The 71,746-nt window shown below is 42.5% G+C and overlaps 1 protein-coding gene across 1 annotated transcript; it reads left to right on the top strand.

Annotated features, from left to right (window-relative positions):
• Positions 1–20,557: 20,557 nt before the first annotated feature.
• MED14 (mediator complex subunit 14) lies at positions 20,558–58,053 on the top strand. The gene is made up of 31 exons (XM_086477372.1): positions 20,558–20,739; positions 22,730–22,756; positions 28,909–29,014; positions 29,702–29,875; positions 30,644–30,773; positions 32,519–32,647; positions 33,021–33,128; positions 33,988–34,120; positions 34,671–34,821; positions 37,397–37,508; positions 38,141–38,266; positions 39,144–39,222; positions 40,808–40,967; positions 41,373–41,567; positions 42,156–42,290; positions 42,716–42,792; positions 44,553–44,713; positions 44,992–45,138; positions 45,231–45,322; positions 46,489–46,641; positions 46,864–47,133; positions 47,976–48,131; positions 48,692–48,803; positions 49,450–49,581; positions 50,652–50,834; positions 51,509–51,744; positions 52,420–52,599; positions 52,800–52,907; positions 53,353–53,478; positions 54,088–54,277; positions 57,851–58,053. Exons 1-31 carry the CDS (start codon positions 20,558–20,560, stop codon positions 57,922–57,924), a joined length of 4,344 nt encoding a protein of 1,447 aa, XP_086333498.1. The 3' UTR covers positions 57,925–58,053.
• Positions 58,054–71,746: the final 13,693 nt, after the last annotated feature.

Below are 71,746 nucleotides of genomic sequence, written 5' to 3'. Positions count from 1 at the left end.
AAAAGCATGTCTTCGTTTTGAAATGAGGTTTGCTCTTATGCTGAGGTAGCTAATTCAAACTCAAATCCAAGCTAGGACAAGAGATTTTGTATTTTCCACATAAATTAGCTGGGTAAATTACATACAGGAATCCCACATAGGTTAACCCAACCTGTTGTGTGGAAAACACAATAAAAATGTCAAACTGCCTGATTTTATCTTATGATAGTTAACAGAAGATCAAGACGAAATGGGAATGAGAGAAATGTGCCTTGAAAGAAATCCATACTAGGATGAAGTTCTTCCTGTACTCTTTTCCAGTCCCTGGTAACAAGCGTGTAATATGGCAACAGACGGGGCTGGGAGCAGGAGGGAGAGTCATGGAAAAGCCAGGCGATGGGATGAAAGAAGCCTTGCTGGTACCAACACCGCGTCACTTCTGACAAGTTGAAGTTTTCCAGAGCAGCACTTATTCTCCCTTTAACTTCTGAATGATATAGGGAAGAGGTCAGTACAGCCCAAATGTGAGAGAGAAGCAAAAAAAGCTAATACCCCTCTTAGCCTAATTGGGATAGGTTTGCAGCTGATAGGAAGAGTAGTACTTTATTAATTCCAATTCCTGGTCCCTCTTAAAATGAGTCTGAACTTCTTCCTCCAGCAAAAATATTGTTTCCTCCATCTCTTCACTCTTCATTTCTAAGGCAACCAATTAAAAGTAATAAGGCAGAACAAGAGAGAGCATCAAACGACTTTGAAAGAGGAAAATCTGTGGCAGCAGTGAGTGAGAGCTAGTCAAGATGTATGTTTATCACACTAAGTGTATCTGAGACATACTTCTAATAGAATTGTACTGTAGTCGCATGCTAAAACTGAGTAACAGCTTGTACAACTCTTCACACTAAATAATGTCCTGATCCTGCAGTACTTTTAAATTGAAAACTCATCTAAGAACTGAAAAACTGAATTGACTTTTCCTTGGACATAGGTGAGGTGATTCATATAGTGACTGGAGGGGGAAGGGAACATTGCCTGAGTCACTTCTGTTTGTTATATGACAAGCACCTTCTCCTAATTGGTTGCTTAACCAACTTTCATTTCCATGTGCCACCCTTTGACCACAACAGAGCATGTAATCTATAGTACATGGCTTATACTTGCTTCTTAACGGTGAAAAAGATTATGGAGACTGTTCAGTGGAGTCATACAACTTGAAAAAGGGACAGAAAATACTTGGTTGTGCTGACAAAGCACTTCTCAGCCATTGGCTTCTGATCCGAGACCTATCATCTCAGACGAAGCCAATGGAGGTGCAAAAGTGCATTAAAAATGGTTTCCTGGTCACCTGGTTCTTTCAGGCATTAACCACTCCTAATAACGAATATCCCACTGAGTTAGACCTGTAGTCTATCCAGCCCAGCACCCCTTTCTCCAGTAATGGCTGAACCTGAACGCCTAGAAAAGTTTAGAAAAAGAGGGACAGCATATTCCCAACATTTCCCTGTCTCCAGCAGTCTATAGCTCAAGGATTTGCCTGTTCTTATATTCCTGGGACACATTTCCCGTACCATGAGGATATTCTTTTTACAGGGAGAAGTATCTGCCTGCAAACTACAAGGACTACAACAGCTCATTGCTTTCGCCCTGTGTGCACTTCCACATGTTCTCCTGAAGATCAGAGACAGCTTTTGCCAAAGAAGGTGAATGCTGCTCTGTAACTCAGAATGTACAAGGAGTGCTCATAAAAGCCTTACCTTGTGCAGGGACTTTCCCTAGCCATTTGTCTAAGAGCAGAGACAGCTGCTTTTGTGAATGAAGGATGTACATGTATACGTACTTATAATGGCTCCATCATCCCAGGTGATGCCCCTTAAATTTGGGCATAGTCCAACAAAATTAAACAAAGTTTGTTTGCAAATTGGGATATACTAATGGAAAAAAAACACCTTAAAAAAACCCAATCTAAACCCCATACTACACTTAAGCAAGTATTACAATTTTAAAAGTGTACATTTGGTGAATGATAAATAAAAAATACTAGGAATGAGTTGAAGGGGTTTTTAACAGCTCCCTTCTGCACGAGCAGAATGTTAATTGTGTCCCTGATGTGCCAGTATCAGTTATACACTGAGAGAATTTCTCTAAGAAGCATTTTTTAAGTCAGAACACATGCACCAAGGTGAACATGCTGTTGAGGTAGGAACGCTGTCACTTCCCTAAGAGTGACAGGGTCACTGCTGTCTATCGCTGACACACTCTGTAAAAAGACATATTCTTCCACAAAGCCTTCCCAGTAACTTTGGGAAGCTGCAGGCAGGATATCCTCTGATGTCACATACTCTGAATGTGCCAATATCAAGGGCAGAAACCCCAGGATGTCCCAGATATGGTCCTGTGTTAGCTTGGATGCCAGACAAAGTTACCCTTCCCAGGCTTCTGCGTCTCTATCAGAAACAGAACACAGAGCCCTGGAGTGTGTTAGTGGCAGTTTTATAAACAGGGAGAAGGGGAAAGAAATGCAAGTCTTTCCTTTTCTTCATTTGATTTCAGGACTGTGGGTGAGTTGGGCATGCTTTGCCATGGTCTTTACAACGAGTAAAGGCATTTTTTCCTCTGCTGTTATCACCAAGAGGTGATATCCATGTGACTGCTCTCCATTCAGCTGGCACCTCTGACAGTCTTGCCTGCACTCTGTCCACCAGCACTTGAAAGAGGCCTGTAACCTCAGATTAAAAGGATGACTCTAAAGTGCCTGTGCATGCAGCTGCCCAATGGCTAGCTGCTCCATCGAGTCTTGCCCATAGGAAGATTGTGGTAGCCTAGGAGAGTACTCCTACAGGTAGATAAACACATTCAGAATAAGAGTTTGTGATGATTTTTGGGGAAAGCCAAGACACCCAGCAGAGAATCTGCAGCAAACTATGACTATACCCATGGGGATTAATAAGGGAAAACAGTCTGCCTAATGCCAGAGGAGATTTTAAAATTGACAGAGAAAGAAGAAATATTTTTTGCAAGTTACTGAAACCTAAAAAACCAGCAACGATCCTTTTGCAACCGGATCCAGAAAAATACACTCCATAATCCAGGGAAATTTGGTATGGTTCTCTGCCTATTGTGCTGTTACATCCCTTGATATTAACTATAAAGGCAGCAGTGTATGTGCGCATGAGTGAGTGTGACAGCACTTAGGTGGATGAGAATGTTCTTTCTGACTGCCTTTTAATGAACGAAAAATGAAAATTCAAAGCCTTGCTGTGTGATACTGATCTCCACATTTGGCATCTGGGATTGATTCTGCAGGCCTGCTGTGCGTGGATCCCCCTCCACATCTCTGCCAGAGCCGCAGGCACTGGGAGTGCAGCATCCAGCCCCAGGCACTGCTGTGTTCCTGCTTCCTGGGCATATCGTCTTATGATAGCCAGGAGGGAAAACAAAAATAAAAATCCAACCGGGCAGCTGAGGAATTGGCTTACAGAGTTAAAATTTGGAATAGATTACAGCAATGCCTAACTACCAAACTACTGCATTTGCTAAATATTTAAGCAGATAATGCAAATAATTGCAGCTAAAAACAATTCTTTCTGAGAAAAGAATACGGAGCGATAGGGCAGGATAGTGTTTGGCTTACGTTAGGCATATTAAATGAATCTTTGCCAGTGTTGATAAGTCTGTCAATCCACAAGAGGGAAAAAAACATGCCTGAAAGGAAATAAGTGTAGCAGGAAAAAGAAAATCTGTATTCAGGATGGTGCTCTGGGTACCGGATTGCAGCACTGGTGGAGAGAGTGGAGGTGAAAGGGAGAAGCACATACTATTCCATACTGCTGTCCTAATTGTCAGGAAAAGTGGCTGAGGCAGTGTGAATTATTCAACATCAAATAGGCGTGTAAATAACAAGTAAATGTTATCTCTGATCCTTTTGAGCCTTTTTACTAGTGTTTTTTTTTTTTTTTTTAGATTCAAGAATTGAGAAACATACAAGGAAACTGACAATTATATACCTGGAAAAGAGTGCAGGGCAGCTACCTCTGTTGTTTCTCATGGATGCTGTATTCAACACAGTGACATGAAGACAATCCTTACCTGGAGGAGTGGAGGGCACTGTCAGGGTGGCGTGCTAACTCCACTTTTGTTCTAGCTGAACCAGGTAGCATTTTGAAAAGCATTCAAGTGCAGTTCTGGTTGAGAAGTCATATGTCTCAGTTAACTCTACGTGGTGCCAGACTTAATAAACCCCTGCTGAGAGGCAGGGCCCTGTTCGCATGACTGTACAGACTTCTGGACTGGAGCTGGAGAGTAAGCGTTGTTTTCAGAGTCACTAAGTCCCATACAAAATTAAATGTTTAGATATCTACACAGACAAATGCACACTTGATAGGTTTATAAAAGTGCTCATGTAGCTAGGCACCTGCTCTTAAACCAGTGTGAACCTTAAGTAATGAAATCCTTCTAGAAATCCCACTAAGCATGGTGTTTGGTCTTCCACCTAAATATCCTGTAAGATCCAGCCTACTGATGGTCAGTGAGGCCTTAAGTGCTTGTATGGCTCAGTTCTCTATGAAAATGGGATGGAGGGTTCTGTGTCATGTAAATACTTTCATTACTTCTGTTGTTTTCAGTCACCTGAAAAAGAGAACAAATCGAAGATAGGGCGCATAATCTTTAACTGGGCAGCATTTTTACCGCTGCCCGTTATCAGCCTATGGCCAAGACTCACTTCCTCTCCTATTGCTTCAAGACATTATGCTGTGAGGATGAACAGAAGATGTCCAAGGCAAGGAAAGATACAGAAAAGGTGGTGGCACATCCATGGCAGCAAGGAGCACAGCTCCTGCATCAGCGCCAGCCAGGGCCCATGGTCACAGGCTCAAAACCACTGGGTAGGGCTGCCCATGCTGCTGCACAGCCCTGGCACAAAGCAAGCTCACGGAGTATGCCAGTGATGTTGGTCCTACAGAAAGCAGTATTTTCTGCAGGAACGGAGGGCAATGCCCTCTGACCTGGCAAGGACATTCACAAGTCATCCTGGATGTTCCCGGATTCACAATAATAAGGTTTCTGGTGCAACTGCCCAAACTTTTCTTTTAATTCTGCTGCTTCTTCTTGCATTAACTTAGGTAACCTTGGACTTAGACACACAACTGCAACAAACTCTAGACTTAGTCACTGGACTGGCTGTCAATAACCATCAGATGACAGCCTAGCCTACTTTATATGTTAACAGCACCTCACAGATGAATAAAGGGTTGATTAAGAGCAATCAGTCTACAGCAATCTGTAGAGACTGTTCTACCTGTGCCTGATAGGCAGATTGTGCCCCTTTCTTGCCATCTGAGGGATTTGCACTTGACCAGACTTATAAGTGTATTTATGAATTCCAGGCTTTATTATTCTAATTCCCTATTCCTGCATACACAATTGCCAAGTTTAAAGTGAAAATCAATTCAGAACATCACACCTTCTCAAAGGCACAGCCTGCAACCAAAACACCTCATCCTTTATATCCTATTCTCTCCTCTGCTGCTACCCTGAATACTGCAAAAAATTGAAAAATCCTATTTTCCTTTCCAGTGCTCTCCAGGAGAGTGGATAATCTACCCAAGGGCTGGCTGCACAGCATGTCATTCCTACGTCCCACAACAGCTCCAATGGACAACTGTAAAAAGTAAGTTCATGTCAGGCCAACAACTGGATATTTTAGAAGTGAACAGGAACAAGCTACACTTGTTTTGAGGGAAAATTCAAGACAATTTCTTCAGCTCTAGCCCTGGTATTTACCATTTGTGAGCGATACCTAGACTCCTACAAAGAGTGCTGTAGAGCCACATACTTAGAGAAGGTAAGAGGAAATGGTACACATAAAAAATACACAGATATGGACACACATCTCCAAGCATTCTTTAAAAAGCTGCTCAGTCTGCCAGGTATGATAATACAATCTTATACTCTGGAAATACCATACAAAGTTTGAACTACTTCAGAAAAAAATAAGAGGACTGCTGCCATGTCAGGATTACCAAGTATTTACTGCAAATACCACTGACAACTAAACCACTTCCCCCCCCCGCCCCCATATTTATCCATTTAATGATGCAAATGTCTTTCTGCAACCAGTTGAATTCCAGCTGCATATGCCCCATCCTGAAGGGCAAAGCTGTCAGCACGTGTGGCTCCACAACACAGCACAGTGGGCACATTTCCTCTCAGGGGCAAGATGTGGCAAATCTCAAGGGAGCACTGCATACCTTCCGCACTCTGGAGTTCACCTCATGCTCTCTCTCGTACAGAAAACATCCCAAGGTTCGGTAGGGTGGCAAGGGGCCAGCGGCTCAGCTATTTGATTAACATAATGCCTAGTGTCTTCCACGGTGAAAAGGTTGTACCTGAGAGGATACAATCAGTATCGACTCTGAAATTACACTTCCAGGCTTGCTCTTGCAAGAGGGAACTTTCTCCTGCATTGCATTATCTGAAAGCCAGCAACTCAGTTGCACAGGCCCCTGACGGTCCATTGATTATTTTAAAAGGCTCCATGAAAGGTAATTATGAAAAGATTCGTTGCAGAGGAGAAATCCTTAGGGATCTGCAAACTAAAAAAAGGGCTGAAAATCACAGGTTTAGGCTGCTGCCCTCTTTTTCCTTCCTTGAAGTCCCTACTGGCAAGGTATGGAAATGCTTTCAATTATCTCCAAAAACGACAGAAGACTAAGGTACTCGGCACCTTGGACAATCAGGTACATAATGTCCTTACCCTCCTCGGGGCTTTGCCACTGACAGCAAACGAACTGATAGCTCCTGCTGCTCCCACCAGCCTGGTTCTCTGTGTCACCCACCTACACACACTCACACATTCATTCTCTCCCTCATAATTTATTCATTCAATTTATTTATTTATATAGGTAACTTTCAGTAGTAGTTTTACAAGTAATGGTGGACATGAAAAGAGCAAGAGAGAAACAAAATTAGGGAGAGAACTGGTGGCAAGCAGGGAATGCCAGGGGAAACTCTACTGAAAGCAAGAAGTATGCAAGAGGATTGCTCTTCTATCAGATTGCAGAGCCTGAGCAAATTCCAAGTGACGTCAGCTTCACCAACCTTTGCTCGACACTGACTTCACACAGCTGATTCACCCCATGCTCATGCTCTGCTCTCTGGACTTACATGGTCTTTGTGATTGTACTTGAGGCCTTTTAGAGCTCTTTGAAGACTATTTCTGCATTTAGAGACCTTTATTTTGGTTTTCCAGGCATGTAGTCATTTAGTCATTAACCGTGTTTTAAAGCTTTGATCCACGGGGATCTCCGCGGTAAAGAACAGGCATATTTCCATTACCTAACCTATGCGTCTAAATTAGATTACTTCCCTTTTATTACCTTTTCAGCCACCCTCTAAAGAAACTCCCTTCTCTACATTGACTCCACAGGAACTCAAAGGAAATTGTCTTCCTAAAGGTGTAATCAGAGAAGGTGAGATCTGCTGATCTTAAGGCTTTCTGTCATTGAAAGAAGCAGTCTTGTTCCTCCACCTTGCATGCTTTTTCCTGTCTTCTTCCTCTTCCTTCCCCTAATGCCACCTCCATGTTGCCTGCCCATGTTTCCTTACAGTACCTTTGACACTCACCTGACCCCTCACTGAGCTGATTCAACTCACTGAACTGGCAGAAAATAAACCCAGAGAAGTAAAAAAGGGACAGTTTTCTGACAGGCTAATGAGCTGTACAAGCTCAGTGAATATGAAAGTCAGCCCGAGGATGAGTCGGGATCATGTAGGAGGGAGTGTGAAGAGCAAGGAAGATTGTCCCTTTTCCCAGCAGAAGGTGGTCAAAAGGGCTCAGTTTGTCTCCACTAATAGTATCCCTAGTTGGGAATACAATATAGATGCCCGGAAATAGAGGGAATTTATCCTCACTGTTCCAGCTATGCAGTAATGAACTTATATTTAATTTTCTTTCCCTTCTATGCTCAGGGGGCATGTTCTACCACAATTCATAGCATAAGTGTAATACAGACCCCATCCAAGCACAGCATCTCTATACCCCTAGGAAAATCTGTCTCTCCAGATGTTACAGCAAATATGGGAATCACTGAAAACCATGAAGTATCAACTACAACCTGCCCTGTTACAGAGTCTAGTGGAGAAACGCATAAGTGGAGCTAAGAGCAGCACAGTTGTCACTGTGAAAGTGATTCCTCTCTGAAATGAAACCTTGGCTGCTCCATCTTTGATATCTTCAGACCAAGACTGGACACTTTCTTCAAGATACACTACATCAAAGACAAGGTATACTTCATTGAACATGTTACACTCAGTAACGGGGTTAGTTCAGTGAAACTGAAGGGTCTGTGATATATAGGAGGTCAAAGGAGATAATGTTATATTCCATAAATATGTACAGTTCCTGTCAAGGAAAAAAAAAAAAAAGACTAAAGCAAGACTTTTGGGGTAATGAGCAGAACCAATTCCCATTGTTCTTCCAAAACAAAGAGGACTTCTCCCTATGCCCTTCATTTTGGATTAGCAGTTTGTCCCTACTGATACCACCATCCTCCCTTACCTAACAGGAGGAAAGCTCCCTTTCTTTTGATCTGTGGACACGAGCACCAAACCAGCAATTACAGAAATTGCAGGTCCTGTCTGTTTAGAAGAGTAATTTTTGAATGTACATGTGGCAGCTCAGCATTCTCCTAGCAATGTACTGGAAATGCTTTTGTCATTTCTGCTTCTGCCATGACAGTAAGAAATTATGTGCTCTGCCCCAGGCTCTCATGCTCAGGCTGTGATGGAAGCACATGCAGAGTGCACATTCCAAAGGGTGCAAGATTACATACTAAGTGGACACCTTTGAGTGCCTCAAAACTTAATCTCTATTCTGATTACAAAATTTGTGGAAGACACTTTATTTCAGCGAAGCTCTCAGCCTCTCTTCATGGGTTAAGCAGAAATACATTCATTTCCTATCTTCATTATAAGTTTTTACATTCAGAATGCATGTAGAAAAATAGTCTATGGAGTTTTACAGATAGTAAAGTGATAAGTGCCTGCCCTAGCAATAGGTTCAATAAAAAGCACTTTTTTGTAAGACTCCTTAAACCAGTCTTACAGTGCCCTAATCAGTATCCTAGTTAGCTCTCATTTCCATCAGTCATGACAAGTTATGGATCACACTTCTCCTGCCTCAATTTAAAAGCAGTCTGGCTTCCTCTGGCTTCCTACAGTTGCTTCATTTCTCTAACTTTCTCCCTTTTCCCTATGACTAACACATTCTTTTTCTGAGTCAAAATTTGTCACAAGTTTCTACCCATGGTCCAGGACTACTGTAAATAGTGAGTCTGGTTCTGAAGCAAGTTGGTTTCCTGCTGCAGCACCACACATTAAGGCAAACCACACCTGTTCAAAGACGGACCCATCTTAAGAACAGTTATTTGTGGGTTGTGGAAGATTATCAGTCGTTGAGAGAAAGAGCTCAGATGACTCCTTAAAAAATTAGGAGAGTAGGGAAGGCTTTCTGACATACTGAGACGCTGGAGTCAGATGGGAAGAAATACCATTTGCAGGTTGCTCTGCTTAGGGGAGTTAATCACTTCAAGGTAGTTTAAGAGTTTTGTGTTTGAAAATGAAACGGTGCTCTGAAGGGAGGGACTAAACAGGCCATTGAATGAAATTGTTCTGGGCTAGAAGACAGGCATTCCTTTTTTGGGCTGGGGCGGGGCAGGAGGATGACAGCCCCCATCTCCATCTGAATATCTTGATTTATCTTCTGAATATCATGATTTATGACTCTTAGGAGAGAATAATGGCCCTCAACAGGTTCACCCCTCCCTGCTGTTAGGTACTCTGTACACAGACACACACCTCCGCTACCCGTGCCTGTGCATGTGCACAGGAACTGTATTCTTATTAGCTCCTTTGGGCATCAGGAATAGATGCAGTTTAGAGCGCGAGAAGAGTCCAAGTTCTCCCATACTTTGGTACCCATGTGAAATACTTGTAATTGAGAAACACTTGCTGTGTCATTCACTTGTACTTTTGCCTCCCTCTCCAAGAGATGGACATACAATTTACCAGCACAGTGAAGTCCTAGAAACAATTTACTCATGTAATGTAATATTACAAACAAAGCAGTGATAGAATACAAACCTAAGTTGTGACTCTCTTTAACAGAGAGGGGTAAAATGAAGGGGGAGCTCCACATGAGGGCTCAATACTCTCTCGGGAAGTTTTCATTGTGTTCTTGTCACATTTTAGACTGATAAACACCTCTAATGCATAGAGATTTGTTGCTGTTTTCTGACTGGATTAACTGCAATTAAGCTAAAACTTCTTTGCATAGAGAAATGGGTCTGACCAGCTATTCTGCACTAGCAGACCACGTGGTCTCTTTTCTTTCATCTTTTAGGAACAGATCAAGCTAAACTGCGAAAGGACACTCTTCATAAGGAATGAAAGGATCTATGCAGGGAAAGGTGCAGAATAACCATGTTTCAAGTAGATAGGTTCACTGATTTCCCAGCAGCTTTCCCATGTACACAAACCCACTCCTAGAAATGCTAGTTTTCTTTTTATCTACATTCTAGCAAGCTGAAGGAAGAGGAATTTGTTTTGGTTTGCATTTCTTGTTTTCCTCCAGAAAATGTTCAGTGGGGCATTATTGTCCTTTGTTCTGAATTCTTACTTCTGTCTGAACTGGTATTTTATGTACTGTACCTCTGACTAGTGCTCTACTAGACATGAAAAAGAATAGGAGGGGGTTTTGTGTATGTCTCTGCAAGTAAGCACATTATACATTCAGAAAAAAAAAAATCATCAAAAAGACCTCTGTAAGTTTCTCTCTGCTGCAGAGCAGTCTTAACACAAACTACTTGATAAGTCTAGTTCATACGCTTGCGCAGAGAACAGGTTTCTAAAGGCCTGTTCTGGACAGCCCTGATTAGATAATACGTTACAGAGGTTTAGAGGACTTTGTTTTCATTTGCAGCTCATTAGAGGCAGCCCAAAGCTAACGTAAGCCTCCTGGCTGGGAGATACTGGATCAAGATAAAACCAGGCACAGACAAAATAAGACTGTTTACACTTGATACAGCTGTACCCTGAGTTCCCATGTGATCAAAAAATAATCAGCTGCCGAAGGAAGAGGCGGTCTTCAAAAGCCTCAAACCCCATCCATTCAAATTGCTGCAATCCAGTACCTGCAGGGGTACTTGCACTACAAAACTGGTCAAAGGAGGTAGCCCTCTGGCAAAGCACCCTCAATCTATGAAGGTGACTTTACCCTCCTACAGTTTCAGATTGCAAGAGGTTCAACTAGACCAAACTCTCCTCCCCTTGCAGTGGATCAGACAGGGGCAAGTGGTGAAGGCAGGCCTTCCACCAGTTCCAGTGCGACAAAGGGCACTCTTTAGCCAAATTAAGAAGGCCACGTTTGGGGGAGGAGAAGGAAGAGTGTGCATGTTTATCTAACTCCATTTCTAAATTAATTTAGTTAAATCAATATAACTTTTGTGTGTGAGCAAGGCTTATTGTCAGAAAGCGCATTCTAAATTAAAACAAGAAATAGAGCAGTGTCATCCATTACAAAGGAGATATGGGCTGAAAGCACTGCTGAATTGCATGATGGCTTCTAAAAATAGCAGAATGCAAGGATTAAGTACAAGTGAGTTAATAAGGTGTTATACTGCATTCTGAAGGCTGCTTAAAATTAGCTGTGAATGTGATTTTGCTTGTCCTAAATACACTGCAGAAAGACTTTTTTTTTTTTTTTTTTTGCATCTCTTTCAGTCTTACTTTGAGCTGTCACACTCTGAAAAGTCTGGCTCTGTAGGCACTAGAGGGAGAGAGATAGCTTTGCTATTGCTCTTCTTTCCAATCATGCTCTCAAGCCTGAAGGAACCAATTTTAATAAGTGACGTTGTACAGAGGTAAAGCTCACTCACTTCCCCGTATGATTTATTCAGTGTGCACTACGGTGCCATTGTACTGTGCTGTATTTTCTGTTGAGAAGGCATTTTCACAAGAAATGCCTGTTTCCACAATCAGATCATTTTCTAACAAACAAAAGACAGAAGGGACTACAGCTTTCCTGGCTGAAACTCAACTTAAAATAAAACGTGGTTAGGATTTACTGAGTTTCTACTGTCTTCTGCATTCTACAGCTGTTCAGAAAGGTAATGACTTTTAGCATTTTGCAGACTCCCACAGCACTGCAGCAAGGCACAGGCTGTCAATTACCTTTGCAATCAGTGGGGCTGGGATCCTTCTTCTAAGCTAAAGTGTAAATTGCATGAACTGTGAGCCATATGCACATCTCAGGATGTGGTCTGTGCCCCACAAAAATCTCTGTAAACAACTGCTCAGCCAGGTGCTGCCTGACCCCATACAACGTGCTGCATATCCCTCTGGCACCACAGAGGTATTTAATTAGGTACAAGTAGTTTGTGCTTCCAGAGAACTAGGATCCTTGCACAGAGGTGATCCCACCTTCAACCTATGTTGTCTGATCTTCCAAAACTGGCACTGGCCGGAATTGCTGCCTGTGTGCATGCCCCTATGGCATCTGAGAGCAATCTGCTCCTTTTGCCTGCAAGCAAAATATCCTGTAATCCCCCAGAGGACCAGTATTCCTGCATTGCTACAGATGTAACATTCTGCCTTTTCACTGCGCTTTTCTTTCAATCTTAATGGACAGCGAGTAGTTGCTGGAGTTCACTCAATCAGCCAAGTTTGCAGTCACACCGCTAAACATGTAATCAGCTCCTCAGTCCCCAGAGCCAAACCTGTTCTGGCATCCCCTTTTGTCAAAGCTGACATCTTGGAGCTTTGTGACATAAGTAGAGTTTAGATAAGTTTCTCCTAACTGCTACAAAAAGTGACGGTTTATCCTTCCTGGGAAAAAATTAAAAAAAAAAATAAAAAAAATAAAAATCCCGTTCTAGAAGCTGTGCAAAAAGGAAATTTCTTGGATAGCATCTTAGCCCAGAAACTTCCTTCACATCCAAAGTCTGGGTGGAGAATGGCAGCTCAGGCATAATTCTGTGTGCCCTTACTTCTGAGAGCGAGGGTCAGCATTTAAATGTTATCTGACCACAGCTGCAGATCTACAAAGCGTTTGCAATTAAGCATGTTCTGGTACCCACCCTTGTCTTCAGAACAGTGTGAGAGTTTGCACTGTCTGAATGTATTAGCCAGCAGCAGTTAAATACAATCGAGCTGTCTACTTCTAAGTTTAGGACAGAATACTTCACAGCTGCAGTCCTTCTCCCACTGGGTATGACTAATCAGATCTACTTCCCCGATATTGTCTCCATCTCTTTAGGTGTTTGCACAGATAAATCCTTCTGGCCAAAAGTACTTTCATGTTGAAATAAGTGCTCACTTTGTATTTTTCCAGCATAAGTGTATTTTTTCAAATTCTGTGAGTAACAGTGACTGTTAGACAGGGAGAAATCACAGGTTATGGATAGTATTGTCAAGTTGTTCAAGTCAATGATTGAACAGTGCAATTCATCACTTCACTGCCATGCGCTACATCAGGGGTTCTTTCTCCTTTGTTAGCTTTTCAAAGATGTGGGGTCCAGAAAGGATGTTACTGTTTTGCTCCTATTTCAGAATTACTTGTGAACAAAGCATTTTTTTTACCCACAGAAAAAATGCAGCTTGTATGGGTGAAATAGTAAATTGAGTTGTAATTAACTTAATTTACAATAATAATAAAGAAAATACACTCTTTTGAGGATAACAAGGCCTTTAGCTAGCTTTAGTTCCAGTCTGACAGAGACAAACCAATTTAAAATTTACAGTGGATATCAACAATGTTAGTAAAGAAGCCCCAAAAGAAGCTCAGACTAATATGGCTACGTTCAGCACTAAAAAAAAAAATAAATCCATTTTGCATTATTATAAGAAAGGGGACTTTTGTAAATTCAAATAAAATCAAAGATTCCATTTTATGACTTGGAGAATGTTTCTTTTCTTAAGTTGTTCACAACATATAATTAGAACTGTAGTGTACTTTACTGCGCACTGCACAAGAGATTCTCTGTCTCACAGTGGCACACTGTCTCACAAACCATGAGTGACCCACAGAGAACTCTCAATTTGTTACTATATATTTCTACCATTCCAAAAAATATTTGCCAAACTTAATCCTATGAGTAAAGTAGATCAAAAAAGAGATGTACTAATTTTAAAACTTACAGGTTGGGTTTTTTTTTTTAATTGGTTCCCTTAGTAGCCCTTTTAATAAACAAAAAAAAAAAAACCCAAAACAGAGCACTTGTGCAGTAACCAGCTACGAGCCTCCTTCCTCTAACACACACACATACACTTTTGCAAAGAACGCTCTACTGTAGGTGCAATAGCCCTGTACAATTCACAAACCAGCGATTTGTGTCATCAAGTACTGAACTGTCAACAAATACTGTAATCACTAATAAAGATATAGGCCATAAAATCTTTTGTGATTAAAAGGTCATCAATATTTTTCAACTGGAGTTCTATCATAACATCATGGAAAAAGTCTTATGTTCATGAAAGTGCTACGGTGGAAAAGTCTAAATCTTTTTTTTGCTATTGGTACGTTTCATGTACAGCAACGCATGACATCTCATTAGAATTTAAACACCTACCTTAACTTCCATTGAATGCAAGGTTGAAGCTTTGTTAAGTTCATAACATGCATCATTGTAATAACTGATAGTACGTGTGGGAACTCTCCCACACCAGATCTGATTCTCTGATGTCTTCTGAAAAGGATGAAAGATATCAAACTCTTATTACTCATAATTTATATAGGCATTTGGATATAACATTGCTAAATGTCGCAACACCTTATAAATCAAGTGATTAACAAGAAATCTTTGCACTATATTTGTGTGCTATTATGTTTTATTATTAAGAGAATGCTTAAAAGTCAAGTCCAAGAGGTGCCTGTGTGATTAAACAGTTATCTGATTAAAAAAACCTGACAGAGAAATGGAATGACCAAGCTCTAAACCACACAAACACAGGACAGCTAGGAGGCTGTCTCATAGAGTGCGATATTGTCTACCTCCCTCCCACTGAACATTTGCTCCATGGCTCCAAAGAACAGTAAATGTTTAACTTCTCTGGAAATAGAAAGTCATCTGCTGTCCTTCCCATTAGCTCTGTAACGCTGTTAGCTCCACAGCTAAGTATCAACAGGTTTTGATCTGAAGTTGGGCTTCTAGGCTGCCCATTATGCTAACAGAGAGGAGACAATTTAAAACATTTGTCTGCATGCTTGGATAAATATTCATGTACAGAGGGGTGCAGTCACTATTGTAGCTATTTCACAAGCGGGGAGGGAAGCTGAGGCACGAAGAAGAAATGGCTTGCCTGGAGTCACAAAGTACATTAATAACAATGTTGGAAGGAGAAGCTGATGTTCTGATTCCGCAGCGCCGTCTGCCCTGGAAAGATCTGGCAGTGCTCCTGGGCTGGGAATGCCCAAACCTTTCTTAAGCCCAAGTGTCCTTTAAGCCAGACCAAGCAGTGCGTCACAACAGCAGCACAGGCCTAACGTAGTAGACTACCACGGTGCCTGACGGACATGACACAGCAGGAGCTGGCCAGGCTGACACCTGGAGACAGGCTGCCATGCCGGGCATCCCTCTGTGAGGGCAGCCCCCACCCCACCCCCGATTCCCCTACGTGCCTGCCAAATCCTCCAGCCAGGCACTTCCCAGTTCCCCTGCGGCTCTAAGGCCGTGCCCATGCCCCATGATGAGATGAGCCAGGGAAAGCCGGTCATCAAGCTACCTGTACGGGCCAGGCACTCCCCGCACATCAGGTCACTCAGCTGTACAGGGGTCCCAGCGCTGCACTGCACATGTGTGTGAGGTATTGCCCGTCTGCAAGAAAGCCTGAGGCGAGAGCCAGCTGCATGCAGGAGACTCACCAGGCCTGTTCTCTTCTCATTACCGCTAGAAAATTTGTCATTGGCTTTAAATGGCAGAAGATTGAAACCTGCTGAATTAAGAGAATGAACACAAATGAAAATACAGTACAAATCTGTATTTAGGTAGCCTGAAAACCCCATATGAACACAGCCATCCTTCTCTGCCCCACAAATGGGCACTGCTTACCTCTTAGCAAAGAGACAACAGGAAAGCGTGACAGTAGTCTCAAGATTGTTAGTGTCACTGTTTTTAAAAAGTGCTTAACAGCAGATTCAGAAGTTTTAATAAAATATCATAATCCCAGTAACTAGGCAGCATAGAAACAGATCAACTACAGTTGAAAATAAACCACACCTATCAAATAAAATCAGATTATATTATATGCTGAATTATCCTCTTACTCTTGCAAACTGCAAAATTCTGTAACTCACAATGAATCTCCCAGGACATGTAATTTAGTGACATACACTACCGTACAAAATAATACAATTTGGATTAAGTTTCAGCATTACCTATTGCTTTTGCTTGACTATTCTCCTGAAATGCACCATTGCATTGTACCTGGAGTAATTTCATTATTTGAAGAATTGCATCTAGAGTGGTATTTACCTTGAGAGGATGAGAGGAAATGGCCTCAAGTGTGCCAGGGGAGGTTTAGATGGGACATTAGGAAAAATTTCTTTACTGAAAGAGCGGTCAAACACTGGAGCAGGCTGCCCAGGGAAGTGGTGGAGTCACCATCCCTGGAGGTGTTCAAAAAACATGATGTGGCACTTTGGGACATGGTTTGGTGGGCATGGAGGCGTTGGGTTGACAGCTGGACTTGACAATCTTATGTCTTTTCCAACGTTAATGATTCTAAGTATTTAAGACATTTTGTTATCTACATGCAACAAACTTGCATATAGAATGACTGCAGCCTGACCGCAGTCCACAATCAGATACAGTATTTTCCATCCACGCACTTAAATGTTAAGAAATTGTGGATCTATAAGACTGCAGGAACCAACAGCCCCAATCAGAACTGAAGCTTCATGGTCCTTTTTCATAACTTGAAAAATCCAACTTTGTCACCCTCAGGGAGAATGATACATCATACTGTGCAATTCATCTGCTCCACACGAAAGCATTATGCCGGGAGCACTCTCCCCCCCAGAAGTGCTGTCACTCCTGGGGTTTCCAGCAACCCCACTGCCCAGGCTTTTTCCCTCCCACAGTTTTGTCTTTGCCACCCCAATAGACTTCCAAAACCTATTTCAAATTGCTGTAAGCTGGGGTTTTGAATTTAGACACAATGCTCATTCTTCTTAAAAGCACTTGCATCAAGAGTAGCAGCACTGCCAACTTCAGAAAGGCAACAAGAAGCAGCAAATGTACACATTTCTTTTCACACAAGCGTTTGTCTACATTCAGCCTGTACCCAGGGCTAAACTGTAACAGTCGCTCTATCACCTGATGACCCCTCACCAGCCAGGGAGGGGAATCAGGGAAAAGGAGAGCAGACCCATGGGTGGAAGTGAAACAGATTTTAATGAGGTAACACCAATGCCAACAGAGATGTACAGAGTTATACTCAGCCAAATGAATATGCCGTTGTCACAATCAACAGGACAGCAGTCCTCAGGAACAGGGAGAAGCCAGAGGAGAAACAGGAGGAACCCCAGCAGGAACCCCAGAGGAGCTCCCCTTCCTCAGCAAACCTCCTTCCTTTATAATAACCACGACATCATGGTACAGGCTACACCTGTCTCTAACTCAGGTCAGCTGCCCTGGCTGACTTGAGCTTGCCCAGCATGGCTGGCCTACGATTCTGTCCCAGCCAAAGCAGGACAGTATTATGTAGGCCAGTCACCTGATTTTTGAACTCCTAATACTCATCTCCAGCTTACTGTTAAAACAACTAATCTCACCAAGTCTCCCCACAGCATGATTGCTGTGTGCACAGAAGCGTAAGCCTTGAGCTTCTGAAATTTCTCTGTGGCTGCTCCTCCTTTCTTCAAAAACAGTATCAGCAGCTTCTTTCCTATGCACCCACATCACAGAAGCGCTCAGCACGATCCCTGCTGCAGCTCTGATTAACCTCTCCTCTCCAAGAGAAGCGGAGAAAGGCAGCCAAGCTGAGGATATCCCCCCCCGCCCCAGCCAAGGCTGAAAAACTCACCAAGACCAGCACTTCTCCAAGCAATAACTACTCTAACAGAGGCAAAGTCAAATTGCACCACAACAGTTTCCCACCTGCCTTTTCATCAACAAAGTCTGAGCCTGTGCTGCTGAAATCAATGAGAACTTTATTATAGACTAAATTGGAAGAGAAGAGATGGGGGAAAAAAAGGAAAATAACAATAAAAAAGCCTGTATTTCTAAATTATAGTTCTCCTAGATGGCCTAATTGTATTCCTGTGCACGTAAGTTGGTTATTTTCTTCAACAGTGCAACTAGTTGGCCATAAAATGGACACACTGTACTTACTCATGTATATAAAGGAAAAAAATTATTTTCATACATGTGGAAAAATGCATCTTTGCAATGGTGAGGCAAGAACTTACAATACACTAAGTGAATAACTTGTTTGTAGCAAAATATGATCCAGACAGTATTTGCCATTCTATTCTTTATATATTAATTTGTATAAACAGCATAAAGTAGGCATTTCTTTTACCTGTCTTGAAAAAGCCCCTCCATTAACCTAAAAAAAGGGGGGGGGGGGGGCAAAAATTAGGTCTAAACACATTTTAGTAATTTCAGGAGTAAAACGTTCCCAGCCAACCACCAGCATCCACTGCCCCACTCTAAGGCTCACAACTTCACCTCACTGCCGCTGCCGCAGCCCACCCAACTGCAGGCTGGCGCTCGGCTGCAGCGATCCTGCCCCTTCCTACCCAGGTGGGTGAGGCGCTGCACCCCGCTGCAGGCTGTGTCTCATCTCCTTTGAGCAGAGCCATCAGCTGGCAGCCCGTGCAGCAACGTGGGAGCTGGTGTGTCAGCGTGGAGTCAACAGCCCCGCTGGCTCAATAGAGCATTTTGTGCTCCATGGGGGCTATGGGAGAGCTTGCCTGCCAGCGAAGCTGCTCCTTGTCAGCTGCCAACCGGCTCATAACCTGGAGCAAGAAACATGCTCCCCATAGGAATATAACTGACTAATCTTGTCATTGGTGTTGATGCCTTTTTTTTTCTATTATTATTATTAAACTGTTGGTTACACACTTCTCAGGTCGAAAAAAGTTTCCTTTTTTCTCTTGGAAAGAGACAAGTAAGAGATTTTTAGAAGTCTACATTTAATATCAAACAAGTAGGACCTTTTCTTCTTTTTATTAAACTTTGAGAAGTTTTGAGTATTTATTGGCTATGACGTGCCCATTTCAAGGATTTTTTGTAATCATAAGGCAAGAACTTATGAATTAACACTTGAGTGAATTGTGACACAAAACACCCAGGCTTTATATTGTCCTTTTCCTTACACAGTCCACTTTGGTAACCAGCACAAAAAAAAAATTCCACCTTCGGTTGTCTACAGACTTCCCCTCTCCCTTCAGAAGTGTCAGTTAATCTGGAAAACAGAAATACACAAAAGTTCCCACGGTTTTATGTTTATCACCAGATCCCACAGACCACTCCACTGCTCACTGTTCCTCTTCCGAGCGCTCGCAGTGACTTCGGAGGAGGATGTATAGCTAGCTGCCTCTACTCTCCCATTACCCGGCATCGCTTCGCACCCTTCACAAATGCTTCACATTTCCCAAGTCATTAGGAAGGGATTAGCCAACCCACCGCCTAACACGGGCCGTTGTTTCCTTGGCAGCCTAAAGAACCGCATCAAAGGCTCTTTGAGAGGCTAAGTCTGTCATCTGCCTCTCCTTCACCCCCTATTTCATTACCGCGGGCAGATACAATGGGAGAGCCGCCCCTGGTTTTTCCCCCCGTTATCTTTCACAGACGCTTCAGCCGGGCGCTGCCGGGAAGCACTCCAGGGAAGGCAGCCACCTCCAGCCCTTCTCCAGAGACCTCGCTCCCCGGCACGGCGCCATTTCCCCTTCCCGGCCGCGCCTGCCCCCGCCGCCGTTTCCCACCACAAGGCCGCCAGGTTCGGCCTCTCCAGCCACCCCCGCCCAAAACCTCCCCCCAGGCACAGGACACCTTCCCGCTCCGCCCGGCGCCTCAAGAGCCGTGGGCCGGGCCACCCCCCCAGCCCTCCCGCCGCCCTGACCGGCCCCGCGCGACGGCCCTCAGGCAGCGGCGGCAGCGGTGGCGACGCGACGCCCCGCCCCAACGGCTCGGCAGCCAGCGCGCGCCACCCGCCGCCGCCGCCACCTGCCGGCCCCGCCCGCTCAAGCGCGGTGTCAGCCCTCCCACCCCCCGCTGTAGGCTGTCCCGGAAAGGTTCTCTTTCCGGTCCGCTACAGCTGTTCGCTTCCGGTTCCGTGCCCCCAACATGGCGGCGGCCCCTGCGCCAAGCGGGCTCTGAACGCTGCGGAGCCCCGTCGGTGCCGCCGCCCGCCCCAGCGCCGGAGCCCGCGCCCGCCCCCGCCCGCCCCCGCCGCTGTCCTGCCCGCTCCCTCCGTGTGGGGCGAGTCGGGCCGGGTGCCGGTGCTGCCGGGAGCGCCGGCCGCCCCGGGCTGCCGAGCGGCTCCTACCCGGGGTTGAGACGCTGCTGCTGCCGCCGCCGCCATGGCGCCGGTGCAGCTGGAGAGCAACCAGCTGGTGCCGGCCGGCGGGGGCCCCGCGTCAGCCCCGGCCCCGCCGGCCCCCGGAGCCGTGACAGCCGCCGCCAGCCCCGGCTACCGGCTCAGCACCCTCATCGACTTCCTCCTGCACCGGACCTACGCCGAGCTCACTGTGCTGGCCGACCTGTGAGTGCCCCCGGTTTCCCCCGGCCCGCTCCCGCGCCTCTCTCCCTGCCCGGCTGCCAGGGCTAGCAGTGCCGCCTCCAGCACCCCGGGAGGAGGAGGAGGCCTCGCCAGGGATATCTGTCCCGAACCCCGGCCGGGGTGGGAGCGGAGGGAGGTGGTTGTTCCTTCCCCTTCTCCCACGCTGGGGAAATGCCCTGTTCGTGCAGGTTTGTCTCTGCACCAGGCTGTAATCAGGGGCCTGGTGAAAGCTGCCGAGAGGCCTGTCATAGAGAGAGGAAACGACCGTGAGGCAGGTGGTCCTGCTCTGGCAGGGGGGTTGGACTAGGTGATCTTTCGGGGTCCCTTCCAACCCCTATCGTTCTGTGATTCTGTGAGTGCAGGTTGTCTGGTCAAACGCTTAAGTTCGCCCCCGAGTTATTGTCAAAAACCCTAACTACGGTGTTTGTGCTGATATCAAAATACAGGAAACCGAAAGGTGTGAAACTGAGATATTTTCTGATGCTGCAATTACTTGAGTTACCTGTGTAGTTTTTAGAATACCGTTTGATTATTTTGAGGAAATAAAATAAGTTATTTACATTTAATTTATGATCAGCTATGCTAGTGTTGTTGTGTTTGAAGTGGCAAAACAAAGGAATGCTTTTGGGCCAAGAAAAACTTTCCTGAAAGCATTTGGACTCTGAATAAACCTGCTTCTCTCTTACTTTGTTTAACCTTAGAGGTTCTTGTGGGGAACCTGTATGTTTTACAAAGTGATATACAGAACAAGTGGAAAAAAAATAGGTATAGTTTTTGTAAAATACCAAATCTGGTAAGCATGCAAACAGGGTTTTGCTTGACTCGGGGTTGAGAGTGTTCAAACTCTGGAAAGGACGAGGAGTTTTAGAATTTTAGTTTGCTTTGGAAGAGCTTCCAAAAGGTCAGTCAAGAAGTCTTTCCCGTATGTTTATGGTTTGCGTAGACAGTAGTTGGTACTGTGTGCGTTCTTGTAGGAGCATGTGCCTGTGATGTCTTTTATTCTTGTATTAAGGTGTAGAACAGGTCCCTTTGACTTCAGCAGGTAATTAAGGTACCAAATAAAATGGGTGCTGTGAACAGCGCATGGGGAATGCTTTAGGCCCTTTGATTCACCAAGTAGTTTATAAGCTGTGTAGTGTCCCCTCCAAAAGCAGGGTGAGCTAGATTTTCCACTGTATTTCCTCATAAAGTATGGACTTGCCTAGGAGAAATCCCAGCTGGAAAGTATTCTCACCCTTCCTTCCAACAAAATGATTTCTCATTCTTTTACCAGCACCAGCCTAGTCCTAGAATAATAATAAAAAAATCACTTTCTAAACAAGATGCCTGTGATACCTGCAGAACAATACTGCAGAGAGGGGACTGTTTTTCTGTCGTGTCTGTCACGCGGGGTGCTGATAAAAGTTCTGGAGTATGGCATTTCTCCACTTTTAGATGGATTAAAAAGGGAAGAGAAACCCATTTCAGGCAGATCAGGAAACAGGCAATTTTAACACCTGCTGCAGATGTTCTGGGATAGCTGCTATGAATTCATTAACCCTAGCTGTGGGTGCTTAGTGAGGGTCATCAGTTACAAAGCACAGGCAGTGATACTGCGGGGCTCACTAGATTAGCAGAAACCTTGGGGTTTTGGCACCCTTCATCAAGCTGTTAAATTAATTCAACCAGTTCCAGCTTACCTGGTACAGAGTAATGGCAGGTGCCCTGTGGTGCTATTGTAAACCTGGTTTTATTTATTCCCCTCCCCCTTAACTAGGCTGTTTTCTAGAGCTGTCAAGCTGCTTCTTTTATCAAACGTAATTTCATTAGATTTTAGGAAACATTTACAGTCGTAAAAATTTTGAAATGCTCTTTATAGGTATGTTGAAGTTTTTGTACTTACTTGAAGGGTTACTAACGAAATTTCTAGTGGTCTGAAATGTAATAGAACAATATATAATAAGCATTTCTTTTTTTTTTTTTTTTAATATAGATTGCCAAGAAAGACTGATATGGAAAGGTGAGTTACAATAAGACAACCTGTAACGCATGTTAAAATATAGAACTTTGTTTAGGATGTTCAGATTAATTAAATAAAATATTTTTCTCCTAATTTTAGATTTTGTGCAAGAAAATAAGCCTTGTCTGTCTTGCTGTCACTCCATAGTTTCAAGATTTTTCTCAGTGTCAGCAGCAGTATTAGTTTTTGTTGGGTTTTGGTTTTGTTGCTGTTTGGGCTTCTTTGTTGTTGTTGTTGCTGCATCGTTCGGTAACCTACTGTCGCTGTTATAGTAGGTGAACTCTGTTAAGGGTGTTTTTCTCTTCATGAATCTTGAAGCAATGAAGTGACAGTAAAGCTGATGTGAAAGGGAACTGGAGAACCTAAATAGATTCTAGTTAGTGTGATAAAGAAACTTTTTGTTCCGAAGCGGCAGTTCAACGATGGAAACAAGGTAAAAACCTCTTCTCCGCTTTTTTCTGTCTTACCTGATCTTTCTTATCATGAGTGCTGTTTCCTGTTTCTGTTCTATGTGGTTTTGAACTCTGAAGATTACTAGAGAACAAAAGTAAGAGACCAGAACAGGCTTTTTTTTTTTTTTTTTTTTTAACCTCCCAGCCCACCTCCCAAGATTAAAGAACTTGATTTGCTTTTTGTTTCTTTGAATAAATTTTATGGAAGTTGTCAGAAAATTGTTTCCTTTATTTGTGTTGACATGCTGATTGACCTGATCTTCTTTGGAGACATAGAGCAGCTATGATATTCCTAAGAACCTTAATAAAGATTTCTTTGTAGCAAGATGGTCATTAATTCAGTTATCTCAAATCTTCAAAACTCTCATAACATGTTGTGGAATTAATCCCGTTTTCGGGGAATCATAACCTGGGAAGATTCCTTGTGTGCCTTTTGCTTATGCATAACATTTGATGAAGAGAAACAGTCTGGGGTTTGTTGTTTGTTTGGTTTTAGTTATCACTCTGTTTGCTGAGGAAATAATGTTCAACTTGGGTCCAGAGCTCCTTCATACTGGTGGGAGCACTCCTCCCACCTAGATGTTTAGCATTTCTTAGTAAAGCTGGAATTTGCTTTGTGGGGCACGCAGGTTTGAAGCAACAACTTCAGTCCTAATCGATTACAGATAAAAGAAAATTAGACATCCTTCAATGGTTACAAAGAATGTCCTGCAATTGAAATTGTCTTGAAGTTAAACGTTCATGTCCTTGTTAGCTTTGACTTACAACTCTTCTTGCTGAAGTGGCTTTCCAGCTCTTGGAGGAAGTCTAAGGAATGTAGTTATCCAGCTTAATCTATTTTTTCCTAACTTTGAGAGCTGTAACAACAGCAGTAGTTGGGCTTCAAGGTCTGTTTCTTGAAGGTAGCCTGGTGACATGGCATACATACTTTGGTGAAGATGTGATGTTATTACCCTCTAATAAAGTTCACGTGAACCCTAAGTACATCACTACATGCCTAGCTAAAAGATGCTGTGAAAAGAAAAACTGACAGGAAATTACGCATTATAGTATAATATGGCTTTTCTTCGTAAAGGGTCATTTATTAGTTATCAATGATACAAATAAATAACTCTTATAACAGAAGGAAGTGGTTGGATTAAAAAAAAATCAGTACTGTTGTGTAAAATGAATAATGCTGAGTTCTGGGAGAAATCCAGGGGCTTGCCTCTTGATAACGGAGATGTTTTTCAATCAGTATTCTTTATCTTTTCCTTTTTACCCTCCAATAAAATGTAATATGTGGGAAACTTTTATCTAAATACAGTAATGGCTGTGTAAGATTTAACTGGGACTTGGGTTATAATGACTTTGCAAGGCCCTGTCTTCTGTTGTGGGGAAATGGAAGGTAAAACCTTACATCTGCATTCCTGAATGTACAGTTCCTGCTGAGAAGCATTTGAAAGAGCAGTGTTGTTAAAATACTTCCAAGAACTATATAAACATACTGTTTTCCTAAAACCAGGCAGTTTTTCCACTGATTTTGCAGTAGTTGGTGAACAAGACTATTACTTCTCAAACTTGCAGCAAAGGTTCTATCATCTACACAAGATTTTTTTTTTTTTTTTTTTTTTAAAAAAAAAAGGCATTCAGAACTGTTGTAAAAACACAGACTGGTTTGGGTTGGAAGGGACCTTGAAGACCATCTCGTTCCAACCCCCCTGCCATGGGCAGGGACACTTTCCACCAGACCAGGTTGCTCCAAGCCCCATCCAGCCTGGCCTTGAACACTGCCAGGGAGGGGGCAGCCACAGCTTCTCTGGGCAACCTATGCCAGTGCCTCACCACCCTCATAGTGAAGAACTTCTTCCTCAATATAATACAAATCTATGAAACTGTTACCCTTTGTCTTATCACCACACTCCCTGATCAAGAGTCCCTCCTCATCGTTCTTGTAGCCCCCTTTAAGTGCTGGAAGGCCGCATGTTATTCATGACTTTGACAACAGTGCGATTACACACATAATTTTTGTGAAACATTGAGTTCCATTCTTTTCTAATGACAAAATGACTGTTATTTCACTCCTTTCATAGACATGGATAATAATTTTGGTTGGAATGCTACTTTGGAGATAACTAGTCCAACCCTCTGCTTGAATTAAAAGACAGTTTCAAAGTTGGTTCAGGTTGCTCAGGGTCATATCCAGTTGAGTTTTAAGTATTTCCAAGGATGGAAATCCTGCAACCTTTCTGGGCAACCTACTTCAGTCTTTGACCACCTCAGTTTGTGTTTATTTTCCTAATATTTAACTAGTTTTTCTGCTTTGTGGCTGTTGTCCCTCAGCCTTTTGCACTTTTGAGAAGAGTCTTGTTCCATCTTCTCTATGACACTCCTTACAATATTTGAAGATGGCAGTAGAATCTCACCATCGCCTTCTCTTCTTAAGTAGAAGCAAACAGCTTCCTCAGCCCTTCCTTGTATGTCCTGTGTTCCAGTGCCTCACCCACTTCTGTATGGCAGTATCTTTCTCGGCTAGGGAGTGTAAAACTGGACATAGTGCTGCAGACATAGTCTCACAAACGCTGACTCAAGGTGAATAATCACCTTCTTTGACGTAGGCTGCACTGGTGCTAATACAGCCTGCCATTGTTGCAAGCAATGGTGTGTTGCTGATGGCTGTGCGCTAGGACCCCCGGGCCCACTTCTGCAGAGCTGCTGCCCAGCTGCTGCTTAGTACCCAGCCTCTGCTTTTACATGAGGCTGTTTGGTTCCAGATGCAGGACTTTGCATGTGGTTTTGCTGAACTTCATGAGGTTCCTGTCAGCCAGTTCCTCCAGCCAGCTGAGGTCCCTGTGTCTGCTCTCACCCATTTGGCATCACCTTGCAAACTTCCAAAGAGTGCATTCCTTCACATCGTGCAGGTTGTTGATGGAGGTGTTAAATTATATTTGTCCCAGTGTTGACTCTTAAGGAACACCACTAGTAACCAGCATTAAAGAAGTCCAACTAGTAGCCACTCACAGCCTTTTATTCCTGGTAGTCCAGCCAGTTTTTCACCTTCCTTGTAGTCCACCTACCTGTGCCGTATCTCACCAGCTTGGCTACAAGGGTACTATGGGAGATCTTGTCAAAAGCTGTGCAAAATTCAATGTAAATGCATCTTCTGTTCTCCCACTGATCACAGAGCTGTTCGTCCTGTAGAAAACAATTGTGTTGATCAGGGATGGTTTGCCCTTGACAAATCTGTGCTGGCTGTTCCCAGGCTACTTTCATGTTCATTATTTAACTGGACATAGCTTCTGGAAAGATTTGTTATATGAATTTTCTTCTTAACTGAGCTTAGGCAGTCTGGCCTGTAGGTGCCTAGATCCTTCTTGAAGAAGGGCATGATGTTTCCCTTTTTCCAGTCGTCAAGACTACTGTGGCCTTTTGAAAATGATAGAAAGCAACTTTACAGTGGCATGGGTCAGCTCCCTCCTCACCTTGGATGCATCCCATCCTCTCCAGTGGGCTTTTGTATGTCAAGCTTGATTAAGTAGTCCTTAACTTGATACTCTTCTACTGTAGCTAATGCTTCACTCACTCCCCCAGACTCAGCCACTAGTCTGAAGGATCTGAAACCCCCGAGATCAGAACTTACCAGTAAAGACCAAAGGTAAAGAACGCACCAAGTACTGTTGTTGTTAGAAAGGTTTTTAAAGTACTTTGCTTTTATAGCCCTTGTAAATGGACTCTTTCCTTAAGTTTCATCTTTCTTGAATAAAATTTTTTGTGCAACCTAGCGTAAGGTCCTGTATCTATGATGAAGCACAAAGGAATGCAGCAAAATTGAAAGACTTTGGGTTCTTAGTAGAGGAGTAGGCAGATGTGAATTCCCAGTGCAATTGTCATTCAGGGATGATGGTCACATCCCAGTGCAATTGTCATTCAGGGATGATGGTCATGGAAGCAGGATTCTGTTAAGTAGAAGTGACAGGTCTTCTCTAACTTCACACGTGTGGTATTAATGGGACAGTTACTGGAATACTGTGTCTAGTTTTATCAATGATTTTCATTATTAAGTTGCTGTGCTTTTTTCTGTTTTGTTGTTTGTTTGGTTTTTTTTCTTGGGGGGGAGGGGTGGGTGGGTGCGGTGTTGTCTACCTTTGATTTCCAGTCACAGAACACGAGTTTGACTTTTTCTTGCTATCGTGCTGTTTTCACCACGGAAATTTGATTGACATAACTGCTGGATTTTAGCAATTTATGTATGGAGTTTGTCTGAGAGATTACTGGCTTTCTAAAGTCTCACTGTAGACATCTTTCAAATACCACGAAGTTTCTCTGTATCTTTAAAAATTCTCAACATCTTGTTTTCATAGTGTGGTTAATGTTAGAGCAGTATGTACGTATAGCAGCTTGTCCACCACTTGAAATCTTAATATCGGGCTGAGCGCCATTCTAAAACAGATGCTGTAGAATGCAGAGAAGTTATTGGCTTAATGCCCGAGTTCTTGGATGAGGTTTGTAGTATGTAATGCAAGAAACTGGACCAGATGGTATTGGTTGTGCTTCTGCCCTAAATGTTCATCTGCTACAAGCAGATTATGCTTTACTTAACTGCACAAAAGAGTTAACCTCGTTACAACAAGACTTTCAGCAGAAACAGGCTCTATCTATATTACGTGTTTTACAGATTAGGATCAGAAGGAGGTGCAACTTCTGTTTGGTAGAGGCCAATATCTGTTGCACTGATTAATGTTCTTTTTGTCCAAATGCTTTTGTTACTTTAGAAAACCATATCAGAAAAACATCTTGGGCTTGGTTTTTTTTCCAAAGTAACTGGAAAACCGTGATGAAATTAGTGAATTGAACAGGTAGAAAGGAAGGGAAACCTCCAGGAACATTAGATTAAATGGTATTTCAGAGTGTGTGGTGTTACAGATCTATGCTGTAGATCTGTATGTCTTGTCTAATGCATCTACAGCGTAGATCTGTAATGAAGGGGGAAAATCTGGGTGTGGCCCTATTACATTCCCTTTTACGAAAAATAGCTCTTAAGACATGCAGACGTACACTGCCTCATTTTGACTACCTCGTACAAAGCACAGTGAGAGGAGTATTAACTATCAGTAAATTCTCCTTATCCCCATTTCTTTGCAAGGCAGGAAAGGAGAGGAAAGTAAAAGGGTGGGGGTTTTTGTGGTCTTCCCCACCACCACCCTTTTTCCTGGCAAAATGGTAGCATATTGTAACATACTGTGTAAAGACATCTTAAAATTACTGGAGTGATATTTTGTTTAGTACCAAATTTATTTATTTGTTTTTAGTGAATGTCAGTGTAATGTTACTGCCAGGTCCAGTAACCCTTAGGTATATTGCCTTGTCTACTTTAAACTTAATCATAAGGCTGGGGATATTCTGTAAAAGGTATAAAAATAATTCAGTTGAGTTCACTATGGAATTGTTTCTCTTAAAATCAGTGATTAATTCATATTAATATGCTTTTTTGTTTCCCCAGACAGTTTTGGTTGGTTAGAATCCATGTATGTTGTTAGCATTTAGGTATTCAGAGCTTTTTTTTTTCTTCTCTTGTTCTAATCAAACAAGCCATATATTAGTGATGCCTCCGTTAACACAATTAGAAGTTATCATTACAGCTTTTTTTATCAGCACAGAGTTAAATTGCAGCTTTATCATGCATCTGAGCCCTGGCTTAATGTACATTTGTTTTTTTTCCAGAAAAATAGAAATAGTCCAGTTTGCAAGTCGCACTCGTCAACTGTTTGTTCGTTTGTTAGCCTTAGTCAAATGGGCTAATAACGCCGGAAAGGTGGAAAAATGTGCGGTAAGTTAGCAACTGAGTTTGATATGAGATAATCTTGAAGTGATATGGGATTTTGGTATACTCTAACTTCTCCTTACTATAGAAGTGGTTTTTTTTTAAAAAAAAAAGCCTATTTCATAGGCAAATTAATATTAAGTTGTAACGAATTTCTTCCTATTTAGAAATTGTATACTCTTGTCTTTTAACAGTTCATGTTCCCAAAAACTCATCAGTGGCAAAAAATGAAAGGCTTGTCTGTACATAGTTTCAGGAGTGCTTTGGGGTTAGGTGATAGGACAGGGAAGATGATCATCTTGGCATGTTAGTTCTTATTATCACTTTCATCCTGCTCTTGGTTAAGTAAGGATAAAGTCCGAAATGTTGCAAAAAACAAGCCCCGAGTGATTACAAACAAGTATGATTGCATTCCAGGAGCAATCATCAGATAAAGAGCTGTGAGGCTTTTACAGATCCCCCACAGCATCAGAAATGGCATGCAGATTTAAAGTGTCCCTGCATGTGAATGTAAGAAATGGCCGGAATACTAATTCTTTCTTTGTTTTATCGATGTGATTACTTGAATTGGAAGTGACAGATAAAATCATCTTGGTCGTGTGCACTAGATGAACTGAGTATAAAAGGGCATTGATTTGTGCATTTTACAGACACATACTTTTTTTTTTTTTTTTTCCTCCTTGTCTTCTACAGATGATATCAAGTTTTTTAGATCAGCAAGCCATTCTGTTTGTGGACACTGCTGATCGTCTGGCATCGCTAGCTAGAGATGCTTTGGTTCATGCTCGTCTACCTAGTTTTGCTATCCCGTATGCTATTGATGTTCTGACAACTGGATCATACCCGCGTCTGCCTACCTGCATTAGGGTAAATAATGCTGCCATATGCCTGGGGGGAGAAAAATCCCCTGTACCGTATCAAATGCATGTTAATGAAACTAATCGTCTATGTGCAAATGGAACTGTAGTTTAATACAGGCCTAGTGCCAAGTCTCCTTAGTGTCAGTTTCTCATGCAGAGCACTTCCTATTTGAACAAGTTATGTTTTCACAGTAAAACATTCTCTCCACTTAAACTAGTTCTGCTCTAGGATGAATATAGTAGCAACTCTTCTTCCTTGATTCTTTAAGTATTTGCATGTGCTAAGCCACCATCCTAGAAGAATGAAATGTGAAAAGGAGATACTGACTGTTCTTACAGGTTTTGCCTGTATTTGGAAATGTACTGAAATACTTAACAGCTCTCTTTAGTGCTGCTGCCTTTTCTTACTGTTAAAATGCAAAATAACAGGATTTTATGAAGTAACATAAACAGTAGTACCTGTGACTTAGATCTATAGCTACAGATGAGGATTTGCTTTCAAATCTTAGTATTTAAAAACAAGTTTAGCCTGATGTAAGGCCCTGAATTTATTTAATTGATCCAAATTGAGCAATTTTATTCAGTGGTCAGTCTCAGGTAAAATGTAATCAACTAGAAAACAAGTCTGAGTGTAAGATATAAAACTTTTCTCATCTGTAATGGCCTGTAGTGTTTGTATTTCCAGACTTCTAGTCTGGTTAGTTTTCACCATGGCTACTGTCAATGTATTATAAATATTTGAGATACGTAGACCTGTTTGTGTTTATTTTAACAGGATAAAATAATCCCTCCTGACCCAATAACAAAGAGTGAGAAGCAAACCACACTTCATCAGCTAAACCAGATTCTTCGACACCGACTTGTGACTACAGATCTCCCTCCACAGCTGGCAAATCTTACAGTTGGTAAGAACTAGAGTTGCTTTTTGAAGAATACATTATTGCAGGCTGATGTAAAAGTATTACTTTAGTGCTAAAGCAAAGCTAAAACATAGTTTAAGTGAGACCGTTAGGCATGCTTCATCTATTAAGGCTGGGATCCTCTGTCTGTATGACATTAAAATGTGTATTTTCCCCTGTTGGAAAAAAGGCCACTGATAATATTGCTGAAATATTATTTACTTTCAAGACTAAATCCTGTGCAGGTAATGGCAAAAGGTTGTAGACATTGTCTTGCTCTTTCAGCAAATGTGTTATGAAAGAGTCTTAGGCCTAACGATGTAGCTACTTTATCTTAAGTTAATTTTAAAACACTGTTTAATCAAACTGTTAGATCTTTCTGTAGAAACTCTTTGAACTTTAGCTTAAACAAGTCACTCTAGTGTTGTTTTTTAAGTCTGTTTTGACATTCATCTTCATGCATAGAATTTGTTTGTATCTTCATTTACCTTTTGTTCTGTGTCTCACTGCAGTGCCAGATCTCTTAATCTGTTTTCAGAGCTCTGTTTTCATGTAGCCCAAGTAGTGCTAGAGATTAAGATGACCTTTGTTGCAGGAAGGATGGCTATAAACTGGACGAGGTTACTGCAGAGTCACAAAGAATAGGGCTGGAATGGACCTAGTCCATGCTTTTAGTGAAGACAAGCTTAGCCATGTGTAAACCATATCCCACAGACCTAGAGTGAAGATGTTTCTGAAAAATCTTAGTAGTTTTCACTGGTCCCTATGTGCACGCTGGCAATATCAGTATTAGAGCTGGTTTTGTCTAACGGAAGTGTAAATGGATATATGTCTGAGCTCTTCCGATTTTTTCAGTTAACTAACATTTCAGTGGCTATTATTTTCTGGTTTGGGGTTTGGTTTGTTTTAAGAGCATGTGTGAGATGCTTCTGAAAATGAAACTTGGTGAGTTAAAGTGGTTAAAATTTCTATGCCAATATTTGTATATGTCTATAATTGTATAAGGTCTATGGCATATTTTGTTAAGTGATTGAGAAGAAGGTTGACCTGCAGGTTATAGTAAGGACTTGTACTAAATCGTTTGCTTTGATGCTCGTTCTCCTTGTGACCTTGTTTACATAGCTTTGACAGTCTTTGTTCCCAGTTCTTGAAACTGTTAGCAGTCTTCACAAATGTGTAAGGATATATATGTCAATTAGATAAATAGTGTACATAATCTTTGCTTATGTGCATATATATAAATTATGCAAAAGATTATCTTCCTCCCATGAAAATGGAGTTATAATATTTTAATGTTAAATAAATGGTTTGCAGTGAGATGTGTTTCCAGGGCTAGATTTCAGCCTGGGCTGGGATCATGTTCTGAACGTCTTTTGAATATTGCTTAAATTATTCGTTGTTGATATAGCAAAGAATTGGAAAAATTAAGCCAGATGTTTTGTTTGTGTAACTTGTCAGGCTGGTAGTTAGCTCAGTGTTACTCTGTTTTTTTGTACTAGCACAGGTGTTAACAATTTACCATGACTAAAGTGCTGCTGTTCAGACAGTTTGGTATGTTTGTCCATGCTGCTTATTGACACTGGTCCAGTTGCAGAAACAACTGTGAAGTCTTCAGAGTTGCTCAGAACCTTATGCAACAGAGCAGAAACCATAGGATAGTAACCCGTTGCGAGTGCCAGGAGCTTCCACACTGATACTTTGAGACATTTTAGGAGGCTGAGTGAAATAAAACATTTGTTTTTCTTCATTAGCCAATGGCCGTGTGAAGTTCCGAGTTGAGGGTGAGTTTGAGGCCACCTTGACAGTGATGGGTGATGACCCTGACATCCCCTGGCGCCTTCTCAAACTGGAAATTTTGGTTGAAGACAAGGAAACTGGTGGTAAAAAAAAAAAAAATCAAACCTTTACACTTTCTTTTTAACATGATGTTCATCTCTGATGCTGTATGAGTCTTGTTTATACTGGGTCTTTTGCACATCACAACTTGAGATAATGAAGCTGTATATACTCATCTCGTTTTTCCCTTGCTCTGTATGCCTTTAATACCTTAACAGTGGTAGACTGGGACAGAGTAGTGGACTGACTGAGATTTTCAGAGTAAACCAAGGATTTTGTTATTTTTTTAGAAATTCTGGTATGGAAATTGCTCACTACAGTTTAATCTGTTTTTCTTTTTAGTTTATTAATTTATTTAATTATTTTAAATGCCTAGTTTCCCGATGTCTAATGTGAATTATTTTTAATCCATGAAAGATGGTCGAGCCTTGGTTCACAGCATGCAGATCAACTTCATCCATCAGTTGGTCCAGTCACGGCTGTTTGCTGATGAAAAGCCACTTCAAGACATGTACAGCTGCCTGCGTATCCTTCTGAAAGGTGCTTCTGAATGAGCTGTTTAATGTGGCCTAGCTCTTCGGAGTAGCTGGAGGTCAGGAAAAATGGATTACCTGTTAAGCTAGAGGGAAATGTCTAGACATGGAGTAGAAATGGTGGCCTTGGAAACAGTTATTCTCAGGCGCCTGCGTCTAAAACTTGATTTTACACGCTTAATTAGCAAAGGTAAAGGTGAGGTACTCCAGACAGGAGGGTGTGTGGTAAGTTAGTGCAGCAGCAGCTGGCTGCACGTGCTAATTTCAGGGGTGGAATACGGTGCTGACTTGGAAGGTATGGGAGCTGACAATTCTCACTACCAAGAACTGCAGTAAGGTGATGATGGTGTGCTGTGTGGCATCTGTGTGAATAATAAAATAAGATACAGCATGTGCAGGAAGTAGGGCAGTGATTTTCTACATGCAAAGGACAAATTGCCTGACAATGTGAAAGAGTTTTCAGTGAAACAGTATCTGCAGAAATGAACAGAATTATGTTATTTTAGGGTGACCATGGGAGGTGGGCTAGTGGTAACCATAGGGTGAATTGAACTTCTTTGTTAGTAATCTTCTTTTCCCTAAAAATGATAGAGTTAAAATCTATAAAACAAAGTTATTGTGACACTCTTGTCAAACACTCTGCCCTAGATAAGAATTTTAAAAAAAAAAAGCACCCAAAAACCAAAACCCAAACCTTTGAGAAATATTTGATACTGTTTATATGTCTTTATCTCTGGATTAGTACGTTAGTGTGTTTTCAAACAGCATCTGGTCTGACTTGTGTGACAAATGGATTTATGTAGCGTACGGACTTTTTGGAGGTCTTACATTTTCTTAACTCCGTTTGTCAGACTCCTTCTGCTTAGCACTTCAGTTGGAAGTCTTACATTCACAAACACTAATGCTGATTCGAGAGCGCTGGGGTGACCTTGTGCAAGTGGAGCGATATCATGCAGGGAAATGTCTCTCGCTCTCTGTTTGGAAGTAAGTTCATTTTAAAAGGGTTGTTAACAAACAATAAGTGAAATAATAGGAGGGTTTTCATTTACTAAGCTCGAGTCAGAATTTTCAGAATTGTACTTTCTTTTTGATGTGAGACACATAAATTCTTGTAATTAAGTACCTAAACGTGTTGCTTGACTTGCAAAGAAGTGAAGGATGTACATTAATGTACAGGAGGACAATGGATGCGGTTATAAATCGGCTCATATTTATGCAGATATCTGAATCAATTAATTAGTTCTTTGTCAGTCTTTTACTGTATTTATTGCTCGACTTGCACTCGTTAAAATTTTAAAAAGCAGCGCAAGTGCTCTTCTGATTGTGTTGAATTTGCAGCCATTTACAACTTTTTTATGAAGTTATAGTGTATCAACAGTTTTGCATTAAAATGTAAACTGAAACAAATGCTTTTTACAGTTCAGCTGACATAATCTTACTTTTGACCAGGATTCTCAGAATCAAGGATTAGCTACTGAAAAGCATATTTTCTGCTATTCCAGTTACATGGTTTGATTATTGTCTTTATTTTAAGTCAACAGGTGCTTGGCAGGAAAACAGGGACTGCATCTGTTCATAAGGTCACTATTAAGATTGATGAGACTGATGTCTCAAAACCCTTACAAATATCTCATGAGCCTCCACTGCCAGCCTGTGATTCCAAACTGATGGAAAGAGCCATGAAGGTAAAGGTTTGCTTTGTAGTAGGCATCTAGCTTTATAAATCAAAAACTTAAAAAATGCTTTGCATGATCAGTTTGCTTCACTTCGATTCTATTTAAAGAGCTGCTTCTAAGATTTCTAGTCCACAGTTATTCTAGGTTGTGTTGTGTTTATGTTGGGACCTAAAATTGTTGTAACGAATTAATCAGCCTTGACTTCATCTTAAAAATTACTTCACAGTGCCTTTTATACCACTTAGAAGGCAGGATGCTGAGGCTGGGGGGAAGCAGCAGCAAAGTTTAAGTTATGGTTAGCGTTTGGCTTGAAATGCCTTATAGAGAGCCAGTTCTTCCCTTTCCTGTCTTGGAGATGCTGTGTAAACTTCCTCGGAAAATCAGCTTCCCCATGTCACTTTAGCTGGCTACCCAGCGGTGCTGCTCGCCGTAGAAAATCTTACATTATGATTTGGAAATCTTGTGCGAAAGAGGTAATGTGGTTAGCTTGTTACAAGTGTTAGGTGAAGCTTGGTTTTACAGTGTCACTAACCAGATTGTGTCATGTGGCCTATTTAAATGTGCCTTTGTATCATTCCTCTATGTTAGAGGTGGGATTGCTGAAATGATCCAAAATGAGTAACTGCAATCAACTTCCTACTTGGATAAGGCTTCACTGGTGATGATTCTAGATCTTGGTTAATGGTATCTAAGAGAAACCATGTGCTAGGTTTTATAAGAAGTCTTCTATAAGCTCCCCAGCAAGTCTGGCTGTGATATATCAGGATGTGTGTTTGTCATTAGTTCTTACAGTGTCTGAGTTAATAAACTGGAGCGAATGGTGTAGTTTTCAAACTTTCAGTACAGTTTTTCCACAGGGAAAAACTCCCCAGCTCAGATTCTTTGCCTGTCTTACAGAACTTTCTACTGATGGTAGCCTTCACCTACTGTACATACTTTGTATTTGAGCCACTTGGCCCACCTTGTTTACCAAGTCTGACAGACAAGTCTCTATATGGTGAATGTCAAGAACTTCACATGTTTGGGCTACAGAGGAGTGTGGGAAACTTAGTGAAGCTTAGTAGCCTTCTACTCTACTTCTAGAGTAGAAGTTTTACTGTTAGTGTAATGAATATATACCAAATTTACTCATTTAATAGCCTAAATTAACATATTTAGGTTACTAAATATACAGTGAATTTAATGAAGATACTGTATTTATACCTAAGTCCAGGAAAATGTGCTTTATCTAGAACATCTGATGAAGTTCCACTGGACCTGACGCAATCTAAGTTCACTGAATCAGGTCTACAAACTGTGGATTAAGATATGAGGCCACTGTAAATTTGAGATTTATCAAAGTTAATGCTGACTCCCTTTATAACTATTTTCTCTGAGCTTAAAAAATGTATCAGCTATGGTATATACCCTGCTGTTCTAGTGTTTGAATAATGATCTCAGCTGTAATGACGTAGATAGCACACTGTGTTTCTGTTTATTTAAGATACTATATAAAAGAGTGGCATGAACAAATATGTTTGCCTAAGCAGGTTATTATACATTAACATACTGAAAATTGGACGTAGCTATAGAACCTGTAGTCACTTGTTTGTGAGGAAGATTTAACTCTTAGCAGCTGCTGAGTTGAAATGCTCGTGTGGATGGACAAACACTTGATTTTTAAGGCCTTGACTTGGAAAGCTAGTCTTTAGGGGAAGGTCTTGCTGATATATATGAAGGCATGTACTGAAATTCTGTATAATTCTGTTCTGGTATAAACCTCTTCTGCATTTATCTCTTATGCTAGAATAAAATTTGAGTGTAATTCACCTTGAACAGTTTTCAAAGCGATGCGAGGTTAACTAGAAAAAAGTGTTGCAGTAATCTGTAGCTTTGCTTATGCAAAATTTGCAAATAATATGACTGTAATGTGAATGGCTATAAATGCAAACGCTTTAATTTAGGTTGCACAAGTAAGCTACAGTGAATATAAGTGGCGGCATAAGCTTCAGCACTGTGAGTGCAACAGCTTCTAGATGCAAGCCTCTAGATACTCCTGGGTTCAGTAGGGTTGCTCATAATTCAGTGTTTGCCACTGCATCTTCTCCACGTTGTTACACCGTTAGCAGGACTAAAACTAGTGTATTGTATTTCATGCGACAGCTACATATGTGTTTGTGTAGAGGCAACCATATTCTAATAGAGTGTTGTTTTGGGGGGGTTTTGTGTTTGTTTTTTTATTTTTTTCCTTAGCTTAAGCTAGTTATAAATGGATGCATGCTAAGCTGGAAACTGCTGCAGCCTTGATCCAGAACAAGTAGGTCTGCACAGGGAGTGGTAACAGCGTAGTTTGTGAAACTTTTATATTTTCTTCTAATCTCTCAAAAACACTCCCACTGCCTGCTTCTCAGGCACGATCTTATGTTGGTTTGTTGGATTTTGTAGTGATCCAAACACTCAAGTTAATAGTTCATTTGGTTCACCACAGTTCTAAGCAAATTCTTTCTGAAGTGATCGTTTTATTAAGTAGCTTTGTTCCAGTCTCCTAATGCATAAACTCTGCACGTCAAATTTGAACTTGCTTGAGTACATTCCTTTGTTACAGATTGACCACCTATCAATAGAAAAGCTACTAATAGACAGTGTCCATGCAAGATCTCACCAAAAACTCCAGGAGCTGAAAGCCATTCTTAAGAGCTACAACGTTAATGACAATTGTATGTGTTTTCTACTGAAGTTTGTTTCAATTTGCATTTGTGCCTAGGAATGGTTTCCTTTTTTCTTGGTGTTTCTTGTTTTCATTAATTTAAATAAAAAATATGAAAAAATAAAGGGACATGTGTTCAGAATTAACAAGACGTAGCTTTAAATTATTCTGCATTGGTAATTGTAAAATACTCATACCTCTAAATGTAGTATAGTAGATGAAGCTGGTAGAGCATTATAGTCTGGGTTGAAGGGTTAAAAGTTGCCTACTGTAAAACTTGTACGTGTTCCAAATTGAAAGCAAATCCTTCACTGTCTTGAGCTAGCTTTGGATGAGACTTTGCTTAAACTGTTTTTGAAACTATTGGGATTTTAATTGACTTTATAATTGTGAAGCAGTGAGTTAAAAGGTATTCACGATTAATGATCGCCTTCAAATTTGGTTTGTCTCTTTCATTGGTTTGTTAGTAGCACTATTTTCACAGATAAATTCTTACATTCAGTTCCCTCTTTCTGTTAACAGTGTAATAATGTGCAAGTGAAGATTACTTCCATAAAAACAGGTTTTGTGATTATAGCGGGCTAAGTTTTATATGATGAGCTTGAATTTTGTGTGAAATCATTAACATCAATTTTTGTTTAGCGTTCATTGAGACGGCTCTTCCAACTCTTGTAATTCCAATTTTGGAACCATGTGGTCGATCAGAGTGCCTGCATGTATTTGTTGATCTCCACTCTGGAATGTTTCAACTGATGCTGTATGGTGTTGGTAAGTAGGTGCAAAACCAGGTTGTATTTAATGTCTTGCAAGGATCCTGCATTAGGAGGTAACTTTGTGCGGACAGTTCTGTCAGACCTGCGAAGTTCTATAAGTAAATAAGGGTAGTGCAAATGAACACAGCACTTGGGTTGTCATCTAGGTATTTGAGTTTGAGGAACAGAGAAGTGGATCTTTGTGCTTAAGAGTCACCAGTCAGGTATATTTTAAGAGGACAACAGACTAAATATTGTTAGGCATCGTGGCAATGCATGTTCCTTATGACTCATGATTCCTGGGTTGTGCTGTTAATGGATGCAGTCATTTCATATGGACCTGATGGAGAATTGTATTATGAGACCTTATACATCTTGAGTTACTGTTCAAGTCTTAACTTCAAGTTTCAGATTACTTAAGAAAAAGAGGAAAGTGAGTTATTTTGGTTTCTTTGCTTAATTAATAACACATTACTGTGGTTTTACAATCATTATGTATTATTTGCTAGTGTATCTTAATCTCTTTCTTCACAATGAGCCACATGGAGAACACAAGGGGCAACAATTACAAGTTGCACCAGGAGAGGTTTCATCTCAATATAAGAATGAAATTTTATACAGTGAAAACAATCAATCACTGGAACCCCCAGGGACGTGGTGAAGTCCCCATCACTGAAGTTTTTCAAAATGCAATTGGACAGGTGTTAGATAATCTCACCTAGTCTCCCTTTCCCACGAAAGGTTGGACCAGATGATCTTTCAATGTCCCTTCCAACCTGGGCTGTTCTGTGACTCTGTGATTGTTAAATTAGAGAAGACGCTTTCATTAAAAGGTCAAAATTTTGTTTGAAGAGCAGACGTTAAGGCCATTCACTCCCCTAATGTTCTTGCAGATCAACTGACACTCGATGACATAGAGAAGTCTGTTAATGATGATATGAAACGTATCATTCCTTGGCTTCAGCAGCTCAAGTGAGTGACTTGAATGAATCCCTTCATTTGTATAGAATAAATCACCGTATCTGTATTTTGGATGATCATGCTTGCATGGCTTTGTGTTTTGCCACAGTAGGGGATGTGCTTTCTCGCTGTTCTAAGTAAACTTGAGTAGTTGCCATCTCCTCTAAATGGGTGGAGGAAATTCTGCTTTTGCTTGGAGCCGATGCCATAGTCTTCCTTTAGTGTTCCCCCTTGCACGTAGCCTCACGCATCGCTATGCACACATTCCGCATGAAGTCTTTTCTCTTTAAGTCAGGAGCAGGCCACTTGCTTCCTGAGGATCTCATTTTCTGTTCATGTTCATTTTCTATCTCCTTTATTCCACTCTGTTTCTACAGCTGAACTCTGCTTGTTTCTCAGCAAGAACAATCTCCCTTCTCACAATACGGAGGAAAAACCAGGAAGTGGCCTAGGATGATTTCAATAGTACCTGTTTACCTTCTAACACTTCAGCCCTTGCTGGTTTAAACCTCTGATCTTCCTTCCATGAAGCCCTGAGAATTAAGCCCAAGATAAATTTGGCTCCCATAAGATGTTGTAGCAAATAATACAAATACAGTTTGCATCTGCATGGAAACTGTGTTCCACCTGCTCTGTCATTTTGGAAATTCCCAGCACTCTGAGCTAATTGCAGGGTGAAACCTCTATTTGAGGAATTTTGCTTCTAAAAGAAGCCTGATGACGCATGAAGCACTGGCACCCTGGAGAAACTAATCAACCTCCCTTTGTTATAAATAATGTACTTGAGATAATGGCTTGGGTAGTGCTGCAGTTTTTGAGGAAGCTATGCAGTTCTACGAAATGCCCTTTAGGACAGCTATATCTAACACGTATCTACGAGAATAAACATGGTGTGTCGTGATGGAGAGATGCTGAGCACCCACACTTCCCACGGCTGTTTTCAGTGGAAGCTTGACTGAAAAAACAAGCCACACATTTCTGAGCCTCTTTCAAGCCTAGCTGGTCTTTCTGGCTTTGCCAGAATATAGCCAAAATCCATTGGAGTAGGACAAAGTTTAGTTCCAAACGTTAGAATAAATTTGGTGTCTTGCATGTGGTTCTCCATGTCCAAACTTAGTCAGGTGGATGAGTTTGTTTATAACATAATCCAGAGTGATGTCCAGCTTTGATGTATTGCTTACTAGCATATGGTACCAAAGATTTTCTTTTCTATACCAAAAAATAATCGAAGATTCCAAATAAAATAACTGTAATCTACATGGGTTTTTTATTTGTCCCTTCTGTTTTATATTGTAATTTCATACTGTGTTGTTTAAAAATTTATTTATGTATTCCTTCAGTGAATAATTTCAGGGCTTTTCTTCTTAAATTAACAGCTGTCTGTTACCCAAGCTGAAGGCAATATGTAAAGATAGTAGTAAGAAAATATCAACTCATGACATTTTCTGTGTGATTTTCTGTATATAACTTGTGCAGCAATGATAGATACTGACTTGGAATATGACTGACTCTCAATTTGACACTAATGCTCTAAACAGCAGTATACTAGAATAATGTAAAAAGTCTCAGGGTACTAATACCTTTATTTCAATGCAAGGTTCTGGCTTGGACAGCAACGTTGCAAACAGTCTATAAAACATCTGCCTACAGTGAGCAGTGAAACTCTTCAACTAGCTAATTATGCTAGCCATCCAGTGGGAAGCCTTTCCAAACACAAATTGTTTATCAAACTCACTCGCCTTCCACAGTACTACATTGTAAGTAACTGAGAAATGCTTCTATCTTTTGCTCCCATTCGTGGATATACCAGCCAGTTTGTCTGTTGTACTGTTAACTCTGACATTAGGAACCAAGCTAGGACCAAGGAAAGGTGTAATCCTCAACTCTCCCCTCTCCCTCCCGTCTCTCGTTCAGTGGGTTTGCTAAGCAGTCAGGGTTATAGAGAGGAGAGGACATGAAGGGTTATTACTCAGCAGCCTTCCTATTCTCTTTATTTCCTGAAAGTTTAGCCTTCCTCCTCTTCTTGGATTCCTTTCCTACCAACAGTATTAATATCTTGAAGGAGGCTAATGTCTTTTCTTTGTGGGGGAGAGGATAGGAACTGATGTAGACATATTCTTAGCTTGAGGATCTTCTCATTTCATTGTTTTGTTTAAATATAGGTTGTAGAGATGTTTGATGTTCCTGGCAACCCCACAGAACTAGAGTACAAGTACCATTTTCTCTCTGTGAGCTATGCTGAAGGAGATGACAGCCCTGCCACTGCACTTTTACTGCAGCAGTTCAAACCGAACATTGAAGAGTTGGTACTAGACACAAAAAGTGGGAAACAAATGAAAAGTGGTGTCAAGCGCAAGGTATGTGCTTCAGAAGCCATTGGGCTAGTTTTAGAGCATGAAAGCTAAATGCACGTTCTGAGCATCAGTAGCAGCTTCAGTCATGTTGTTTCAAAAGCTTGTATGGCTGGCATCTCGCTTGTGTTTGCTGCTTGGTTCTGTGGACTTCCCGAGGGAGATGTTGGGAAACTATTTTGCAACAGTTGTCTTTTAGTTCATGCCAGGCCTTCTCAGCTCTTCTGAAGAGCCAAGGCAGAGAGGGCTGTGCTGAGGGAGCTAGGGTAGCTTGTGTACACAGAGGGCTGGTGTCTGCGTGACGTGCCTTGTGCCATGTAGGTGTTGTCTTTGAAAGACTTGCAGGGGCTGATAGGAGTTACTTCTTGGGGGTCAGGCTGACATGGCTTAGTGGTATGTAAACACTGTTGTAAGGAGGTGATTATAAAATTACTTTAACTGAATTGCTTCGGTCCTGAAGTGGACCAGATCATTTCAGGAGTGTGCTCAGGGTGTGATTCATTTAAAACTCGGGTGAATTAGATTGGTCTCTGACATCTTTTCGAAATGTTTACTCCGAATGTGCAAGTACGTTTGTCTTTATTTTAATTCTAGTTATCTGGCGATCCATGTTCCATAGAACCTAAGAAACCGAAACGGTCGGGAGAAATGTGTGCCTTCAATAAAGTGCTAGCTCATATTGTAGCCATGTGTGATACAAATATGCCGTTTATAGGGCTTCGTATGGAGGTATGTATTAAAAAATACTTCGTTTCTTTCTTCCCCTCTACTGCTTTTGATTCTCTTGTCTCTATGTGACTGTTCAGCATGCGGTCATGTGTTCACTTTGGAGTTCACCCACTGGCTGAGCCCTGGTGACTGATGTTCTACACTGGGTTGCTCTAGGCTTGTTAGAGCTGATTCTCTGATGCCAAGCACTGCAAAAAAGCTTGAAAAGTTGAGGGAAAAGGGAAAACGAGAGGATGAAAAACACACTTCGGGGAGGGGGTGGGAGGCAACTTTGTACAGGTTTGCACAGACTTTTTTTGGCTTTCCAGTTCTTGAGGATTTGAAACGTCTGTCACCCTTGGCGGGGGGGGGGGAATCCCTGAAAAAGTTACAGTTGTTTTGCTAGACTTTTTGCTTGGGTTAACATTTTTCTTGTTCATTCCTAGTTATCTAATATGGACATTCCTCACCAAGGAGTACAGGTAGAAGGAGATGGCTTCAGCCATGCAATACGTTTATTAAAGTAAGAAGATATGGTCCTGTGTTTCATTTTATTACTGTACATATGCTTGAGAGAAAAAAAAAAAAAGATTGTTTGGAGAGTAGGACTAAAAATATCAGGGTGGGGTGGATTTTTTGTTTGGGGCTTGTTGGTTGGTTTTTTTTAATTATTGTGTGTCTTGCACTCTCACCTGAAGCAGCTCTGGAGAAAGAGGAAAGTAAGAGTAGACACAGAGCCAACTACAGGTTTTTTCCTTCATTAGCTTCAGCTGGGGAGCTCTGAAAACAGCCTGACAGTCCTCAATCCTGAAATTCAGGAGTGCTAAGGAAGATATGATGATGATTCATTAGCATCTAATGGCAGTTTTAGATTCAGATCAGAGGCCTACATACTCCATATGTTATTTGACAATTACCAGCATGTGATACTGCAGAGGAAAACCCAAGAAATCCCGGAAAAGACAATTGCATGGTAAAAAACTTGTAGAGGAGACATCTGAGAATTGTACAGTGATTTAAGAGTGGAAGGGACCTGTGAAGGTCATCTGGTCCAACCTTCTGCTTGAAGCAGAGCTGATCAGCTGCGTTTTCCAGTCTCCAAGGGTTTTTATGCCCTCCCTGGGCACAGCAATCTCAAACGCTGACTGGAGGGGGTAGTCACTTGATTGCCTGGCTAATACAGCCCCGGATGCAGTGGTGTGTCACTGCTGCAAGGGCACGCTGCTGACTCCTGTTCAATCTGTCTCCCAGGCCCCCAAGTTCTTTTTCTGCAGAGCTGCTACCCAGCCAGTCAGTCCCCACTCTGTGCTGTTGCTTGAGGTCGTTTAGGCCCGAGTGGAGGACTTTGCCTTTGTTTTCACTGAACTTCATGAGGTTCTTGTTAACTCGTTCCTCCAGCCACCTGAGGCCTCTCTGAATGGCAGCCCTCTCCTCCAGCCTGTTAAGTGTTCCCTTCAGTTTGGTGTCATCTGCAAACTTGCTGTTCCTTTGCATCGTATAGGTTATTGAAATTGTTAAATAGTATTGGCCTCTGTGTTAACCCCGAGGAATGCCAGCCACAGCCAACCGCTAATTGAACCTGCAGCTATTGACCACAGTGCTTTCTACCTGGGAGTCCTCACCAGTTAAACTTGGGATTGTGTTATGAAGTAAACCAGATCATATTGGCTTAAAAAGTAAAAAAAAAAAACCAACCCAAAACCCCAAAGATAGGTTCTAGAGTAAAACCTTCTTAACTTTTTTATGCTGCACAAATAGGTAGAGTTGGGCATGTTTTTACTTAAGCTTTGTTTAGTCTGTCCCGTGAGCTCAATTCTCACATTGGGATATGAATAAATTAGTGGGTACTAAGATAACTGCCAGGTTGTTCATTTCGTCTAGAGTGAGCTTGTTCTAGAAGGCAAACTGATTGATGAATTCAGGTTGCCACAGAACTTATTTTTATCTTTTTTGGCTTGTTTCTTTGTATAAAAGCTTTATATCTATTGGTGTGCTCTTACTTCACCAGGAGATCAGGGCAGTTCAGCAGATCCCTTAACAGCCTGTAATTTGCAGGTGTTGAATCCATATGAAAACTGGTCTTAACTCAGAGTGCTTTTGTAGCACACTTATTACAGTCCTTGAAGAGGAATAGGATATCTCGCTGTGCAGTCCAGCTGTCTTTGCTGTTGATTTGTTCATTCTTTCATGACTTGGAAGTCCTTCAGGAGATGTTAGATGGTAGTACTTTTGGGTTTGGAACTGTGCTGTGTATAATTGAGATCTTTTTTTTATCATGAATAGAATTCCTCCCTGTAAAGGTGTAAATGAGGAAACGCAAAAGGCTCTGGACCGATCTCTTCTTGATTGCACTTTCCGATTACAAGGTAGAAACAATCGCACGTGGGTGGCTGAGCTGGTGTTTGCAAACTGTCCACTTAATAGCACTTCATCCAGGGAGCAAGGTAAGTTTTATTTGGGAAGACTGGTACATTTTGTTTCTTTGTGGTTTACATTGTCTGTTCCAGTAGTTCTAATGTTTTGTTGTTACTGGACAGCTATCTGTTCTTAAGGTTTCTAATAAACCACAGTGTACCTGAATCAAAATTTTGACTGCTGAGTTGATGCACTTTTATTATTTAAATATGCTTCCTGGTCACTTGCCACAGTTCACTCGTAGTCTGTAAACCACAGTTTAGGAACCACTAGTTTAATCAGTATTTACTATCTCCTAACACTGCAGGACCAACCCGTCATGTTTATCTGACGTATGAAAACCAGTTATCTGAACCAGTTGGAGGTCGCAAAGTTGTTGAGATGTTCCTTAATGACTGGAACAGTATTGCTCGGCTGTATGAATGTGTCCTGGAGTTTGCACGATCCTTACCAGGTACAGAAACCACCTCCTTTTCATTAAAATGATGTGTTTAGAGATTACTATGGTTTTCTCACACTGACTCTTTTTTCCTCCTCTCTTCAAAGACATACCCAACCACTTAAACATTTTTTCAGAAGTTCGTATCTACAATTACCGAAAACTTATCCTTTGTTATGGAACTACCAAGGGGAGCTCAGTAAGTAACTCCTAAGTGCACTTAAAATGTATATTTGAAAACAGAATGGGTAGGCTTAGAGTTCTCAGAGTTGTCCTACAAAGTATTTCCTTGTATTACATTATTGTGGAATTAATATTGATGAATGTAGACAAGACAGAAACAGAGGGTGCCAGCTAGCTAATTTGCTAGGTTACTAGATGTGCAGAATTTTTGAGAATTTATGGAAGGTGCTTTAAATTGTGGGAAGGACAGTTCTGTGCTCCTGATTGGTGAAAGGTGGTGTGGCAGCCTTTTTTGACAAACTTGTGGGAAACGTTGCTACTGGTCGCTGCTGTACTGGAATATGTGGGTATATGTAAGCTGAGTGCCTAGTTTGGCCTTAGAAGAAAGGACTCTAACCAAGTTTTAAATGTAGTACTGTGCTTTCAAATGAGGTGGTCCTTAATTATTTTGTAGCAGTGCTGTTCCCTTCTTCAGAACTCTAGCTTACTCTGTAGTATTTGAATTTACAGCTTATGAATTACTTTGATAACTGACTGAGTACTTGCTCACACCCTTGCCTTAAATGCAAGGTAGAGGAAGAAGTAAGTGCACGTTTATTACAGGCTAAGAATGTATCTTTGTGGGCAACCGACGCAAAGTAGCTGATGCGCTTGAAATTTGCTTCATGGAAAGTTTTTGTGTTCATGTTCTAAGCTGAATTTTTAAGAGCATTTCTATGTGCATTTTACTGGGACAGTTAACAAGTAACAAGAGTAGCAGTGTGGATTTTGCATGTCACTTCCTTATGTATTAGCATGTCCAGTTCTTGGTTTTGTGTGCTATGACTGAGAAAACCAGTCCACCTTCAGCAACTCATTAATCAGTTCTCTGCAGCGTAGATCTCTTGAGTTTAATTTTCTCTATCTCACCTTTAGCAGAAAAGGCTTTTTTCTTTTTGATTGGCTTCCTAAAATAATTCACAAGTTTTGTGGTTGCCAACAATCCAGCTAGCTAAATCAATGTTAAAGCTAACAGCGCGCTTATTATTTTTCACAACCTCAGCAACTTTTGAGGAAGGCAAGTTAGGAATCGGTTGAGGTTTGATGAAAAATGGGGAAAAATATTAAAGTAGACCAGCTTTCTTGTTGTAACCTCGTAGTTGTTCTAGTTTCCAAGACCATTTTATGTCCTTGACATTGCAGATCAGCATTCAGTGGAATTCTATACTCCAGAAGTTCCACATTTCACTGGGAACCGTTGGCCCAAACTCAGGTTGCAGTAACTGTCACAACACAATTCTGCACCAGCTCCAGGAGATGTTTAATAAAACACCAAATGTGGTGCAATTGTTACAGGTAACATTTTAAAAACTTCTCTCAAGAAAAGTGCAAGATAATTAAGAGCTCAATTCTGATTAAACTGTTCTCTTCAAAATTACCTGTGTATGTTATGATTGTTTATGGATCTCATTGGCAGAAGGTGGCTTGGGGAAGATTGTATACCCCCCCGTGCCCCATTTTCCCTGACCTTTACTTAAAGGTAAGCCACCTGATCTCTCAATATCTGTTCTCTCTCAGGTTTTGTTTGACACTCAGGCTCCATTAAATGCCATCAACAAACTTCCAACTGTGCCCATGCTGGGTCTGACTCAACGCACCAACACTGCCTATCAGTGTTTCTCAATCCTGCCACAGTCACCCACGCATATCAGGCTGGCTTTTAGGAATATGTACTGCATTGACATCTACTGCCGGAGTCGTGGTGTTGTAGCGATACGTGATGGGGCGTACAGCCTCTTTGACAACAGCAAAATAGTTGAAGGTTTTTACCCTGCGCCTGGATTAAAGGTGACCATTTTTGTGTTTTCTGGCATGTAAATAAATGAACTTCTAACTTGAAGTATGGATCTGATGTGAGGAGCTGCAGTCCTTCCAAAATTCTGAGGACAGAAGGAATTTTCTGATATATCAGTAGATTTGTTAACTAGTTTGAATAAAAGATTTAATTTAAGAAAACTAGCATCAAGTGTCAGGACTTTTTTTCTTATCTATGTAATAAATTAACATAGTGGCTACTTCAGGCATCCTTTTGTTAAAACTCGCTGAACCTTTGTGACTAGGCTACGTGTATTCTCCAGGAGTAACAACAGCTGCTCCTCACAAACTCTGCTGGCAGGACAGTACTCAGACGAGGAAACGCTCCATGTCAGATGATTCTAGACAGAAACTTCTCTTTTAAAGTAGTTTCCATCAGCGTGTGGCAGGAGCCTGTGGCTTTGCTTCCGAATACAGTGCTGGTTAGTTCTTCCTGAAAAATGAATCTTTGCACACTGATAGAATACCTTGGCTGAGGGCGGCTTGTGCCAGCGCTAGTTACACTGCAATATTGGAAAGTGACACCCATTGTGAAACAGGATAGTTTGCTGATTTTTTCTTCTGACAGTTGCAACTGAACGCTGATTCTCTAGTACTGCATTCAGTTGCTCCTAAACATCTACCTCTATCAGGAATTCCAAGTGGAAGGCTAATGGGAAGAGGAAGGGGATTGTAGATAACAGTGGGAAGTGTAAGAGAAAGAAATTGGGAAGGTAGAGGAGGAAGTAATTCAGGGGGGGTTGGCAGATTCCTCTGGGTACAAGAGAATGCCATGGAGGAGGAGGAAATTGCTCACAAGACTGATTTTTCCACAGACATTCCTGAACATGTTTGTTGACAGCAATCAGGATGCACGAAGACGATCTGTGAATGAAGACGATAACCCACCTTCTCCTATTGGAGGAGACATGATGGATTCTTTGATATCGCAGCTTCAACCCCAGCAGCCACCGCAACAACAACAACAGCAGGTACCCCCCAGGCAAAATAAATGTTTGTTGTCTTCCACAACTGCAGGTTTCTAAGAACTTAGTTTTAAAAGGATTAGCAGTAAATAAGGGAAGGGGAGACTATAAACCTGCTCTGCTGTGGAACTCCCCTTGGGGCAAGACGTATTATTTATTTTGCCATTTCTCATTCCAGTGTAAACAGCCCATAGCATATGAACAGCAGCTTTGGAAGGTCACATGAGACTTGTTGCCTTAGAGGTGAAAGACTGAGGGTGGAAAAATGACTGTTTAAGATAAAAGATGGGAGGGGGAGTCAGGAGGCTTTGCTGTGATAGGGTGGCAGATAAAAGGGATGAGGTGCAGAGGTATTCTGTTTTGAGGAGAAACTACAAAAAGCCACTAAAAAAAACAGTGAGCACTGAACAAGGGGATATAGAGAATCAACCAACTATGTTGATGGACCTATAAGATTTCATAGGTGGGGACCAAACTCTCTCATTAGTATTCTCCTGCACTTACTTAACTTCAGTTTTAGTACAAAATCATTAAAAATGTTCCTTGTCCTGTGTTGACAATTTCAGCCATTTGCAAAACAGGCAGGAGCATCGGGAGCATATCCTCTTACTTCACCACCCACCTCCTATCACAACACAGTGACGCCATCTCCATCTATGATGCACACACAGTCACCAGGTAAGATGGCTGAGAGTTTGTGTGCTATTTGTGTGCTGGAAATGTACACACAGCTCTTTGTGCGCGCATGCTTTTTCTATTATTTGAGCTGTGTTTAGCTCCAAGTTAGCCAGGAGAATGCACCTTATATTGTGGCAAAATAGCAAAGCAAAATCCTGGCATGCATGTTTTGGAAAGCACGTTTTGAAGCTAAAAAAAAACATTCAGTGAAACAGTCATCTTTGGCTGTGTAGTGTTTGAGACGGTTTCATTCTTACAGCTTACAACTTGCTCAGATCAAAACCTGTTCATTTTTAAATACCTGCTTCTTCAGAAAAGGTTTTCATCACCAAAGCTCTGCTTTCTGCTCCCAGCTGTTGTAGCACAACAGCTGAAAATATTTAAATTTGGGCAAGGGCTGGGCAGGGGGGAAGTGCCATTCTTCAAGCCAAATATCTTGGAAAGTTTCCTTTGTGTGGTGAATCAATCTGGAAAATATAACACTCATGCATGTACAAAATAAAGCCTTTGAGTGCAAAAACAAGTTCTCTTGAATCTTGTTTGCTGTCTCCCTAAAAAGGAGGCAGCTGTAGCAGTTGATAGAAAAAATTATAACATTATAAAAATGGGAGGTGTGTATGTTGAGTGACATGATGTCTTTGATTAGGAAATTTGCATGCTGCAAGCTCACCTAGCGGAGCTTTAAGAGCACCGTCACCAGCATCCTTTGGTCCAACTCCTTCACCTTCCTCTCTTGGAATCACCATGGGACAAACAGCTAACTTTGCCAGCCCACATGGTGAGTTCTTTACTGGCAGGTGTATATATAGTGACAGGGAGAGCACATTTGCTTCTTGAAATTAAGTCTCCTGGAGCAGACCTAAGTGAATTGAGAAAAATTCATGTTTTGTAGTTGAGTTAACTAGCTGTTTTCATACATGTGGGTGTAACTCTTGACAGTAGTCAAAAGTAGCTGCATGGCACGTGGTGTTCCTAACGTTTTAAAAATTGACTATCAGTCACTCTTTCCTGCTTACTAATGTGGGGAAATTCCATGTGGTCTTGTAGCAGAACAATGGCTGCAGCTTTTAACAAGCATTGTCTCTTGTTAGATTAGTTAATGAATGTATTTTCAGTGCTTACGTTTCCTGTAAAAATAACTGGAACAGGTTAGAAATTCAGATACTTGCAATTTGAAAACATTGTCAAAATCTTGCTGGTTTGACATACCTGTATGCGAACAACATACCTTCTGGTTGTTTCTTTTATTGATTTTTTTTTTTTAAAAGCTGCCAAAACAATTGTTTGTTGTAATTGCTGTGCGTTGGAAACCATTCCATAGATAAAAATAAATGAACAGTTCAGATTGACGTTTTAGCACAGCATTTTAACTGTCAAGATGAACAGAGTGAGATAGGTATACAAAAGACTGTTTAAGAAGCTTGTTCTAATCAGTCTTTATAGCGGAGTGCAAAACCAAAGATACTTTTGCAAAGATAACTGCAAGATACTGAATGGATAGATAAGGAACAGTCTAGCTGAGGCTTTCATTTGCTAAGGAGCTGTAGGAGTCCAAGTCTATAGGCAAGAGCTCTTCTTCGTTTAGAACCTGTTACGTGTTGAACATGCTGATTTGCCTTAATGTTCAATTTTATTTACTTTTTAAAAAATACAACCCGAAAACCCTTGAATCTGTATCTTGATTTCCCCACACACACCATTATGGTTTTTGTATGGTTGTAAAATGCAATCTAAAAGCTTGCAGACACCTTCATGCTTTACCGATTCTGGTAAGCCTTTTTTAGGTTTCTAGATTAGAAAACTTTGTACTTTTTTAAAAAAATAATAACGGTCTTGTAACACCTGTAGGTACCATAGACCCAAGCTCACCATACACCATGATGTCACCCAGTCAGCGTGCAGGGAACTGGCCAGGATCTCCCCAGGTCTCTGGTCCATCACCAGCAGCACGGATGCCTGGAATGTCACCAGCCAACCCTTCCCTTCATTCACCTGTCCCAGATGCCTCTCATTCCCCACGAGCTGGAACAAGTAGGCTTCTTTATCAGTGTTATGACTGTGAAACACTCATGTTTAACATTCTAATTCTTTTTGGTAGTTTTGTCTGTCAGCTTAACAGTCCTGACTGCACTTGTGCAGTCAAATATCTTAGGAAGTGAAGCCTTTATTCTGTCCTAGTTCAAGGCTTCTATAACAAATTGGAAAACTGGAGTTAAATTATGCAGCATAAACTTCAGCAGGACTGATACTTCTTGTTGCGCTGCAGAAATTAGTCTTAAACTACTGAGCTCTGTGACCGAGAGAAAATTCTTCGGAATGAAAGCAACGATAGGCGTATTTGCCGACCCAAATACTAAGTTTATACGTCATAGAGTTGTCACGCTACTCTTGCACGACTGCTTTAGCCACCTTTACATCTCGTTGAGTTTGTTGTACAGACCTGCTATCTGCTGCAAAAAGAGGAAAAGGGAGTAGGATTTTAATGTTACTGAGACTCTTTGCGTGGGTGGAGGGTCAAAACTCTTAATTCTTTGACTTTGACTATGTGTTGCCTATCACTAGGCAGCCAGATTCTTAAATAAGAAGGACTAAGCTTTGGCCCAGAGAACTCATTGCTTGTATAGTGACAACAAATGAAGTGAACATTTATTTTATGTTTCGACCTAAATCCTTCCTTACTGCAAGTACTTTTTCCATATCCGTAGGTTCCCAAGCAATGCCGACTAGCATGCCTCCACCTCGTAAACTACCTCAGCGCTCTTGGGCTGCTTCCATACCTACAATCCTCACCCACAGTGCCTTGAATATTCTGCTGTTGCCCTCTCCTACCCCTGGGCTTGTGCCAGGACTAGCTGGCAGCTATCTTTGCTCGCCTCTTGAGCGATTCCTTGGATCAGTTATTATGAGGAGGCATCTTCAGAGGATCATACAACAGGAAACGGTATGGTTTGGGTTGGTGTAATGTTGACCTGAACAGTTCACAACTGTTCTTTTTCATGCTTCTGTACTCCAAGTCTTTCAAATCAGGCACAAACCAAAATGCTTCAAATACAATAAATATTTGCTGTGTGACTTGTGCCAAACTTCTGAATCTTGCTATCTAAAGAGTCAACATGTAGAAAAAGCATTTAGTTCCCCTTCTTTTCGACACAAATTAGAAGTGGAAAGCCTGTTTACTCAGGTGAAACTTGGTAACTGAAATTACAGGAAGACTATGACCCGATTTTCAGATGCCATGGTTTCTGTGAGCTTGGCATGTCCTTTGGGAGTTAACTAGAACAGCCACAGGGTTACTATGGATGCTTGGCAGGAGTGCCCAAGAAATTAGTTACTAGTTGAACAATAACTGAACTACTCGGTCATGAACGTTGCTTTAGGGTGTGGGACAGACAATGTGTGCCTCTTCGCTGCTTTGGCATTGATTCAGTGACAGAGAAAGAAGCCAAAGCTTGCATAAGCTTCATTCTCAAGGCAATTTTACCTGTATACAAATATCACATGTTTCTTTCTGGAAAGAGGGCAGATTGATCACTACAGCCTTGGGACTGAATGTGTGTGCATATGTTCATGCTATGTAACAAACGGCTGACTGAATGTGATACTTCTTTTTATGCAGCTACAGTTAATAAACTCGAATGAACCAGGTGTAATTATGTTTAAGACGGAGGCACTGAAGTGCAGGGTTGCTCTCAATCCCAAAACCAACCAGACCTTGCAACTGAAAGTAACACCTGAAAATACAGGACAGTGGAAATCAGAGGAGTTACAAGTTTTGGAGAAGTTCTTTGAAACAAGGGTATGTACTCAAATCATTCATGTTTAAATTTTTGTGCTTTGCTCTTAACCTCTGGTGGTGTTTTGAGGGGTACTGCTGACTTTGGTTGGCATGTGTAAGGGCTGCAGAATATGAAATTAACACCTGTGCATGCTGATTACCATATTAAATGATAATAGCTATTATCTAAACAGGCAGTACTAAATAGTGTCTTTCTTCAGGTTGCAGGACCACCTTTTAAAGCGAACACCCTAATAGCCTTCACAAAATTACTAGGGGCTCCAACGCATATCCTCAGGGACTGTGTACACATCATGAAACTTGAGCTGGTAAGTTAACTGTTCTGTTTAGTTCACCCAACTTCAATTACTGTATTTTAAAAAAAAGGTGCTGGATCTTTATCTGTAAACACATAAATTAATCTAGATTTATATATATGTTATTTGGTGTTAATAAAGAAGTTTTCATTTTACTACCAGCTCTCCTGGAAACTCCCAAAATTTCTTGTTTAAACTGATGATTTTGAGAAACTGCAGGCACATTATTACACAACGGGCACATGTGCAGGCTGGCTGGAATCTTTCTGATTGTGTTCTTGTTTACCCAATGCTCAGTTCTTTCAGAGTTGTTCTGACTTATGCTAAACCTGGCAACATCTGCAAGTTCAGCTGGAGAGGCACATTCTACTTTCTAACACTTCCATAGTTCGTAGCCATGTATGTCACTGATGTGAGACCTTTGCTGTTCTTTCTCTGTGCTGCTCTTTCTAAACAGTTCCCTGATCAGGCAAGTCAGCTGAAATGGAATGTGCAGTTTTGTTTAACAATTCCTCCCAGTGCGCCTCCAATTGCGCCTCCAGGAACACCTGCTGTTGTGCTGAAATCCAAAATGTTGTTTTTCGTAAGTAGAGCTATCTGTTTTATCATTTTGTGGGCTGCGTGTCTTTGAAATCATCACGGGTTAGTAGCAAAACATAAGCATGCTATATCTGACAACTGTAACGGCTAAAAACGTTCTGCCATTTGGAAGCCTAGATTTGCCTGCATCTCTTTTGTAATGAGTTCGCTTAGTGTTCCTGTTCTCCCTCCCATAAAAGCACGTTTTGTGTTCTTGGAGAGATGTTGATAATACATAAAGTTCAGTTCCCTCTGGGCCGCAGGTATCTTCGAATGCTCAGCTTCTGGGTGCTCGTTCTTCTTTGAGGCACTAACCACCTAGATTAAGGGGCATACATTAGCGGTGCCAGGAAAGGATAGCAGGAACGAAGTGTTTAGAACAAATCTGTATTAGCGTCGTCGCTGAGGCCGTGCTCGCTGTAGAGTGCTTTTGAGAAGAAAATCGTCTACACCTGATTGATAACTTCTCTGTTACAGAATTGATGTCTGAAAACTGAGGGGGTGGAAGTGCATGCTGTCTGTAGGCCTAGAGTGTTTAACTCTATCGGCGGTTGCGCTGAAGTACGTGGTCGTTCCATTTAACACGCTTCTTTTTTTTTTTTTTCCCCTGCAGCTCCAGCTAACACAGAAAACAACAGTCCCACAGGAAGCTGTTAGTATTATTGTTCCAATTATTTATGATATGGCTTCGGGTACAACGCAACAGGCTGACATTCCCAGGCAGCAGAACTCTTCTGTTGCTGCTCCAATGATGGTTAGCAATATTCTAAAGAGGTTTGCTGAACTGAATTCACCACGACCAGGTACTGTACATGTCCAGTAGATATATTCTCTTCACCCAGACACCTGTGACAAATCTCCAGTGTAAAACTAAACCTCTCTTAAGTCTGAATTCTTCTTGGTTTCTATCATACTTCTTTAGTGATTACAGACTCCTGATGTGACAGGCAATACATAATTTAGTAGCAAGTACAGGCAACACAGGAGAAGGTTACACTGATGATTCAGGCTGGATTTTGCCGTTCTGCCCAAGTGACAGAATGCACTCTTGTTGGCCCAACTCTTGCTGCACAGTAGGAGTCATACTTTTTAACAAATGAGCCCAGAATGAGTCGCAAGAAATGTGCTATGGTCAAGTATCAGTTTTCATGGTTAATTAATTATGAAGTTATTGAGCTTAACAGTAGAATATGAAGGGATGTTAAAGTAGTTATCAGAATTTGTCCATGTGCTGTGAACAATTAAAAAGTGATTGTATGGCCCTTTGTCAGCGTGTACACTGACAGAGGCGCATACAGTTCTGTCCGCCAAACGTGCTGTGAAGTGTTTGAGCTAAATAGGTTGTTCTGAATGTTCGTTGGCCCGTAGGTAGTGCGCTGTGAGCAACATTGTGCTTTGCTTTCCCTCTTGTTTGTCATGCTTTTCTTTTGGTTTTGGTTGTGGGGTTTTTTTAATATCTGAAACATTGAACAACAGTGGCAGGTTCTTTGGGCAGCATGTTGTCTGTAAGCAGTGGTTTGGGGTCCTAATGCGCAGATGGCCCATGAGAACAATAACTTTCAGTTCTACTGTAGCTACACGCTGAAGAACAAAGCCTTTTTCCAATAGTCCAGTGAATAGATTAAAGTTGTGAATCCAGAGGTTGAATTCTACTTCTGTTCTGTATAATTATTCATCTCGTTGTTATGCGGTAATTTTAACTATGCTCGATGGTTTATTTCGATTGCTAGAACATGAGCAATGTTTATCTTAAACTGGTGTGGATATGCATACATTTCTGAAAATTGTGATGAGATTTAAATTAACATGTGTTTTCTGTTTAACATATAGTAGTAGTGTAGGTAAACAGGAGAGAGAATAGCCTTGAGGGCATGTGGGGTTACTTGTTAGAGTTCTGTGTGTGGTACAGAACTGTTGTTTCTATAGCACTTTTATTTCAAGATGCGTTAACTAAACTTCAGGTGTTGATGTTGGAAGGTGCTTCCCCACTGAGTTCCTCTGGTGTGCGGAAGGGTAGATACTTGTTTTGCTGTTTGTTATTGCACTAAGTTGTGTTCTAGGGTAAACCCTCCGCAAAATACCGCAGCATAGGGAGTAATTGTCAAAGCTGCTCTTGAGTATCCCAGGTGAGATGGCTTCTGATGATCACTAGATAGATCAGGGTAGACAATTTTTGTTTGTCACGCAAGTTTTGAAGTAGTTTGGGAATGCAGTACAAGGAGCAGGGTATAGACGGGGGAAAAAACGTGTATAGAAAGAGCTTGTGGCCCCAAGCAGGACCTTACCCAGGCAAAGAAGAATGTAGCTAGCTGAGAAGAGGACATTTCTAGTCTTTCTTCTGACTTCTGAAAGAAAGAGGGAGTCTGTGGATTTGTTTGTTTATTTCCACCACCACCACCCAGCCAAAGTAGGATCTTCCCTGAGGGCACTTGAAATGCAATTTCCTGTGTTCTTACTGTCAAAAGTTACATTATTATATCTGTTAAAAGAGAATGAGATGCCTTCTTTTCTTTGACATTGAAAGGTGACAGGAGAGCCAACTGATGAAAGTAGATAGTTGGGAGACTTCTTTTACAACAGCACTACATGCTGTTTCACAACAGATCCCAGATACATATCCTTTCTCTTCTGATGCTATTGTGCTGTACCCGGGATTTTCCTCCCTGTGTTAGCTGCTCTGCTGCACTAATTGCAATTTGCTTGGTTAAGTGGATTTTTCACTGTTTCAGTCAGAAAGGACCAGGGCTTCCCATCATGCACGTATGATATTTATTACTGGCACTTTCATTGTAACCCATAATCGGTGTTGCCTCGTTTTGGCTGTATCTTTTTTACCTTTCTCTCTTTGTGAGAAAGTATTTTGTAATCAGCTTAATTTTCCTCTTAATAAAATGGTAGTGCCTGAAAAGTAAGTTCTTTTGGAAGAGTTTTCTTTTCAGATCTGTGGGCAAACACATTCTGCTGTGTTTAACAGTAAAATGTTGACTCATTGTGAGCACACCGTCTTTCTGAGATCACTTTACCTATGCCTATTACTTTACCTATGGGAAAAAAATATTTTATTTTGGGGAAATAATTATATGAACTGAGATGGAATCAACGCTCTGGAATAATAGAGTTAAACTTGAGCTGTACCTCTACAACCCGCATTATGTAGCGGACAGCAATCTGGTAAGGAAGTCTAAGTCCCTACAGATGCTGGAGGTGACCCTTAGAGAGGAGCTCAGGGGACTCGTACAATATCTCTTAAAGCACTTAATGACTCAGCATTTTTCATGTCCAATTTTCAGTGATGCAATGGATGGTATTTAGCCCAGATTTATAGCTTTGATATGATAACAACTTGCCCAAAATAATCTTGGGAATCCCTAGTTTGGCAGTTAGGATTAGTGCATCCCCACAGGCTCTGCTCTTGCCTCTTCGCTCACGCTGTTGCTCCTTCAGCAGCAAAATTCAGTGTCTTCTAATTGATGTTCCTTGAAATATGCAGGAAAAAATCATCCCACAGTGACCAGGGTATGGTAGTGGCTATTAATTGTATTCTCTTGCCAAGAAACAGTAGATGAAAGTCACAGCTGCCTAATACTTCACCTTTTGTTGTTGTAATGAAACCCTTTGGATTCTATTGGTTTTGACTTTTTTAAGCTATTTCAGAATGTGTGTGTGTTTTTGTCAAAAAATGCTGGTGTTCAAGGCTTGAGACAGCTGTGGCTGGTTTTTCCTCCCTGTATTAGATCGCAGTTGTTTGAACCAAAAGTCCATTTGCTCCATATTTCCTTTCGCAGTTCACATGTCGAGGGTAGAACCCAGAGCAATTTGACTGAAAGAAACAAATTTCCTGACTTTTGCCCAGTGTTGGAATTAGAAATGTTTCCAAAACTAGGTTTAGGATGGAAAACATCCTCCAGCTGTTTCAGACTTGAGTCTTTTGAAATGTTTCGCTTCTGCTCTTCATCGATACAAATAGAACTTGGGGGGAAAAAAAAAAAAAAAAAAAAAAAAAAAAAAAAAGGAGGGGAGGGGGTGTTTTTTGATAAGGCGTAGGGCTTTTAATTGATCGGGTTGTCAGATGTAGCGCTCCTAGTCCGCGGCGCGCAGGCAGCGGCGGGTGGCCGTGCCACGCACGGTGAATGCTGGCGTGGGGCAGCTGCCGTTCAGGAGCAGTTCAGAGCCTCCCGCCGTGCGGAGCCCACCGAGGGCGGCCCCGCCGGGCGGGCCGGAGCCGCGTCCCTTGAGCCGGTGGCGGCCCCCGCCGGCCCCGGAGGCGGGCGGGGCGGGGCGGGGGGGAGGGGGGCGGGGCTGGGGCGGGGGGGGCGTGTCCGGGGCGGGGGGCGGGGCCGGCGGCGCTGCTAACGTCTCTCTTTTCCCTGTTCCAGGTGAATGCACAATATTTGCGGCCGTTCGTGATTTGATGGTTAATCTTACGCTGCCCCCTGGTGGGCGTCCCTAGACACTTTTAAAAGAAGGCTGAAAGAGACAAAACCGCAAAAAAAAACCCCAAAATAAAAAATAAAAAAATAAAAAAAAAAAAAAAAGCAAAGCCTTCGGTTAAAAGAGGACGTTTTACCTTTTTTTTTTTTTTTTTAAGAGCTAACTATAATAAACTGGCAAACTTTCAGGGATGCACTTTCATCAAATGAGTATCACCACGACTTTTGTATAGTGCTGTTGTATAGTGTGTTTTAACGGGAGACACTTCAGACTAGGTGATAGATCGAAGTATCAGCTCGCTGGTAATAGATTTAATATTCTGTTTTATACTATAAAGATTATGAAAATGCCAAACTTGTTTGTTTTTCTGTTTTTCTTATGTTTTGGTGTAATAGTCTTTTTTTAAGGCAGGTCTGTCATTTTTGAATACTGTAAAACTGTGACAAACTTTATATTGAAGCTGTATTTTAATATGACTGCTTTGAATCCTTAAACAATTTATTTGGGCTTGTTGTAAACATGTCCCCAAAAAGCAATATTTAATAAACTGGATTAAAAAATCTTGAACCGGATGTTGTATAATCTTAAGCTTTATGCCTTTCCACCGCAGCTGCTGGCCAGATCTCCCGTGTTCACCCTTCCTCGGCTGTCTCTGCACGGGAGCTTGTTTCTGCACACAGGCATGTGCTGCTGGCTTATTAAAAAAACCCAAACCAAACCCTTATTTGTTTATTCTGTGGGTTTGGTTTGTTCCAAGTCATAGGAAAACAGAGTTTGTTCATTTTGCCGATTGCATAAATAGCCAGTAATTACATAAAATGCTGCTTCATTTCTCACAGTCGTAAGGAGCAACAGTTGCTCTGTCCCAAAAGCAAATCTCAGTGGAAGAAAGCACCTTCCATCAGTCATGGAGTCTGTCCTTACAGACACCTCGCTAGTCACCATCCCTGGAGGTGTTCAAAAACAGGTAGATGTGGATCTTGGGTACACCGCTTGGTGAGCATCAGGGTGTAGGGTTGTCGGATGGACCTGATGGTCTTAGAGGTCTCTTCCAACCTAATGACCCCCGGATTCTATAATCGTAGAGACTCTTACTTATCTGCCTTTACAATGAGACAAGGGAAGAAGTTTGAGCTGTGTGCCATGAAACTGGAGAGGCTGATCCAAAAAAGCAACAACCTCACATTTAGCTCTATGAATCAGATGTACGTAGATAACTTTTGTCAGTGATGACAGAAGGCTCTTGTAATTGAATACAATTCCCATCCTTAGGAATGACTCTGTCATTTAACCATTTGTCCTCATGGACCAGTAGTCTCAAATTTTTATGGAGTTCAAGTTGGTTTCCTGACTTCCTGCAAGAGTGGCTTTCTGCCGCGCTGCCTCGCTCCCCCTGCAGAGCTCTGTCGGTTCCCTGCTCAGCCGAAGGGTGTTTGAAAATAATTTCAAGACTCTCTCGGTGGATGTATTCCAGCCTGCCTGGCTGGCTTTGAGGCTGCCTGTTGCCCTACAGCCGTCGCAACGCTTCTTTCCCCGTGAGTAAACGAGTCTCTTTTGAAGCTTTCGCCATTAGAAATAATCTTTTGGTTGGTCCGCTCCAGATTTCGGCCGTGAGCCCGTGGGTTTGGGCATTGGTGCTGTAGCGGTGCTTCGCTGGCCAGCACCTGTCTAGCAGACGGTTATGCAGTTTCTGCTTCTGAAATACAGAACTCACGCACCGGAGTGAACACCCTGCTGGTCTTTAAATGTTGCTGCTGCTGCTACTCAGTTGGAAAGATTTTGTGTTTCTAGCTTGTCACATCTAAACCGATGTTTTAGAATTGAGAGGTGATACAAGCCTGTCTGAAAAAGACTGGCTGTGACGACGGCTACTAGTCTGGATTGAAGGTCCAAGCGTTCCCATGCCTAAAAGCAGCTCTCTGATATGCAGAGAAGTATCTTCTGTTCTTTGTGAGCAGGCAGGTGAGCGTGCTGGCGGGCAAAGACACACCCCCTGAGTGGTTCAGCCCAGGAAAGTAAAAGGGAGATCCCCCACAGGGCAGAGAAAACAAAATACATAAACTAGTGACAGATGGTCATGAGCTGACATGCCCTATCTGAGATTGTAGGAAGGTTGAATTTTATTTTCTATTACACACACCGCTCCTCTTAATATACAACACATTTTAAAGCCTTTCTGCTAAATAATTAAATTCTTAAGGAAAACGCTGTGAGTTGAAAGAAGCATTTCCACTTGTTCCTTTCCAAGAGATGACTCTGTGTGTTCGCAACTGCAGTTTAAAGTTTTGTTTTTCGTGTGATCAGTCTGGTTTTCTGGCAGCCACCTGCTGCATGGGGACTATTTGTAGATTTTCTTCGTTACAGGAGGTTTAGTCGTCTATTTCTCTCACTAAGAGTGCTGCAGTGACTCCACATCCTGTGGTGCCTGTAGATTGTTTCTGATAAACCTGCCTGTGGGACAAGCGTGAGAGATTGCACAGAGAAAAACAGCGGTTCTGAACTGATCTGGCATGGCGGCATTAGCCAGTGTCAAATGCGAACGCAGCTCTTTAACTATCCGAAAAGCCACCCTAGGTCACAGCAGTAGACCTTGTGGCTTTCCAGATAACGAATGCTGATCATGTTAAAGGTTTTCTTAATATAAAAAAGAGAGGGGAGGCTTTTTTGAGCCCTGCAGATGAGGAGCTATATCGAGGTGAGGTTGGTTTTTTGCTTGAAACTAAGTTTGGATTACTTGCTGTCCTTACACGTTTGAGTGTTCCTGCAGGCTGCCTGTGAGACTGCAGATGCTTTGAGTTTACGAAGACTGCAGGAAACAAGTTCTGATAATAAGTAGCTGAGACAAAACAAAGCTCCATAAAACTAGAAGCCACTTTTCTTTCAAGATCTACGGTTTATCTCTAAGCATGTGCTCAGTTTCATCTGTTAATTGAAAGTTACTCTAGTTAACAGGCATTTTAAAGCAAAATTCTGTAGCAAAAAAAGCAGACTAGTAGGAGAATATTTGGGTCATTTTAATCAGGCTTATGATTAAACTGTCAAAGGTGTCACTTCAGAAGTTGGGCTATACTGGTTCTTTTAGCTCAAATTTCCCTGGCCCAAATTTCCCGTGTACCACAGAATTTCAAATGTTTTTAAGGTAGGAGTGTATTTCAATAGATTAACGTGTAACTGAAATGCGTTAACCGTACGTAGCATCTAGGCTGTGACTGCTGTGTAACCACAACAGCAGTAGTATAATCGAGACTTTCATATTTAGATCAAATCACGTTGACTTCAAATATGCGAGGCTTCTCCTGAGGTGCTCCAACAGCCGCCGGTGGTTTGGCGTTCAGTGGGTAGATCATAATTTTTTGGGCATGTTTTTGTGATTCAACGTTGGCTCCAGGAGCATTGCACGCCCGGGAAGCAGTGCTGCGCTCCCCCTTCCCTGCGTGACGCTCTCCTCGTCTACTCCCAGCCCCTCATGTCCTTCCAGAGCGGTAATTAACTTCTTTGGGAAATGACCCTCTGTAATAGGTTTTACAGGAAACGCCCGGCTGCTGCTCTGAGAGATAAGAGATGCTGAGCGAGGAGGGGTTGTACCCGTGGTGGTTGGAGGCTGTGTGGAGCAGCACGGGTGCAGAAAGCTACGGCAGCCTAAGCCCGGACAGCTTGAATTCCTGCTCCAAGAAATGGAGCTCAGAGGGGCCTCTGGAGGTGGTGGAGGCAGAGCCCTCCAGAGCAGGACCATCCCCTCCCGCAAGTGCTGCGGGGAAAATTGGTCTCTGCTATGTGAAATGGGGCTCTCACAGGGGTGAAAAAGGACAACTTTAGGCCTGTCATTCACTGGTTTTACTCCTCCTATGATTCCCCACCACCACACGTGTTTTTAAAGGGCCATTATCGAGGCTGCAAATAACCGGCGTGGGGCAGTTTCAGCTGCACCTGAGGCTTTATTTTGGAGAGCAGAAGCTAAAGGGGGAGTTTGTCAGAAACTCCAAAAAAGTGGTGTGCTAATAGGCCAGTCTGAGGTGGGGAAGGGTGTTGCTGATGTCCTTGCCATGTGTTAGGGCAGGCGGCTCCCAGGGCAGAGCGGGTTCAGGTGAGAAGGGGTCATCTCACTCTTTTCTGCCGTGCCTGGGGATGCGCCCGCCTCCCTGATGTCTAATCCCTCCCAGGGTCACTGCAGCTAATCAAAAATAAATGAGGGGCCCTACCGTCCCCTCAGGAAACCTGCACTGTGACCTTGAAAGCGCTCCCACCTCTGCGTTGCCACAACGTGTTGTGCGTGGGCAGGGAAGCCCAGCGCCAAGCCTCCAGCTCTCGCCCGCAACCCCCACCTGCTTGGTACTTGATCCGGCTGCGTGCTCCTTTATGCACCTTTATTTTTGAGGCTTCCTCTGTGACGAATACAGCCTTCAAAGTGGCTGCCAAGCTTGCAAAGCAGCAGGCAAACCCTGAGTGCTGCATTTAAAAGAGACAGAGAAAAGCGCTCCCATCCTTTGAAGCTGATTTTGCAGCAGAGGGAGGGAGGGGGCGGCTGGGGGGCTGCAAGCCAGCCTGGGCCCTGCTGTGCTTTTGGCACAGATCTCTGCAACGTCGATACCGCAAAGTGGGGACTGAGCCAGCCTGGCACTGGGCTGGGAGCTGCCGGTGGTGTCTCTGATGCCACTCTGCATGGAAGCTCCTGCCTTGCTCCTTGAGGTTACGTAGGACAAGACAGGACAGACTAGATAGACTATATCAGTTGGAAGGGACCTACAAGGGTCATCTAGTCGAACTGCCTGACCACTTCGAGCTGACCAAAGGTTAAAGCATGTTGTTAAGGGTGTTGTCCAAACGCCTCTTAAACACTCGCAGGCTTGGGGCACCAACCACCTCTCTAGGAAGCCTATTCCAGTGTTTGACCACCCTCTCAGTAAAGAAATGTTTCCTAATATCCAGTCTAAGCTTCCCCTGGCACAGCTTTGAACCATCCCCACGTGTCCTATGACTGGATCCCAGGGAGATCAGCACCTCCCGCTCTACTTCCCCTCCTCAGGAAGCTGTAGGGAGCAGTGAAGACACCCCTCAGCCTCCTTTTCTCCAAACTAGACAAGCCTAAAGTCTTTAGCAGCTCCTCACCAGACATTTCTTCCAGCCCTTTCACCAGCTGTGTTGCCCTCCTCTAGAAGTGTTCAAGGACCTTCACATCCCTCTTAAATGGTGGGGCCCAGCACTGCACACAGCACTCAAGGTGAGGCCACACCAGTGCTGGATACAGCGGGATAATCACCTCTTTTGCCCGGCTGTTTACGCTGTGTTTGATGCACCCCAGGGTGGGGTTTGCCCTCTGGGCTGCCAGGCCCCACTGCTGATTCACTCTGAGCCTGCTGCCGACCAGCAACCCCAGGTCCCTTTCTGCAGGGCTGCTCTCCAGCCACTCCTCTCCCCATTTATACTTGTTATCAGGCCTCTGCTCATGAAGTGCTGAAATGTTGTAGGAACATGTCATGATTTTCATGCACACCTGAAAAGCCGTATTGTTCATTGTGTGCCTCCAGAGAAGCAATTCCACTATACTGAACGATATTGCAATTACCACGCGCTGGTGCTATCAAATAAGAGCTAACACTTTGACTTGCTGGTCTGTTAAAACAGCTATCAGGACAGGCTAGATCTCGTTTAATCACATCTATCCTCAGTCCTTCTCCCATCAAAAGCTGCAAGGAAAAGAAGTGTTTGTATACATGTGCCATCAATGAGCTTGAAAACAAAAAAAAAAAAAGGTGAAATGGATGTATACCTTAACTATTTGGACAGCTGACTGTTTCCTAGGGATTTAGCTATGTTAAAATAGCTATTTTAATAACATTACTGTGTGAGAACTGAAATGTAACTTCAAATACTACTGAGAGGTCCTCCCTGCCCCCCGAAGCAGGCTGGTTGAGCTCATCTTAGCCACGAGTCCCACTTAGTGCCCAGAGGAAAGCTGCCAGCTACCAGCTGAAACCTGACCTTTATTTGAACCTAGCTCTACCCTTTCCACTTACTCTGCATTCTTGGGTTCAAGTTTTCCAGTTCAGCTCTCTGTTAACATGTCAGGTCACCATTCGAGAAGCTGTTTGCTGAGCAGCTCTCCCAGCAGCACTCTCCTGGCTGCTGCTGCCATGGAAAAACACCCTCTGTGCTCCCTGTCACACTGCACCGGCAGGGATGCAGGAGTCGGCCGGGGAAACCAAACCGCAGACCTCAGCTTTTGCCAGGCAGCTCTTGGGAACCCACAGCGGTCGTGCTATCAAGTTTTCTGCTTAGCAGGAGTCTCCGAAGAGTGGGTTCTGCTTGAGCATGGTTTCCCCTGATAAATAAAAGTTGGCCAGGTATTGAACTCGGGCGCAGAACCTGCAGGCTAGCAAGCTTCCCTGTCCTGGGCAGGACCGCTCCGGCTAGCTCTACACAAGCTGAATTTGCTCAGGGCGAGTTCGGACACGCATGGGTGTAAGCCAGTCGCGGCCGCCTGTCCGAAGGGCCCAGGCTGGGTCCTGTCCTTCTCACGTAGCAGTGTAGGTGCAGTCCCTCACCTCCATGGGGCTCCATGCTGAATGCACAGGTATAACGTGGGATTCGGAGTAGCTCTGGATGCTCAGAAACATGAAATTCCTTTTGATTTCTGTGGGCTTGAGTTCGACTTGGGAGCGACTGTTGTGCTGGGTAGTGTCTTTCATTTCGTGGTATCTCACAAATGGGGGCCAGGGCAAGTTTTAGAAATAAATTCATTCTTTTCTGTGCTTCAGGTGCCCAGGTCTATACCTAGTTGGTCATAGTCAATTTGAATTAATCTTAGATTTGGAAGTACACTCGTTGGCCCTGAAATCAGGTTTGTAAATTGCTCTCCTCTACGCACTACTGCGTTTGTTTTTCTCTGTTTGTTTTAAAAAAATAAGTGCTTTAAAAAAAAAGTTTGCCTACACACCCTCTGCCTCTTGCTCGCTACACCATTTGGTGCAGTATGGTACCATCCACATTCAACTCTTACTGAAGAATCAGCTGCTCAAACAGGGAAAGATTTAAGTCTGAAGGAATCTTTTATTCAAAATGTTTTATTCAAACATGCTGTTGGCTAGCAAACAGCACATTCTGGACATCCTGGAAGAGGATTACTCCAGTTTGTTTCATACAGAACACTGGAACAGGCTGCCCAGAGAGGTTGCAGAGTCTCCTTCTCTGGAGACGTTCAAAACCCGCCTGGACGCGTTCCTGTGTGATCTACTGTAGGTGGTCCTGCTCTGGCAGGGGGGTTGGACTAGATGATCTTTCGAGGTCCCTTCCAACCCCTAACATTCTGTGACTCTGTGATTCTGTGATATGACCTTGAAATGCCAGTGGCATTCATGGTTTGCTGGTGACACTGGGCTGAGTGTGCAGCTGAAGCCTGAGGTGACCCGTCAGCTGTGTGGCTTTCGTTGTGCAGGTTTACCTAGCTTGTGGGCAGACGAAAGTTTTTGGACCAGTTTGGTGGGGCGCAACAGCGCTCCTCCATCATTTTAACTTTTATGACTGCCTCAGAGACAGACATCAGCAGAAAGTCACAGAGGCCATCCTGGCCAGAGTATTTCCAAAGAGTCCTCCTTTCTTTCATAGTAGGTAATATTAGAGATCCCTACATTGTGCAGGGTATTTGTGGGCAGCAGTGCCAGTGCTGGGCACAGAGCAGTCATGGCCCTGCAGTGGCAGTGCTGCTGCTCTTCACCTTCTCCTTGGTGGACTGTAGACCTCAATGAACTGATGCATTCTGCAGAAATGAGAGTTTCTTCTTCCTCCTGGCTGAAGTGGTTTGGGAGGGAGACCCAAGATTTACTTTGCGCGTTGGAGAAGGTGCCAGAGGTCTGACTGCTCATATAGCTATAAAAAATAGTAAAACAAGGGGTTCTGCTTTGTATTTCATGATAAATACAGGGCTGGCAGTGGCCTCCTGTGTCTCCAAACCCAGATCCATTGCAAGCAAACGCACTGTAAAATGCTGTTTATGAAATTGGCAGGCTTCATCACAAAGTTACGTGCTTTTGCCTAAACTCACAAGTCCTCTCAGTATCCCCTGAGAGTGAGGCTCTTGGAGATTCTCACTGCTCTGAGCTTTGTGGTGCACTACAGAGATTATGTCAGCCACAGAAAGCTGCGAGCATGAGGTGATATTTGTAAGCGTCCAAGGAAAAAACTGCTCTTTTTCCATCTTGTTTCTGTGCTCCAGTCCCTTTGGGCAGAGTTAGGACCACGGGCAGGCAACAGCTGTTAAATCATGGTTTTAGGCACGTCTTGATTCATTCTCCTGCAAGAACAACAACAACAAAATCCACCCGGCCACAGCTCTCTTTCAAAGACCCATCTTAAAGTTAGGGAGGTGTGGAGGGAGCAAGAGGGAGGAGCGCAGCACAGGCTAGTCCAGAGGTGCTTGGCGTCCTGCAAGGGACCCCCCATGGGCTGGGTGAGGGACTGTTCCCAGCTGCTTCCCTCTTTCCCCATGGCTGCTCCCCCACCCCAAGTGCTGGGAACAGCCTCCCTGCAACTGGGAGGGAGTGGGAACGTCTCTGTTGGGTTGGCGTTGCCTGTTCTGTTCTGCTCTTTTGCCTTGGACAGCTTTGGTCACCGGGTTGGGTTGTCCATGCACTGGAGGAGGTAGATCCACAGGTGGATTAGAAGAAGAGATGGGAGGATGCTTGATCTCCGTGCAAGGAAATGAAAGAGAGCAGGAATTAATAAAGGAGAGAGGAGAGACTTCAAGAGATCTAGAAGAAGAGCAGAGGCTGGCTGATAAGATACTTCCACTGTCCCCATTGAGCTCAGTTTATCATTTTAGAAAGGTTTTAGGAAAGCAGCAGGCAGATAGCGCTCTAGGATTCCTTGTTTGACCTTAAACAAAATATTTGCTGATGAAGGCCTGAACGAGCAAAGGCAGATTTTTAGGTTGCTGTGTGACAAACCTGGACTCCCTCAAAAAGGGATCAGAAATCTTCTCCATCTTCTCACAACTCTCTTGTTCTAGTCCAGCTTGGCAATTTCGCAGAGAATGCCTCGCCCATTCGCCTTTGCCTCCGTTGTTGGCATTTGTGAGCTGCTCTCTTGCTCCTCAGTGCAGTTATGCAGCACTCTCAGACACTTCCTATGTGCCTCTGCCAGCAGCAGGTTTTCTCAGTTAACCAAACTAACCAAAATAAACTCCAAAAAAGAAATTTTAGGAGGAATTTATTTTTCTCTGCTTTTTTCCCCATCTCACAGTTTCTTGGAGCTCTTTGTGCTACAGTCAAGATTTTGCATGCTTCACGCTATGACTCTGGAGGACTTAAGTTAGCAAAGCTTATACAAGGAAATGGTTTAAAAAAGTTATAAAGCCAATCTGTCATTATCGGATTTTGGAGCAAATGTAATTATTTGAAAGCCTATTTATGTCTACACAGTTTGATTTAACACTACAAGGAAATTTTAAGACATTTGAAGTTTTAAATATTGAAAATATTTAAAATGGCACTATTACAAAATTTATCTTTTATGCAAATTCTAATTCCAATGGAGATAGCTGAAATGGGGGTGCTGGGTTTTGGGGTTGGATTTTGTTGTTTGGGGTTTTTTTTCAATGTGAACATCATTGTGTTTTTGCAAATCTGAATATAGCAACACCGTGCTAATGAACAGCAATGAACAGCAAGTGATGCTGACCAGCCTATATCATAGTTCTACTTCAGTGCTTTTCATACCTTAGTTTTTAAGGAAAGACATCAAAATCATACTCTGTTTCTCTTTGATTTTCCAAATTTTCCTCCCCATTTGAGTTGCACGGACATATAAATAAATAAATAAGTAAAAATAACCCCCTCCATCCCACCCCCAGTCTTTGCCAGGCTGCCCCACATGCTAACCAAGGCAGGATTAGCCTGGTTCGGGGACTGGCAGGGCACAGGTTCAGGCTGACGAAATGAAGGTCAAGCAAGGTGTGTGGGAGCAGGCCTGCCCTGCAGCATTAGTTCACCTCGTCCTCTGGAGTGTCCTGAGGAGGCTGCTTCTGGCTGGCCCCTGTGGGAGTGCACCGGAGGAGACCTTTCTCAGCAAGAACAGGTCTGGACCCAGGATGGCACGGAAACTTTTTGAACTCCATAAACAGTATGACTGTGGGAAAATACTCCTTTTTCTTTTTCTTTTTCTTTTTCTTTTTCTTTTTCTTTTTCTTTTTCTTTTTCTTTTTCTTTTTCTTTTTCTTTTTCTTTTTCTTTTTCTTTTTCTTTTTCTTTTTCTTTTTCTTTTTCTTTTTCTTTTTCTTTTTCTTTTTCTTTTTCTTTTTCTTTTTCTTTCTCTTTCTCTTTTTCTTTTTCTCTTTTTCTTTCTCTTTTTCTTTTTCTTTCTCTTTTTCTTTCTCTTTTTTTTTTTTGATGAAAATGTGACTCAACCTAGGTTGAAAGAAGGGTGTGTTTAACCCTTTAGTTTCCAGCTGTGGGAGGGTGCTTAACATACATACACATATACACACACTGCTTTGATAATGTTTTGCACAGAGAAATCAGGTCATTATTTTTTTCCCCTGTAATGCCTCTATTTCATTCTTGCACCTTGAAGTCTTTGGGCAGAAGCTGACGTGGGAGCCTTAGGAACAAAAAAGCAAATAATAGCTGGGGTTCAGCTGTGAGCTGCTGCCCACATTGGTAATTTCTGACCTTTAATTTTGGATACGCACTTACAAAAACTGTGCTGTCAGAACCCCTTTTTCCTGCTCTAAGACTGGTTTTGACAGCCTCTGCTATCAGCTGGCTAACAGCTTCCTCCAACCCTCCTCCCTGCACAGCTCTTGGTTGTTTTCCTCCATAGAGCAGCAGTTAAAACAAAGCTTTTAGCAAATGTGGTATTTCCTCCTCCTCCTCCACTCTTCTATTGTCACAGATGATTTGATAGAACCAATCTAATTTTGCCTTTAGCAAATAGGATATTTTTTCCTTGGTTTTTTCTTGTTGTTGATGTTTTAAACAGCAATTCTTATAATGACAGGGGAAATGTTTTTTTAAATGAAGTGTTGATTTTTCTGGGGAGAAACGTCCTCCAGCCCAGCTTTCTCTGGTTCCATCTATTTTTCCTTAAATTTGTAGTAGGCTTTCAGTTTACTTGGGACATAGCTGGATACATAAGTAGATGAAAATAATTTTTTTTCCCTTGAACTATTTAATATATCAATTACTTGTTCTCTGGCTCCGTCGTATACCAGGTAAGAACACAGAAATATCCCTTCAGACGGAATATTTTCAGCATTTCAAAACCAAGATTTTTGTGTTGGAGGCATTTTCCACTTCTGTTCTCCTTGCCCACTTTGAGGAAGAGTCCCCAGCCTGTGCAGGGTCTCCTCCTTCCATCCCTCCCTGTCAGTGCTCCTTTGTCAAAATCTGGCATTTCATAGACTTTAATCTGAGAACTTCTATTTTGTTTCACAGATTGTCTGCATAAATGTTTCCAATAACTTAGTTATTTTCCTTCTACACTCAGCACCAAAATCTTGGTGTTTCAGTGTTGGACACGGCAGAAATTTTTTCGACTCTCTGTTCGGACCCTCGTGGAGCATGGAGATGTGGTCCAGCGCTGCCCCCCAGCAAGTATGCGTTGCATAAGCTCATCGCTGCTCCCAGGAATTGCTCTGGTAGCGGGTGCTCCTCAGGGCAGCAGTCGGTTTGCCCGGTCCGAGCAGGTGTTCCTCAGAGCTGGTGTCCCTCGGAGCTGGCGTCCCCGGCAGCCTCGCCGCTTTCAAGGACCACTTGATCACAAGGCTGCAAACCAATTTTCTTTTTCAACTCTGTAACGTAAAAGAAAACTTTGCAGTTTTCTCAGGGAGTTCTTTTCTTTGGACCAGGAACATCAGATGGCAGTTTATTAAATGTTCGTTTACTCCAGCCCACTTTCACGAACCTGGCAGACGAAGTAAGTCCAGGCAAACTTGCAGCCTTACACCCACCTTCCCCAAGTGTGCAGGCAGGCAGGGGAGCCACCGGGGAGGGTTCAGGCCATCCTGGGGCAGGTGCTGGGGGACACAGCTGAAAATGGGGCAAGGGCAGCTGAGATTGACCTCCTGTTTTGGTTCTGCAAGGGGAGCTCCACGTGCGATAGTACGTTCCATATGGATGTAAATCACGAAGGGAGATGATGAGTGATCTGTGTCACGGGTGGCTGGGTCAGTGCTGCGGTGAAGCGACATAGTTGTTCGGTTGGTGTGACTTTGATGGGCTGAGAAACGACTTGGTCAGCTACATCCTGCACCATACTGAGCCTTTGCTTTCACAATGGCACATGGTTAAATGCCTGCTCTTCAGATGGAAAAGCCTCAGAAGCTGACCGGCCACAGCCTGAGCCATTTTTAACACTGTGAGGTGTTAAAAAAACCTGCCATCACCAAAACCTGTTTGTTTCAGGTGTTTCCTGTGTCTTGGTCTTCTCTAGATCCCTACTCTGGTTCATAGCTTTTAAAATAATTTAACAACCACTATTTTTTGCAGTTCATGGGAAAGTCCAAGATCAGAAATGTTTGTTTCTGACTAGAGAACACACAGTTTCACATTAGACATCAGATCTCAGGAAAATGAGGCGCTTACTTTATGTTGTAATACTTCATTCCATCAGAATATTTTTGTCTATTTGTGCTACTCCAACACTTGCAAGAGATGCAGATTATAAAGAACTTTTTTTGAAGGACAGGAGTGCAGAGGATACAATGCTTTGAAAAATAGAAACATGACCAAACCCAAATTTTGACAGAGACAAGAGAGGTAGAGTTTGAGAAGGAAAAAAATTAAGATAAGAATGTAAATGTAGTTATTTTCTAGCTAAGGTTATGTTGCAAGTTACAGGGAAATTCGTAAAGGAATTTGGCAGGCAATAGGATTTAAAGGCTTAAGCTTTTTAGATATTTTTTTTCCCCTCTGCCAGAGAGTTAATTCAGGCTACAGTAAGCAATGACTCCTACACAGTGCTGGAAATGACAGCAACTGGGACTTGTTTTACCGCTGCCAATAACCTGAATATTTCAGCAGCTGTGGAATTTGTTAAGAATCAGGTCTGTGGTCTGAAAGTGGCCCAACACGGGGTGGAAAGAAAAAATAAAGGTGATTCCTGTGCAAATGAACTCCTGGGAACCTCTGAGATAACAAAAAAAAAAAAAAAGAAAAAAAAAAAAAAAGGAAAAAGGGAGCAGAGGAGGAACTAAAATGCAGAATGGTTGGTTGGGATGTTTAGATGTAGACTGCCCATTCAAGACAAGAAACCCAGTCTCATGACGATGATCATGACTCCGATTGCGACATGTCAGAGGCTGCTTTCCTGAGGGAGGTTCCTGGGATGGAGCGGTTTGCTGGGCATCTCACTCCTCACCGGGAGCTCCAGCTCTGCCCTGTGATAGCAGGGAAGGCAGCCTTCGAGGGAGCGCTGCTCTGAAATGACTTTCTACAGTTTCAGGCTTTCTGCTGCCTTTCAGACAAGTTTCTTCTCAGCAGGGCCGTGGGGAAGGGTGAGGAGGCGGCCGTGGGCTGGGGGCTGCCTGTGCCCAGCAGTTGATGGGGCCCTGCGGGCCGCAGCTGGAGCCCCTGGGCTCCCTAATAGTCAGGGGACAGAGGGGGCTGGTGACCACAGGCTTAGCACGAGTCCCGTGGCATCAGCAGCTGCCTGCAGGAGATACCATTTCTTTTGGTTTTCTGCCTGGCCCCAGTGGCTCCCTCTGTATTCCCTTCAGTACTAACTCTTCCATTCCCTTGGACAAAAAACAGTAGTTAGGGGAAAAAGGCAAAGTAAAGTGACCACTGTGCTACAGGTTGACACAGAGGCCAATTATGCTTTGATGGTGCTATTTGTTTCCCAGCATGCTT

Source organism: Leptosomus discolor, chromosome 1 (genome assembly GCF_034619465.1).
Source record: "Leptosomus discolor isolate bLepDis1 chromosome 1, bLepDis1.hap2, whole genome shotgun sequence".
Lineage (NCBI taxonomy): Eukaryota > Metazoa > Chordata > Aves > Leptosomiformes > Leptosomidae > Leptosomus > Leptosomus discolor.
The sequence above is the reverse complement of the archived record's forward strand: the minus strand, read 5'-3'. Positions and strand labels throughout refer to the sequence as shown.

Coding starts and splice junctions, on each gene's coding strand:
- MED14 (XM_086477372.1), top strand. CDS start 20,558: ATGGCGCCGGTGCAGCTGGAGAGCAACCAGCTGGTGCCGGCCGGCGGG. Junction 29,015..29,701: donor GAAAGGTGGAAAAATGTGCG/GTAAGTTAGCAA, acceptor TGTCTTCTACAG/ATGATATCAAGTTTTTTAGA. Junction 46,642..46,863: donor ATGTGGTGCAATTGTTACAG/GTAACATTTTAA, acceptor GTTCTCTCTCAG/GTTTTGTTTGACACTCAGGC.